Genomic DNA, 63,315 nt, shown 5'->3' with positions numbered 1-63,315 from the left:
AGAGAGAGAGAGAGAGAGAGAGAGAGAGAATCGTCATTTATTAGACTCTGGGACTACGTCTCCTAAAGCGTAAAGACATTACAAAAAGGAAAATGGACAGTACATAAACTGTAATAATGCACATAAAATAATAAGAATAGAAGTAAAATAATATAAAAAAGAAAATAAATGAAATACAAAGTAGAATAAAATCTGTGCGCGCATGTAGATGATACAGAAAGATTAAATTGTACCAACACAATCAACTGTGGATTTACAATGAAACGATAGTAAATAATTATAAAGTTTACACTTAAAAACATCAAGAGAGAAAGAGAGAGTTAAATTTGTCCAATAATATAATTAATCCTGTTTTCCTCCTATTTCCAGACCGCTTTTTGTCGCGCGCTAATTTTATCTTCTTTGATGAGAGACATTTCTGACATTCTTTACGAATATCGGCTGGATATTCTTTTCTTCTTTAAAAGGAATGTAAAATTCATTAACAACAATTGTATTGATATTGACTTATATAAATTCAATTAAAAATACATTTCATTGTTGCAGATGCACAAAAATGATATCTATATCTCGTTGCGCCGAAAATAAAATTATTCTCGTCAGTCATTTTAGAATTCGTGTTACGTTAAAATCGTACCGCCAAAAGTGGGTTAGGTTTTACTAAATTCCGTTTGTGTTCATTGTCCACCGTGTGTGGTTCGCCGAAAAGGAAGGCAGGGCCATCTCCAAGGTTGTGGACTCGCGGCCGAGCTCTCTTCCGAAATCCGAGATATTCCTGTATGATAAAGGCGGTGGCGCCCGAGCCGGCGCGCGAGCCCGACTAAACGACTTTGCGAAGGTCGGACAATCGTGCAACGGCCGTTGTGGGAAAGGTCATTTACTCCTTCGAGTAAATAAAGCTCTCGAATCGGACATAGCTCTCGAGAACTTCCGCTCGGCTGGCGCAGCTGCGCTTTCTTTTTCGGTGTGTACACGCGGGTATACAGTTGTTAATTGACATGAAAGGGGCATATTCTTTGTTCTCAATCTGCTCCCAATCTGATATAGTATATGCGAGCGATTCATAAGGCCTGTTCTTTTTTAGCTAAACTTCTTGTAAGGTTCATATTTTCTCTTTTTCTCTCCAACGTGAAAAGAAACAGAGAAAAGATGAACAACCATGCAAGAAGTTCAGCTAAAAAAGAACAGGCCTATATACGCATATATCGCCAAATGCGCGGCGCGATTTTAAATCGAAAATCGTCGAGCTTGAGGAAACTGCGCTTTTCGACGCAAGTTCGAAGTCGCTCGCCTTCTCTCTTGGCAGAAATTTAAATTAAGCGTTATCCTTCTCGTCGTGTCGTCCTAATTTCCCTCATCATTGTCGCCCACTTCGCCCTCACATCCGCGCGAAGGATCTCACTTCGTTATACGTGGATTCGATCGATACGAACTCCTCCCGTTCTCCGCTGCTTGACGTCATCCTCTTTTTATTTCCATTTATTAAAATCGTCGCTAAGGTCGCGCACGCGTTGCACCTTTGATAAACATATTGGTAGGGTGGAGGCTTGGAAAAAAAAAAATAACGCGATCGAATTTCGAAAGATAAGAAGCTACACATCCGAGGAGAAAAAGTAAGATATTCTAGCATGAATGAAGAAGCGTGGCGATCGAGTCATCGCGTCACGTGAACTTTACCATGACTCTCACTTCATACATATGTCTCCCCCCTCCTCTCTCTCTCTCTCTCTCTCTCTCTGTATTTAACTTTTTCCTAGAGTAAATATTTTTTTAAACTAACGCATGTTGTTTACAATTTATGACAAAGACACGACAATAACGTAGCATGACAATAAGAAATCTGTTTTGTTATTCAGATGAGAATTTAGACCCTTCGCTCTCTTGATAAATTTTGGACAATATTTTTACGCTACGCGAAGCAAAATCTACTTGTATTTGAGGATTTCGCGGGTCAATTCGCGAGAAAAAGAACCGTTAGGATAAGTAATCGGGAAATCGCGAGTGCGTCATTCTTATCTACGTCGCGTGAGTCAAATGCGCGGGCATGGTGAAAGACGTTTGTGAGATTAGCGATCCGTTTCACAATGAAGTCAGCCGAATATGGATAACTACATGCATACATTGTATCTTCCTTCGAGATTAGTGACTAGCTAGTTTCGCGACAAAAGCGAAGACAGTTGCGTGCTTTGCCTTCAGAGAATTTTATACTATTCCTTATTCATTGTTATGCAAAGAAAGAAATATACGAATAACAAAGATAATAATAATGATGTACGAGCGAGTTTGTTCTGAATCTATGGAGTTATATGCGTATAAGTTCAACCGATATAAGAATAAACCACATTTTGATTTTGTTCTTTTGACGTCATGACCTAATTTGTTTTCAATGAGAGATATCGGGTGTCGCGATATAAATTTGCTGATAATTACTTCAAGGTTTATAGTATATTATCGTTATATTTTATACTTTATCGATAAACCAAACATTAAGAAATGCAAGCAAAGTTATATAAATGCTTAAGAAATAAACAGAAAAGAACATAGTGTCAAATAAAAAATTAATGTATTATGTACTTCTATATACGCAACAATCTATATAATTTTCTTATAAGAATTTCAACTTTTTATTTTAACTTTTTTTTTTGTTAAACTATTGCATAAATGACTTCATTCAAGCAAGTTTTCTTCGTTTGACGCATATATCTTATTTCAAGATTATAGATTGTTACGTATATAGGAGCATATATAAGTCTTTATTTGATACTTCTTTTTTTTCTGCCTTATATGCCCTAATATGTGTGAAGTTGCACGTATATTAGGGCATATTCGGTGCTTCCCGTCTAAATTTTCGTGCATCATGACTGTTGGTTTGAAAAACATTATTGTTGCATTATTAATTATTATATGTTATATAGTACTGTTATTAGTAAAAAAAAATTAATCTATCAAACCGCGAAATGTCGCTTTCAGTTACTTTTGAGGCAGTCATCGCCGTTTCTCGAATACCAACACGATGCACCGCGGATATTTGGTGGCAAAGCACGCGGCCCGAATACGCGTACAAATTTATGTGCCGAGGCACTTACGATCCCCCGTGCGCTCTACAAGTTTCAGGAAGCGGGAAGAAAGAAAAGGAAAAGATTTAATTTGTCTTTCTCGCGCCGCGCGCGCTTTTGTTCGTCTTCGGCCTTGCGCTCAGTGGCATTGCCTCTTTCCTCATTGTGACGGAGGGGTTTGCCAGCTCGGTACTTATAACCGATGACGATGTAGCTGTGACGTGGCTAAGAATAATGTTAAAGCCATTGTCTCGCTAAATCTTAAGAATTATTTGCGCGGTGAGGATGTCTGCGAAGCTTTATCGAAAAAAAAAACTAATCTAGGGACATTCTCCTAAAAAAATTGTCGATTGCGAGAGACACAAAGAAAATAACAAATTGGGATAAACAAAGATAAAGGAGGAGATATCGTAGAGAAGCATGTTAAAGCCATTTCATAAATTTTCATAAATTCTAGAAAGGATTATTTGGAGAGAACGACTATACAAAGCTTTGTCGAGAAAAATTAATCTAGCGGGACATTTCTAAAACAACTCGATTGTGAAGAATACAAAGATAAAAACTTAGGATAAACAAGAAGAATAAAGGAGGCGACATGGCAGAGAATAATGTTCATGTTATTGTCACGTACATCTCTAGAATTATTTGCGTGAATAACTATAAAGCTCTTTGTCGAGGAAAAGTAACTTAGGGACGTCTAAAATAACTCTCGATTGCCAAGAAACACAAAGGAAACAAACAATTAGGATAAACAAGAATAAAGGAGAAAAGTGAAGGAAACATCGCGGAGAATGCTGTGCGAATTATTAATTAAATGTCGTTTAATATTCCATTCGCGCGGAAAAACGTCCGTTTTTGACGTCTCATCGACGTGGTATCGCAGCTGTCAAAATTTCACGTGTCGCGTCCGTCCCCGCGTTGTCGGTCGAGTTCGGCGAAGAGAGCGCAAAAGTGGGGTTAAAGCCCGATTAAGTTGGGGCTTGCGGGTCGAGAGAGAGAGAGAGAGTGGAGGGAGAAATTGCTTTTCGACGGATTGTGCAAAACAGCACGGTTGTTTACTCGCATCTATCCGCGAACGTCGAGTGCCGCGCGATAATTTCGGAGCAAACATATCTGTACAATATTTACAATCTTTCGCGTAAACGATTCGCCTGTCGATTCTCTTTTGTTAATGATCTATCTTTCAAGATATCGTGTCCATCCGAGAAGAAGCGAAAGAGAAATAGAGGGAAGAGAGCGAAGCTGGCTCTCTCTATCTCTACAAGCTTCGCTCGCCTCGTCGTCGCGAGGAGGCGAGCAAGTCATTCGGTGATCGCGTGTTCCGGCGATATCCAGTTTACTCCGCGATGTGTGTTTGGTACAGGAGATATCGTGGCGGCGCCACGAATTACGCGAACGCGCGCGCGCGCGCGCGCGAGGCACGACGGGCGAAACTGGAATTAAACGTCGAGTAATCGCCGCGTTAAAACCCGTCGCCGTGCCACCTGTCCCGGCGTCCCCCGGTCGCAGCGCAGCGCGTAGGAGTGTTGCATTGGAAACACCTTACGGGGAAGGTTTTGCTCGGCGGGTCTTGTAGTACTAGAAAGCCTCGCGCGGGGGCGTAGCGAGCGCGCGGGTGCCCCCTACTCCCCACCTTCCCTTCTTCCTCTCCTCTCTCTCTTCCTCTCCCCCCTCTCTACCACCCCTTTCTTATCCACTCGTTTTCCTCGCATTATCGCCTCACTTCACTTCGGTGCCGTCCACTGGACTATACCGTGGCGTTTTCTGAACGCAGCTGCTCCGGTCCCTCCCTTTCCAGCTCTCTGTCCTCGCAACGCATTTTGTATGGCGATTTTTTATCGTGAGACCGACACAAAGAGAATCGCCCGGGAGATAAAGAATTTCTTTAATCTTGCGCGATTAAAGGCCGGACACACGTAGTGTTACAATGTGTTTCTTAAGTTTGATATTTGTTAAAGCTGGACTTTTTGGGCACAATGGAAAGTTTAAGAAATGATATCTTGCTACACACACACACACACACACACACACACACACACACACACACACATGCGTACTTTATATTGCACTTTGCAGTCATCTATTAAGGAATAGTGAACTTTGACAATTCTTAGTTGAAGCATTTTATTTATGAGACAGTGTACGGTCATAAGTCAAGTCTTTGAATATCCCGATTAAGCGAACACGCGATTACGCCGATTACGCATGATCACGACGGCTAAATTTTATGCAAATGCCACTCTTATCAGAACAAAATAAAAAAAATTTTCTGTTTGATTATATATATCTGATGCAATTAATGCCAATGTTACTTGGACTCGTGGCCAAGTCTTTAAGTCTTTGGCATTTTTTTAGATCGTGAAAATTTTGCGTACGATTCAAAAGATTACCGTCCCGAGATGAATTAAATTCTTCAACATATATCCGCGTACATTCATCTCGAGATACAATCTTCATCCTTAGATGAAGCTTTTACATCTTAAACTTATGCAATAATTTTTGAACGATTAATAAAACGCAAAATTTTCTTATTTATTTGTGAAGATTATATATTTATGTTATATGTGTATATAAAGAGTATATATTTATTATTGCATAAAAACTATTTGCGAGGTGTGCAGATATCAAGAATTTGAATGTTCGAATGACGGAAATTGACTCAAAGTTCTCCCTTTCTTTTCGGATTAATTACCCTTATTTATTTTACTTTTTAAAGATACTATAGGCGTGAATTACGCATTTCAATTCGGCGTACTTATAATTCGCCCAGTTACCCGATATCGATAGAAACTCCGTCAGACGTTCGATCGAACGTAAACTTTCAACTACTATTTCGGTACGGTTCTATATGCGCGTTCTAATAATTTTTTCCCGATCGAGACGGCTGACCCAATTCCTAACCTCCTGCGACCCCTTATAACCGATAGGGAAGAGGTACCATTTGATTCAGAATAAAGATACTCTTTAAGCAGTCGGGTTTTAATAATACCCAAATCCTGGAAAGTGGGCCGATTGCTCGTTTGGCAGATATCTCTCTCTCTCTCTCGCTCCATTTTCGATTAATAATTTTATTTACCCATCGCATTCATTATGAGAAAATATAGCCGAGTCTTTAATATCTTAAAATCTTGACCTACAATACAGGTATAATATTTCGTGAGTTAAAAATTGTGAGAGCATATCGACGTAAGTATGAATTATAAAAAAAAAAAGATCGATTTCAAATTGGTCATCAATTAATCATAAATTTTATAAGGTCGGAACCCCTGGAGCGTATAAATACTATAAATAATACATGAAAACACTTCTATATAGATATGTAGGATTGTAGCGCTATATTGTACGCGCTTGAATCTTGCAAGACTAATTTGTAGAAAAAGTGTTATGCTTCCGCTCGCGTTGATTGATCTATAAACTCGCTAGCTTTTCATTAACTGTGCTCAAAAGATATAAATGTTGAAACTTAAATATATCGCCCCCATTCTGCGCACCTAATTAAAATTTGATTATAATAAGGTAATTTGTGTCACATTCAAATATACTCCTGTTTCCTTCTCAATTAGAGAATAAAGCTAATAATAAAACAGATCGATGACCCAGCTAGCGATTCAAATGTCTCACTTAATCTCGTTTCAAGACAACCCGATCAAGATTTGCAAAGCTGTGTTTATCCGTACGTGAGTAAGCTAGATTGATTTTCGAAAATGTTTTTGAATCGCATCTCATTGACATTAGATCAAGCGACCCAGATCCATTTTTAGGCCACATAATAATATTACGTCTGTGGCACAAATCCTCCGTGCCGTAAAATATCTTTTCGCTGCGTAAAAAATTCATCCTTGCATAGAATCTCCTAAATAGCTCGCGCGCGGCCGACAACGCGCGGTCGGAGTTCGGAGTATCGAAAAAGTGGACTTGTCCCGCTTCGCGGTTCGCGGCATCAATTGGATTCAATTGAGGAGCCAATCGCTCGCCGGGGCGCGTTCCGAAACCGCCGCCGCCGCCGCGTGCGCGCGAGAGCGCGCCGCATACGAAATCGTGAGAAGCGGGCCCGGATCAAATTTTCAGCCGAAGAAATTCTCTCGCCGAAAGGAGTTTGCGCTCGCGGGGAGAAAGCGCGGAAAGTGCCTCCCCCGGAGGGAGGGGGTATTTGGTGGTAGTACCAGCCGAGCGCATGCTGAGCGGCGGCGATGGCGAGCGGTTGCGGTTCCCCGTCCACGATCGGCGCTGAATGCGCCGTCGCCGCCGCCGCTGCGGCAGCAACCACCACTGCCTCTGCCGCCGTCGGCCGTCGTTGAACGCGCGTCTGCCGCGCTGTGCCGTATCGCGTCGCCTCGCGCGCGCCTGGCGGTGTGCCGTGCCCGCCGTGCCGTCGCTTACGCGTCCGCCCAAAAGCCCCAGCGCGCGCCTGGCCGCTCCGCGCGATCGCCATCATGAAAACATTCGCCCGTCGTTATCGTTGTTTCTCCTCCGTCCTTGCGGGCTGCAGAGCGCGGATCGGAGGGTAATATCGAGCGCGTCGGGCGTTGGGTGCCGGGATCGTCCGCACGATCCGCGCGCGCGAGAGACCCACGGACACGTTGTAGCGCCCAACGACACGCACCACGGCTCCGTCCGCCCGTCCACTCCACCGTCGTCGCCGCGCACGGAAACGCGAGGCCCTGAAGGCAGCTCCGTTTCGTCGTGATTTCGCGTGCCGTGCGAAGTGCGCCGCGAGAGGATTGTAAAACGAGAGTGAGAGAGAGGGAGAGAGTGTGTGTGTGTGTGTGTGTGTGTGAGCCAGCGCGACGGAAGAAAGAGACGGGCGATCCTCTGTCGACAGTTCTATTGTGCGGGGGGTGTCCGCGGATCGCGATAAGGATACGGCCGCCGCCACTTAAATGCCTCGCACAAATTTCTACTCCATGTTGTGCATCGGTTGCGACACGGCTGCGTGTTGGAAAGTGAGTAATATCCCGAGTATCGCGCTCTGCGCGATCACACGCCTTTCCTCGGGGGGGCCCCCTGGCCCCTGGCCCCTCTGGTTTTGTCGCGGAGAGCGAAAAGAAAGGGAAAAAAAATGTCATCGCCAAGATGACGTAGTAAAAATTCCTAGGAATCGTTTCCCTTCTTCCTCTCGCCCTCTCGCTCGCTCCCACCGTGGGGTTTCTCGCCTTCTCTCCCTCGCTCCCACCCGGGGTTCTCACCTCCTCGCTCTCTCGGTCGCCTCGCGTTTGGGCTCGCAGTTGGGGCCATCCGAGTCTCCTCTCTGTCTCTCTCCCTCTCTCTCTTTTTCTCTCTTTCTCCTTCTCTCTCCCATTGTTGTGTCCTTTTGTTGAAATTTCGGTTATTATCGAGTGCCTCGGCGTGTCCGCAGATTGCAGATCCCAAGGGCATGCCTCGTTGAGAAGATATTTATGTTCTGACCTTGCACGACGCAGGAAGTAGGCTAAGTCGCCGATAGGTCCCATTTTCTTTTCTCGCCAGTTCGCATCGTGTTCTGACATTTTCGAAAACTCACCTGCTTTTCTTCCCTGAACACGCTTGTCACGATCGCCGAGAGGTAACGCGGCTATTTTGGATTTTCTCGCGTTGAGTGTGATCTTTACACGCGGCCCTAGTGCGGTTCCTGTTGGTGGGACAATTTTATTGTTCACATTTATCTCTTTGTCACGAAAAAGAGATGTGTCAAGATAATATACCTCGTGAATTAATTGATGAAATACCACAAGCTTCGTATTTTGTAAACTGCAACACTCTTTGTTATCTTGTTTCGATTGTGATTTGGCTTCGTCATTCTCGTTTATGATGTATTTTAACTTGTAACGCACTTAATATTCTCTCAAAGTAATATACAATGTTTATATACTCATTTTTATATACGCTGTTTATATACTCATGTGCGAGATAATTGTTTGACATGTTTAAATACGAGATGTTAATTGATATTTTATTTTTTATATCCTCCGCTATTAATCGCACGATTTATTTGTGACAGGTGAGTACATGGTGACACACGGTTGCAGAGGAGCAATTGGGAAGAGAGCCGCAGCAAAGGACTACACCTAGTTATCTTACACCAAGCTGACTGCAACTTTCCACTGTTTCTCAAGGCAGTGATCGCAACTAGGATTTATTAAACGGGAATTTTCTTGATTTAACGAAGAGACACTGACACACAAAGACGACAGTTATGGAACGAGAGTCAAATCCTATGCAAGCTCTGTGTCGCAGTGGCTGTGGATTTTATGGCTCGCCAGCTACTGATGGCCTTTGTTCCCTATGCTATAAGGAAAATCTAAAAAAGAAGCAACAACCACCAGTGTCAGCTGCCACCGTACCAACCTCACAGACTGTCTCCAGCAACGCTGGCACGTTGCAAGGCAGTTTCGGTAGCCCAGCAGCAACAGGAACGACGGCCCAACCTACCATTCCTACTATACCTCAGTCAACGTCGGATCTGCCCAGTCCCAAAGAAGTGAGTATTACCATGATTTCTTCATAGCTATTCTGCACAAACGTAACGCCTTTGTTCTTTCAATTAATTTGCAGAAAATAGCGCTTATAAGCAGTCCTGAACCCGCAAGGTCGTATACATCAAATTGTTTTTAGTCTGTAAAACATATACTTTGAAAACGGCAAGAGGAAAGAATATTAGAATATTGCTAGACTGAACTTTACAGAGACATTAAAATGCAACATTGCATATATGTATTTATTGCTTCTTTTGCATTGTTTTAATAAAAATTTCTTGTAGAAATACGCGGACTGTAGACAAGAAATTATATGATTACCTATACTCTACAAAAGTAGATTATCTGTCTTTCACAGATTATCTGTCTGCGAGAAGAAAATGATGCAACACATCTAATTTATATTGAAACAGTTGTTTCTGATATTGATTATGATATTTATGATATTATGATAAAAATCTCATTGAACATCTGCACATGTCTTATTTGTTATTTATAACTTTTATAAATGATATAGATGAATTTTTATATCTAATTAACGATCAATTAGTATAAGGATTTATGTGTTTTTGATAATAATCTCTATATATATATATAATATAATATAATAATGAACATTTTTCCATTAAATTTGAAATAGATATAACGGAAATTTGAGAAATATAAAAGATATAAAGGAAATTTTAAGAGATAATTATAATAATAAATAATTATTTTCATCGTTCTTACAGTATGTCTTATACTTTTGTCAATCAGGTAAACAGAGAAGATCAGGAAAGTGAAGTAGGTGTAAGCAGTGCGGTAGCTGAAGGTTCATCGGCGAGTAGTGGCGATGTAGACGACTCCTTTGATGGCAAAGAGACTGATAAAGAATCTAAGAAGAAGAAAAATCGTTGTGCTGTATGTCGCAAAAAAGTTGGTTTGACCGGTAAGTGTCCATGTAATGTAATGTAATTAATTAGTAATGCAACGAATTAGAGTTGTTTTCATGATGATGAACTTTCAGGATTTGAGTGTCGTTGTGGAGGACTATTTTGCGCCGTGCATCGATACAGTGACAAGCACGATTGCAAATTCGATTACAAAGAAATGGGCGCTCAAGAAATTCGGCGCAACAATCCAGTTGTTGTTGGTGAAAAAGTGCAAAAAATTTGAACTATTTAGTGTGTAGTCGTTGGGAAAATGGTTATTATAACTATATAAACAAACAGAATATAAAAGAAAAACACGCAGAAAACGAGATAAATTATCTGGCAGCTGATTTGCACGTCGAGGGGTGAAACGAGCGAGCGTGTAAGATCGTGTGCGAGAGCGAGAGAATGAATGTGTGTGTGTGCGCGCGCGCGCAAGAACGACAGTAAAATTGTTTTGTAGCTGAATGCCGAGGAAGGGTATAGAAAGAGAAAAAATGAAGAAGAAAAGAAACGAATATCAGACAGAACAAATAAACGAAAGATTGCAAATTAGAATGTGTGCGCGTGAGTGAATGAAATTCGTAATTGGATGCCAGTGCCATGTAAGTTTCAGATTGTCATCTAGTGAGAGAATTTTAATTGAGAATATATCTGGTTACTAACTGCTGCCAGCTTACTACTATTATTACCTATTATTATCTTCATGATTATTACGGATTATGATTATTCTATATTATGTTTATTAATTTACTTAAATAGAAAATTTTTTGCGAATATGAAGCTCGTTTTACGTAAAGGCAGAACTCTTGGTGCGGTCAGTCGGTCCAGGACGTCTTAAGAGTTTTGGTTTGTTCGAGAAATTTTATACATTACTGTTTCGTTTATATATCAAAAAGTAAAAAATAGGGAATGTTGCTTAGGTAATGGCTGACGTTGATGGGTGATCACAATCTTAGGTTAATAATTAGTCTATAATTATTAAGTATATTAGTCTATTGATTCATAAATAATGCAATGAAGTATAAGTAGTACTGTGTGTTTATGTCCAATTTCACGTGAATATAACCAGCAATTATTACTCATTAAATATGTTTCAACCTATATTGCAAATAATTATTTACACTACGGCCGCCAATCTGGGATTTGTAAATTAAACCCCTCTTTAACGTATTTCTTCGATTTCTCTTAGAACAATATAAATGAATTGTTAATGGTTGAAGTCGATTAGTTTACTCGTTTCCTTTATTTTTGCTTGTTTTGCGAGTTTTGTAGGGTAGCTGCGCGAGGTATTCCGGTGCTGCACAGCAGCGCATAATGTAAGAGTAAATGATTAATAAAATGTCTAGAGAGGCCGGGCATTATATGAACGACGAAAGATAAGAGAACTATTAAAGTTTGTAAAGTGTGAACGTATACTAAAAACCGTGCGCGAAGGATATTACACTGATAAATTTTATAATCCACGTACATACTTCTATTTTTCTTCTTCGCGCTCAAAACTCGTGCCGAACTTTTCATTTTTTCCTTTCTCGCCCGTAAACACCTTATACATGTTTGTAAAGTTATAGCATACGCGAAAGGGTGCTATAGCTGTTCAACTTTCTTCTACTCCTGTAAAACAAGATGAGTGAAAACGATAAAACTGCGCAAATCACACCTCACGTATAGGTCAATTCCTTAAGAGCTTCATGGAGTGGGTTTGAATTTTTCAAGAAAAGAATATATTAAAAAGAAATACACACTGCGACTTCCCAATTTCGCGTGAAACAAAGTAACAATGTCTCCTATCTTTCTTTTTCTTTATGTTATCCCGAGACAAAGCGCTTAATCTAAATTGTGCTGCCGTGCTTTTACTTCTCGTTTTGTAATTAGTGGACTTGTATAAAAGTGAATATTATTCGCCTAAAAATTTATTTTTGCGTCGCCTCGAAAAAAAAAAAACATGTACATCAAATATCTTATTATTTTCGATAAATATATAAAGCGTTCTGTTAAATGTGTAATCGTAAGGGTCTGTCAGACTTTTTATGTGTCTTTTCTTTCTTCAGGCTTAAGCAAATACGTCGCATTAGTTATCCCGTATTAGTTACCAAATATACTTCACGCCGTCGTCGCCGAAAGTACTCCAGCCGCGAACGAGTTTTCTCTTCGAACACACGCGCAGCGAATCGCAGCTGAATTTCCAAAAAATTACCTAGAAATTAAGGCAATCGAAAACGGATCTTTCGTTGATGGTCATCGATAATTCGCATCGGGCACGATTCTTCGCGATCTTTACGGGACGACTTATATATATGCGCCGACTTCACATAGACAATATATACATATATATACATATATATATCTATATATATATACTTTTATCTTGTATCAAGATATTGTTGTCGATGAATATGTTCTTTTTTCCTTTTTGGCGCACCTTTTTAAGAACGCTGACGAGAGAAATCAGAATCGTGTATAGAAGAAAAAAAAAACGCACACCACACACGTAGACACACAATTACATTCACACATATACACGTTACACATACACAGACACCGATTATCAGTAATATCGACGGAATGGTTGCCTTCAGGCCTTCATCCTATTTTAGGCATAGCATATTTTTCTAACGTGTATCGCAATATCGGAATAATCTTGCCTAGCGAGAGCGATCGAATGATAGGAGGAGAAAGAGGGAGAGAGTGATTGAAGGAATGCGTATGTGGAGAGATTAAGTGATGCCTGGGGAGAGTGAGGCAGAGGAATGCGTGCAGGAACATAAATGATTTATAGAAGACGAGAGAAAGAGAGATTGAGAGAGCGAGAGAAAGAGAGAGAGAGATAAACAAAAAAGATTTATCAGCGACGATCGTACTCGGCTGACTATATAAGGACGTAACACGATGCTTGTAATTATTACGATTGATATTAGTACGTTTAAGCTATTAAAAAAGTAACATCAACTTTAATATATTATATGATTACAATTACCATCCTTTGAAAATGCTTTAGACATTTAGGTTTCACGTACGTAAAGAAAGTTAGTGTGCTCCCTACCTACGCTCTTTCCTCTCTTTCCCCTTTTTATCCCTCCTCCTTCTCCCCCTCGTCCCTTTCGTCCTCTCTTTCCTCCTGGCCCTACACGGGACCCTTTTGACAGTTCTCGAAATGTTTATAATTATAGCGGACTATATTTATGTATATTTAAAAACAAAATATATATAAATGCATCGCCCCTAACGAAAGCCGGAAATCGTTTTTTGTGTGTTCTCGACTACTTTATATAGAGCTCTTCAACTTAGCACCTCATCGAATTATATTGTAGCTGTACGCTGTACAAAGAAAAAGAGAGAGAGAGAGAGAGATATGAGGAAACATCTCCCGAAGTTTGAACGAGGTGCGACCTTATTTTCTCTGTAATGAAAATTTTTGCTGCAATAAACGGTTTATCTTTTACCACGCTGGATATACCCGATGACATATATATCTCGATCGAAATTCGTGCTTTTACACGTACGACAGTGCCTTTTAAAAATTAACAGCAAACATAAGCCGCATCGAACGCATTTTTTAAATAATATATTCACTCACAATTAAAAAATTGCTATTGTAAAAAAAACATATATATATATATATATATATATATCCATCGAAAAATATAACGCGATTAAGATAATACATAAGGGAATAGAAATATTTCTGAAATAAACAATTTTGCAAACAATCGGAAAAAGAAAACGGCGATGGATTATCGGAAAAAGAAGAAAGCGGAAGAAAAGAATTTTCTACATCGATAAAAATTCTGGGGGGTAAGAGGATATTGGATATTTGAAGGAAACAAGAAAATTATTATCTCTTTTTTATTAGAATTCGCTCTATACGTGCGAAATCACGTAAAACCGAGACTCTCATAAATGCCTCTTTTATCGTACTTGTATTACGTGAAAATCAACACCCGCGGTGAACAAAAAAATTTAAAGCAAAGGATAATAGGCATTACATGGTAATGATTTATTATATATAGTAATCTATGGGAGAGCAGCGGGCAATAAATTGACTCTGATAAAGATATACGCAGATATGTTTTCTTTTTTTTACTAGAAATTCATTGCATGATCGAAGCATTCTCATCTTCGTCGGAAACCGAAGTGCTTCAGCGAATTTACATTGAAATAACATTTATAGACATCCAACGCCATTTTATTTCGTAAGGTTTGGCGTCACGATTGATCGGAACATCGTGTCTCTATCATGCGAATTTGTATTTCATGACCTTAAAGCTGTATCCAGAAGAAACGTCCAATCACGTGCTAAAACGCACGTGTGGTAGAAAAAAATTAAGAAATAAAAAATAATGACAGCGTAGTTTGATCCAGATAAAGTCGGCTAATAATCTATTTGAAGAATCCAAAAGAATTCGAAACGCAGAACTGAACGTCGATTCTTCTCGATATATCGATCGATATATTCATCAGCACTCGTTTATTACTTCACATCCTCCACAGAGGTCCTTCACACTGTTGTGGTTGCATGGGTTGTTGGTTGTTGCGTTTTGTAAAAACGGTTTTTCAAGTAACAAAGTGGAGAAATACGGTTATCGAAGAACATTCTTGAAGAATTTTCGTGACGGACAAAGGTTTTCAATACGATAACCGCAATGTCGATCGGAGTTCCCATTAAAGTGCTTCACGAAGCCGAGGGCCATATTATAACCTGCGAAACGAACACCGGCGAGGTGTATCGCGGTAAACTGATAGAGGCGGAGGATAATATGAATTGTCAGATGCAGGGTATCACAGTGACGTACCGGGACGGCCAGGTCGGGCAGCTGGAGAACGTGTATATCCGCGGCTCGAAAATCAGGTTTCTCATATTACCAGATATGCTGAAGAATGCACCCATGTTCAAACGACCCGGCGGCAAGGGATCGGGCACAGCCGGCAGAGGAAAATCCGCTATATTGCGAGCCCAAGGTTTGTCCGTAATGCGGGATCGTTGTTCCTGTAAACGTCGTTCGAAAGAAGAAGTTTATATCCTGGAAAGACATGGATGAGACATTTGTAAAAGAAAGCGAAAAAATGACTAAGATATTAAATTGGACTTAGCTTAAGTTGGACAGAAAGAATGAATAGAACTATAATGTTAATATCTGTTTTAAAACGAATTACATTAGAATAATTAAAAAGGAAGTAATTATATGTCACTTGTCTCATTGGGAAATGATATTAATTAGGACTAGGATCAAGTTTAATGTGTACTTAACCTTCCTATATCCGCGCATTGGTCTGTCAGACCGACGATATACGTTTGCCTTGTTTTTTTTTAAATGGAAAACAAGGCAGACGTATATCGTCGGTCTGACAGACCAATGCGTAGGTATAGGAAGGTTAAAAATCTGAATCACATCCAATAATCAAACTTCATTTTCTAGGATTTGAATAATATTTATAAAAAATAATATTTCATATATTGTACTTGAATTGATCCTGACTAGTTAGTTTCGAATTTTAGAATGAATACTTGTAGGAATTGAAATGTGCTTATAAATTTCTATTGTAAAGAATCGAATCTTTGGCAAGTTTAGCGATTTCCTTTTAAAATCCTTTTTAATCCTTTTTATTTGCTAATTCTAATATAATATAATGCTTTCAGCTCGTGGCAGAGGAAGAGGGCAAAATCAAAGAGGCAAGGGTACTGGTTCGGCACCTTGGCTGAATCAACAGGGTCAACCGGGTGGATCTCAACCTGGAAGAGGCAGGGGATAAATTATAAGATGTGATAGTAAACAATATTTTCTGATTATTTAAGTACAGGTGTAATTTCATTCCCGTATTTTTGTATCATTTCGAAGCAATATATTTTTGCGTACACTCAAAATTGTGATTTATATTTCTGATACATGTGTGTGATTGATAATAAATCAACTATTCCATATATAATTTCACTATTAAGAAATTACGTCTTTCTTTGAAGCTAAATTAAAATCAAATAATGCTAGTTTACTATCTGTCTCAACATGACTGATAAAGTAGATAGAGATCAGTTCACCGATTTTATAATGCATGTAAAAATTTGACTTGTATGAAATACTAAATCTAACTTAAATATAAAAATCTAACTTGTATTGAAATATGGGTTTCTAAAACGAATTTCCATCTTTTTTATTTGCACTTCCAACTTTCCAGTCAAAGTTTTATAAAATTGAGGTGAGAGAATCAAGATCGAATGTAACTCCCATCGACTCTGAATTGCTCATTTTTATACAGAGCCATGTATTACCCCACGTTTAACTTCTGTTTTGAAAGATTATTTTAAATTCTGTCTATTTTATTCGTAGGCTTTGTTTCTATATGGCTGCGTTCGGGGAGCGAGCTATTAATTGAATCATTCTGTCTTCGTCGCTCATCAGGTGTAAAACAAGGATAGAATAAGCAATTAGCACTAATAGCGCGCTCCCCGAATCCAGCCTTTATAGGCGAAATAGAGATTAAAATAGTTTTAGTTTTTTTGAATGGTGCCAAATATACCGATTGAATATTGAAATAAAATCTAAAAATTCCCTCCAAGATTCCCTCCTCTCACCATAGTGTCCATCTAGCGGCAACTTGAGCAATTAATTTTTAACAGCATGCCAAGTTACTCCTTTCGTATACACGTGTTTTTTGACATAACCAATCTCCAGGGTTCCAGTGTTTGACTTGCTCCTTCCCAAAGGAGCAGAAACCAAAAAAAAAAAATCCAGTGTTTGACATAACCTATCTTGGTGAACGCGCAGCTGCAATTATGTTTAAACAATCTCAGCCGCAATTACTTAATGTAAATAGAAAACCTAGTCAGCCGAAGAGGCGAAGGAAAATCACGCTTGTCTTCGACGAGGAAAAGCGACGGTAATATTATCTCAGGAAGTCTACTTCTACTTTAGGAAGATACTTCCTCGTGTAGTCAACACACTAATTTATATTCACGTGTTCATGCGTTCAATTATATTAAATTTTCTATTCATAAGAGTTTTTATATTTACAGAGAATTTTTAGGAGGATTTCGTAAGAGGAAGCTAGAGCGAAAAAGGAAGGCTCAGGAGCAATTGCAGCAACAACTGAAAGAGGAACGAAAGAAAATTAAACAAGAAGTGAGTCATGCTTTCATTTGGAGAGCATCAAGACATTTCTCAAAGAATTAGAGAAAGCACGATGATATATTTCTTTTTTTCAGGCGCGAGAACGTTACAAGAAATCATTGTCGCATCACGTCGTCCCAGAGCTGGAAGAATTGTTATCTCGACAAGAATACGATCTCGAAGGTCATACAGTTAGTATTTTAGAGTTGAACGTTGCGGATCTCGCAGAAGGAAGCAAGTGGATAGGTGAAAACAAAATTACAGAAGAAACAGAAAAGCAAGATGACGACCAGTGCAGCGATGTCGACGACGACGATGAGATTGTGGGAATGTCGTTACAAAAGAAACCTAAGAAACAAGCGCAGCAAAACTCTAAATCCGATAGCCGAGAGATCAAATCTGCGAAAGAACTGAAACAAGAAGTTAAGAAAGCAGCGCTGAAACGAATAAAAAAGAGTAAAGCGTTTCAACAAAAGCAGAGACTGGAACAGCAAAAAAACAAAAAGCAAAGTAGACAAAAGTTGCAAAAAGCCCAGAAGCTGGCGCAAAAACGTGGCACTAAAAAGGGGACTAAAACGAGGAGTAAAAAGAAATCCGGACGTTAGGATATTTGACAAATTTACTGCACAAACTCTAAATAAATATAATAATAAATTTTGTAATTTTGCGAATATTGTGTACATATACAAACATGCGTTTATCACTTCTTCGTCTTTTCACCGCTTTTTGAGGCATACGGACAGATATCCTTGTTGAGACATTCCGAACACTTGGGAAATCGAGGTAGACAAGTTTCTTGACCAAATCCCACGAGGAGATGATTCACTTCGCTCCACAAAGGTTTGGGAAGCCAATCCTCCAACTCATTCCTCGTTTCCTCCGGCGTCTTGGTTGGCTTCCTCACCCATTTCAATCTGTTGCAAATCCTGTGAACATGTGTATCCACGCCGATGCCGGACACCTCTCCCCATGCAACTCGCATGCATAGGTGAGCCATTTTAGGGCCTACCCCTGGCAGCTCGCACAATTCTTTTACTGTTTTTGGTATGTCACCATCGTATTTATCTAGAAGGATTGTTGACGTCCTTTTTATGTACTGTACCTTTTTCTACAAAAAAGAAAAGAAATTACATATTTTTTAATATAAAAAATTACTTTTAAATCTAAAAAGATTGTAATGTACACAATTACATATTACTTAACGACTCAATTATTATGAATTAAAAATTAGTAAAAGAAAAACAAAGGTTTATAATATAATAGATAAATGGATTTGTATTATTTACAGAATTAATTCCACTTTCATATGTTAAGAAACTAAAGATGAGTTAAAAATTAATAGAAGGAAAGTTATAGGCTTATAATATAATTGATAAATGGATTTGTATTATTTACAGAATTATTCTATTTCATATGCCAAAGAAATCAAAAATGAATTAAAAATTAGTAAAAGGAAAACGTAGATTCATATTATTTACAAAATTATTCTATTTTTATATGAAGAAATTTAAAGTAAAAGTTAAATTCTAAAAACGTTTCGTAAATAAATAAAGCACTGGTCCTTACTTTCCAAAATCCAACTGGATGTATAAGTTTGCCTAGAACATCGTCGGGGGTAGCTACAATTATATCCGGCTGACAACCGTAAGTGTTCAGACGCTGCATAGCAGCGAACGTGACCTGATCCTTGGTCTGACTGCTCAGCATCAGAGCTACTAACGATTGATATCTAAACATCGTGGGACTAGCGTTACGATCCGTACACTTGTGGCAACCCATCGTGTCAACTGGAGCTGTCTCATCCTTTCTCATCTCTTTAATGTTTTCAAGCACGGTCTCCCAGTTCAGTGGCATCCATCGCTCTTCATCCTTGATATCCTTTAGGTCTGTCGATTGCTCTGCATTCTTATTTTCGACCTCACGTTCTTCAACTTTAACGTCCGCTACGTCTGTCGACACCGCCGCATCTTCGCGTTCTTTGGCGTTCATTTCATCATCCTTCGTAGCTTCATGCTCGATCTTGATCGGCGTACGTTTCTTCCTCGCCGATCTCTTCTCGCCGGCGAAGTAGGGCGACGTTTTCTCCGAGGAGTCCGCGTCGACGAGGGTCGTTTTGCCCGAACGTAAAGTTCTCGACGCCGCGAGACCGGCCAGCTTCAACCGTTTGTTCATCCTATCACGTGAGACACGTTACGGAGCTGTCGAATTAATTTCTATAAGTAACGAGAAGAACGTTTTTTCGTACTACCTGCGCCATTCGAAATTGACATAACCATTCCCGCTCGCGCTGGCCAGTCGAGGTTAGGACAGTTGTTCGTTCCTTGCAGCTGCACCGTGCTCAGCTGTTTGCACTTGAAACGAGATGGACACAAAATTAGATGGAGAGAAAAATTGAAGAGAAAAGGAAAGAAGAATTGAAAGCGCTTCTATTACAAGGAACAGATTTTAGACGAAGCAATAGGTAGTGCCATAAACAACAAAAAAGTTATTTCCATTTATATTATAATTTCCAAGCTTACAGAATTAATTTTTGAATTCAGGTACATTCTGTTTATTGCTGTATTGAAATCATTTGCGTTTATTCGCAACCAAATCGAAAGCAACTCGACCTATCAGTTATCACGATTCGTGAAACATTCCAGCAATATTGCTGGAAATCTGGATTGCGCTGTACGGGACTGGATTTCACTGGATTCGTCCGAAGTTGGCAGCATTCGCCAAACGAAACGTCAACATAACCTAACAAAAAGCCAAATTGATCTGACGTCGACCTTCGAGGTTTGGAATACGTGATATTTAATGCTTAATTTCATTATTTCGACGAAACACGATAAATTTGTCAAATAAATGATTGTAGCGAGGAGCGTCACGACTCACGAAAATGCATACGTCTGCTAATTTTATCCTACGCGGTGGTGACGCAGCGTTTGCCAACAGGCAGCGATTGTTGTTCGATCAGCTGTCCGTCGCGGAAAGCAAATGTAACAAACATGACAACTCCGAGGCGAACGAGGAGGCGGAGATGGTGGTCGAACGCGAGAAGAGGCCAGTCGCGAGCGACGACCGGAGGCAGAAGAGGGAGACGAAGAGATTTCGCGGCAGGGAGAGTATCTTCAAGCGTCCCGAGGGTCCGGCGCCGCGCGCCAATTTCAGAAACATTCCGGACCATCACAGAAACCCGCACAAGTGGGTCAGGTACAGCCTGGACGACGTGTCCAGCGAGGACATGACGGAGCGCAGCAACACGCAGGCCGCGATGTCGTTCCTGAGGGAATTGAAGGCTCGCAAGAGAAAGGAGGATATCGACGAACGCGAGGACGACGAGGAGATGGACGTCGAGCCCTGCGAATCAAGCGCGCGTGGTTCTACGGAGACGCGGTTCAAGTCCAAGAAACGTGCGTCGTCGCAGATCGCGTTCAGAAAGCCGCAGACGAAGAAGATGACGGACGATACTGGCGCGACAATCGCAGAGCCGGACGAGAGACCTGTATTCAGAAGCAGTAAGATCATCCTGCCGGAATACGTGATCGGGGAGAGGCCGAAGAGGACCACGCGTAAACAGAATCGGCCAGTGGTTAAGGTCGACCGCTCGAAGGAACTTAGATTAGACCATTTGCAAGAGCCGGATGAGGAGGAAGACGACTGAGGCCAAATGTACAGTGTATAAAATTATTCTACACAGATAAGAGAACGATCATGGATAATCATGGATATTCCCTTGATAGAAAATTCACAGGCATTCGTAAATTTTGTAGGCATGTATAAATATGTGAAGACAGGCGCTTATTAATCTCGTATTTATACAATATTTAGTACAAATAAGATTACATACTATATATTGCAAGTAAGGAACAAAATTCTCTCAATAATGTGAGATCTGTGTAATTATAGTAATTAAGCATGTAATTATCTTAAATTTGAAGATATCGACGTGTCTAATTATTTTAGCCACATTTTGTGTAATGTAAAAAAAGGAAATAGATGTATGTTTAGTTAACACATCAATATTATTGCTTTAAACAATATTTTATCATTCCTCGTTCATAGCAACGTTAAAAATCGGATGGCTTCTCTCCACAAGCGAGATGTCTTATAATATTTTATTTCAAGTGCAGAAGGTGCAACAGGTGCACTTGCTCCGACACCGAAAACAGTCGCAGTCGCAAACGGTCATTATTTGCTACTCCGAGTTCCGAGTGCACGTCGTGTGGCGTTAGGTTAGGTTAGGTGCGCTCGCTCGCTTCCGCGGGACCGTTCGCCGGCGGGAAGAAATTCGAGAGACTCGCGGAGGTTATGTCACCTGGGGCGACCGTCTGAGCTGCGTCGTGACCTCGGTAAGTGCCGTTCGCCCGAACGCCGACGTAACCGGCACCCGGGCGGCGTAGCGCGTTTTTGCAAGCGGGGAAAGGGGGTGGGGGGGAGGCGAGAGCCATAACCTGTACGCGTGCACCTGTGTCGTTTCGATTTTCAAAATGGCGTGCCGAGTGTGAGAGGCAGGGCGAGGACTCGCCGCGCCTCGTCGTCGTCGTCGCCGTCGCGACATCCGGTGTTACCCTGTCGTCGGGTCGCGAGAGCACGTGCGTACATACGGTGCCGCCTCGTGCGCGAAGTTGCCCCCCTCGTGAGAGAGACGTTATGCCATCGCACGCGCGCAGGACGTAGGGAAAGTCTTTTCTTCCACGTTTCTTTTCCTTTTCTTCTTATTTTTTTTCCTCTACCCTTCTGTTACTTTTCGTTCCTTGATGGAGATCCCGATGGAGATCTCGATGGAAATCTTCCTGACGGCGTTCTCCGTGATATTCAGTCTATTAATAGTGTTCCTCCTTGTTGTGATAGGTAAGCACACGTATCAGGGCGCTGGTGCCCCTAGTCACGACGTCCCGACGTAATTACGTCATCAGGGGGAAAAATAAAAACACGCGGATTCGGCAGACACACACACGAGTTTCTTGTTTTGTGCGCTAAGCGCAGATTGCGTGCCTGGTAACTGTAAAATGCGAATCGTGATCTTTAGACACCTAACTGCGTTCTAATGGTTTCTAAATTTAGTGCTGCGACACTCGTACATAGTGCTCACATTGTTTTTGTATGTCATCATGCAGTATATCGTTATCGCACAGTGATAAGCATATTTTTTTTGCATTATGTCATTTACATTTGTTTCCTTGAGTGGCGATAAAGAGCTTGCTATAGTATATTCAAGCACTAAATTATAGAATTTCATACATATATATGAAATTTATAATTCAAGCTGAAAGTTTGAAGTACATTTATATCATTAAAATGTTTAAATTGCTTACTTTAGTGACAATAAGATAGAGCGAGCAAGAGATAAGCGTTTCAATTATGTAAATATATTTCAAGATCTTAGCTTGAATTATAAAACTTACTGAATATATAATTATTGAAATCATGCATGTTTTATTTTGTTTTGTTTTTGCCTTATTACATACCATACATATAATATTCACACGATGATTTGTTTCAACAGGTTGGTACTTAGTCTGGACGTTCTTCCTATCACGATTCCGCTTCGTCAGAGAATTAACTGGGAATGGAATGAGCGAATCGTCGTCGGTTAACGATTTGAAGAACGGTCGCGCACGCATAAAGAAACTTCGCCGTGATTAAATATAATATATTGGAGCTCTGATAACCATAATAACGAACGAAATAATTGTATAAAGCAAAATTGAATCTTGGATATCACACGATAGAATATATCCGATCAAAATGTCTGTAAACATACGCTGTGCGACTACGGAAGACCTGCTGAATATACAGCATTGCAATCTGCAGTGCTTACCTGAGAATTACCAAATGAAATATTATCTGTACCACGCTCTCTCGTGGCCGCAGCTGAGTTACGTAGCAGAGGACGAGAAAGGAAGGATAGTGGGATACGTGCTCGCCAAAATGGAGGAGGACTGCGAGGACAATCCCCACGGACATATTACCAGTCTGGCTGTAAAGCGCTCGCACAGAAGGCTGGGCATCGCGCAAAAGTTGATGAATCAGGCCTCTCGGGCGATGGTGGAGTGCTTCGGAGCGAAATACGTTTCACTGCATGTGCGTAGAAGTAATCGTGCGGCTCTCAATTTGTACACGAGCAGCTTGCAGTTCGAGGTGTCGGAGGTAGAACCAAAATATTATGCGGATGGCGAAGATGCTTATGCTATGAAGCGTGATCTTACCAGCTTCCATCACGAGAAGGCTCTTAGAGACAGAGCGCACAAGGAGGGCAATGTTCACACACATTTAGGTAGATGCTGCGGCGATCACTCTTAGTCCATTCATCACCGCTGCTGACGAGACAGGATTGGATTCTTAATTCACTCGTTCGATGATGCAAATCTGAGAATAAACCCGCTGCATGTCTTTTTGCCAAGAAATGACGAGATGACGTCCGAGACTACGTGTCTGGGGGATTAATTAAAACTGATTATGAATACTTTGTTATTTCTTGCATGGGGCAAGAGCTTCTACTTATCAAAGTTTGACCTGGTACACTAGTAAAAATATTTTATATGTGACTGGAGGATACTTGTTAAAGTTTGCACGATACGGAGTAAGATTGAACTTTGGGACTGTTGTATTTTTCAGTTCACACAATGCGCAACGTAATTAAAACTTATAAATTGACTTATAAATATGTAAGAAATAAAGGATTCTTGAAAAGGGCAATCTATTCGATCTTGACTTTTTTTTCATCATAACTTTATTGAATGACTGCAACTGTAATTCATGTGTAACGCGCCAGTATGCAATATTAAATTGTTCAGGGCGTTGTCAAGCGTGTTGTTAAAAAGTATGGTAGAAAAAAATAATGTTTTACAGCACTGAAATGGGCTCAATTTATACAGTTCATACTTACACTTTAAAGTCGGATCTACGAATATTTGTCTCGATAGATATTTTCTTTGTCTTTTTCAATGTATTTTGGCTTAAAAATTATTTTTGACATTGCACGATATTCAAATAAGTTTACTCCACTAATGCATCTCGGATGTACTCTATTATGTTTGTGTATACATACTCCATTTCTGTAATAGGAATAATTATATTATGTATATATATATAATATGTATAAATATATCTATGTACAAATAAGGTCTTCTTAAGGTAACATAATTATTTAGTTTATAACGCATCTCGACTTTGCAAACAGCACAAAGGAGTCTTCAATGATAAAACGCAGGAATTGTCCTTGCGCGATTATACCGAAAAAATGATTTAAAGCGTCATTGTGATAAACCAATTTTCGATGTGTGATCAACGTTCCTTTAAGGAATCATCGCGCGCGCTACATCGAGAGTTTTCGTTTCTAATTTCTCTTTATCTAATCTTGTAATAGCTGCTCTCGGATATGTAGCTATCGTATGCTCTCGTAAGTTTATAGTAATACCGTTACGTATACATTTACGAGTGACCGCGAGGATGATTCACAACTATCGCGAAAAGATCATCCAGGTACAATGTATAAAAGGGGAAATCAGGGAAATGATGAGCTGATGCTCGCGTGGTTAGCGACGTTCATCAACCGGCGTTTTACAAAAAGGAGAAACCATTCCACTTAATGCTACAACACATATTTGAATACGATGATTCAACGCGGATGATAAGCACCTATCGATTCGACTATCATATAAATTTCTAAATATACAATTCTATCTATCTATATATGTATAACTGCCTGCCATATGCATTATAATTACAAAAACGCTTCGTCAATAAATTATAATACAAGTCTCGTAAACGAGGTTCGTGTATAAACGCTTCTCCATGCGCGATATGCTTGGGTATATAGTCTCTAAAAATAATAATAATAATAATAATAATAAATGTAAGATAAATGTAAGTCGCCTTCAAAGTCGCTTCGTCTCCGTTACACACAGTAAATCACATTAGTTAATCTAAATAAAATAAAAGAATCGAAAGAGAGATACTCCCATGAAACAAGGGAAATTCTAGATGCTCGTTAAAGCTGCAACAAAAACAGCCGGTCACATCTTAATACGCGGCTTCTTAATAACGTGCGTAATTCACACTTACAATTATATCTCCGTTGTTTCAACGAGGCGCGGTAAAACTCTAATAGATACAAAGTTGGGTGGTTCCGCGTGTTGAGCGAGTGCTGCAGTCAGCGAGCTATTTTTAAGTACACTTTCGCACGTGGAGAATGCCGTTAGAACAAGTGCGCCGCAAATTAGCGGAAGGATCGTATACATATACTTTTGGCCTCGACAGGCGTGAGCTTGAAGATAGCTGTAATCTCGGATCTTAACGTGAAGTTCTTTGCCTCAGTCCTTAAGATTCATTTTGATGTAAAAAAAAAAGTTTCGATGATTGTATTAAAAGTAATTCTATGATTGATCTATATAAATAGAAATGCAAAAGATAACCCAGGAGATAAAACGATAATTCTGAATGCGATATTCTTTAAACATTTGCGTTGTCGGTGTCAGTCTGCCACAGGATCTGCTAGATCTAATAAAAACATTCGTTCGTTCGCTCTATAAAAAAAGGCGTTATTGGTCTCGTTGTGCAAAAAGAGTCGCGAATATGCGAGTAGTTGCCGTGGAAATTTTTGCGCGTTAGCAGTTTACAAATTCGATCCGTCGCTGATTGCGGTTCACGGTGTGTGCGCTCGTGACAAATTCACCGTTATGGAAGAGCCTGGTAAAAAGGCCTGGGCGCTCGAAAAAGTCGTAACCCGGCGGTAAAAGCTTCGTATAAAATTCATTTAAAATTGTCTTCTAAAAAAACTGTCCGCAACAAGTAATAATTTAGCCTTCGCGGGGTATCCTAAAAAGGTGTACTTCCCGCATAGAAGTCTGCGTTGAATTTTCTTGGTGCCAATTTTCTGACATACGATTGAGTTACAAAAAAAAAACAGAAACGCGGTTGTTCTTCAATTCGACATTCGGTATTCATATCGGTCTTTTGCCTTCGAGTAAAAGCAGCGGTGACTCTTCACTACAGGGAAACACTTCAAACCGGTCATTAAAATTGCTAATCACCGAGATTTCAGCAATATCAGTTAACTGTAATCGCAATTTGAGTTGTTGCCTTTTTATTCTAATTTCCTTCGAAAGAACGAGGAATCCGCGAAATTAAAATTACAGTTAACCGATGTCGATGAAAAACCGGTTCTAAAAGAGAGATATGAATACATGTGTCTAGTCGCGTGTGTGTATGTTCTACTCCTACTGTATACATACATCTATAAAACTACTAACACGTTTAGCTGCATACGTCGTCGGCGTATATCCGAAATAGACTTTGCGACGTGGCAAGATAATCCGGATGCTTACCAGGTCGCAAATTCGCGAAAGTGTCATTTCGGAAGTGCCTTTACTCGTGCCAGAAAGCTATTGGCCTCGTTATACTCCATTTCACAGATCTACCTGAACGTCTAATTGAACGGCTACATATATTTCCTATGAAAGATTATAATGCTTATATTCTCGAGTACATTACAAAGACACTCGTCCCAGGGTTGTGGTTTTCTTCGTTTCTTACAATCTATACCGGAGCTTTGGCAGTAGCAGGTTCCTATTTTTAGGCCACGGATTTTCTTTATAATGAAGTGGGATAATAGCTGCACGGGACGCACTAAAGTGCGCGGATATCCGAACATGTTTTTATCTTCGTGAAGCGTACATGTTTGATTATCTCGCCATTTAATGTCGAAAGTACTGTCGGGACAAGCAAAACACTTTTGCGCTAGTACTTGCTCTTTCCGAAAAAATAAGAGGCGCATTTAGTACTATTGTATTTCTATTCATAAGTGGCTGAGCCATCAATGATACGCATCTCCCACCAGATAACGCTTGAAGGACCACATTCATGAGAAATTCCTGAGATATTTTTGATCCACTTTCATACAAGAAAGAACATTTTTTTTCGTCAACGCGTTGAAGATTCTTAGCGATGTTCCTTTAAAACCTCGACGAAGAAAGAAAAAACGCGGAGAACAGATTCAGCATATGATCCCTCGAGCATTATCTTCAAATTATCAACGCGATTGGCAACAAGCTTCAAATCGCGGGGATAAATCCAGAAATGCGTTTGAATCTTCTACAGTCTCGAAGTTTCTCCGTTAAGGAGAAAAAATCTATCGAAGACTGCATCTCAGTTGAAGGAACTTGTGGTTTTGCGATCGCGTCGTGACGAAAATTCTTCTCAGGGCTGTTGAGCGGCGTGTATCATGGCGACCTTGAGATCCTTGGCCAGGTGTGAGACGTCGACGACGCTGTCGACCATTTCCTGGACCGCGGTAACGCTCGGGAAGAACTGGGCGGCCTGCTTCGTCTTCTGCACCGTCTGTGCGAGCGCCTCGTTCAAGGCGTTTGCACATTGTAGCACGCGCGTTCGCACGTCGTTGCGCGTCACGTTCCGGTGCACCGTGTCGCCGATATGCACTAGCCGATGCGCACTCAGCACAACGAATTTGCCGTGAGCTAGGAAAACCTGTAACAATTTCATAGCATGTTTCAAACAGATCCTTCTTGCAATTCATCTCGATTCCAATCTTAAAAATGGCATGTTAACTGAAACTATTTGAAGAATGAATGATTTGAATAAATGATTATTTGAATATGACGAACAGATATTCCTTTAATTGTTTTAAATTCCTTTATTAATTTTATTACCAAAAGTTTATGAAAATCACGTAGGCAATGCTTGGACAAATCATGAAGGGATTAACGGTTAGTAAATACAGTTTTCGTTTTATACATTTTTATACGTTATGTATTTGAGACAGTCATATATTTTACTATTTTGTTTATCATATCTTTGATATATTCTAAGGTTCAAGCATTATTCCTAACTCTGTAGCTTCGTTCCCTACATTTTACAAAATGTATACTTTACTAACTACTTATCTTTAACTGCGATGCCGGTTGCGTGCAATGCACTTGCGAAGGAAAAGAGGTCATCGTGAAAAAATAATGGAAATATGCACTTGACGTGCAGTGCTAGCTTAAAGGCACCCTGTCACACAATAGCACCGCCGATATCTACAGTTGTATCATTCTTATCGAGACTGTTGACCCATATGCATATGTACTTAAAGGTGTCTCGTGATATGAAGAAGTGCAATGTTCAAACCAAATGTGAAAAGGTGGGAGAACATTTTTACTGAATTCTGGAATGATTGCAATAGATCTAATCAAATTTTGTTGAGAGAAGACAAAGATGAAGCGTCACTTTAACTGATATTATCGATCGACAAATGTCTCTCGATGCGTTAACTTGTACAAAATAATTTATAGCATTATGACAAGTGTCTTCGAAGAGAAGAACAATTGCAGAAAATTCAAATCTCAATTTTTATCGAGACGAGAATGACACCGTTTGTTACTTTAGCTAACAATCAACGTAGCTCGATGTCTATATATCTTGCGCGAAAGAGCGCGACGGGTGGCACCAGTATTACAAGAATTGTTACAATTCAACTCGCCTTGGGTGGCTGATTATGCTCCACTGTTTGCAGAAAGGCGTCGATGGCGTGAGTCAGGTGTGCGCCGTGCGTGATGACCTGGGCGACATAGAAGGCCAACAATTGCTTGTCGTTGGGATCCATGGGCGTCGGTGTCGTGGGTGGCATTTGAATCGCGGCATTGTCCGCCTCGGACACCAGCAGATCGTAATTGCTGCGCAGCTCCTGCGGCAGCGTGGATCGCAGTTCCTCTCGCTGTTTCGCTACGACCTCTCGGGAGTCGAGATTTACGTAGTCGTAATCCTCCCCGGCGCCGCTATTGTTGCTGCTGCCCGTGGAGATGATCGACGCCCGCTTAAAGAGCAACGTGGAATTTCCCTGCACACACAGAGTTCCTTTATCAGCAACAAAGGCTCATCCCTCAAATGTCATCAGCTTCATTCACATAATGCGATATTCCAAAAGAAAAACAGAAATTGAAAGAATTTAAAATACTTAATAACTAATTTTTCGAGTTCTTTAATTTCGAAATAAAAAATTAGATTTATAAGTATTCTCCTGCTCTTTTTTTTTCTATTTTTCTCCATTTTAATTCTTAATACAAGAAAAATCGAAAATTTAAAAAATGGATTTCTTACTTATTGTTAGATTTAAGATTCCTTTTTTAATTCTCGAAATATAATTACGCAGCAAAATAATATCGATTAAAAATATACATGAATAGATAAAATGATAGAAACTTTAACACCAATGCTTTCATTATTAATTCGTCAGGTTGATCTAAATTAAAATGCACCCTCTTTCTTTCAGGGACATTGAGATGATCCGATTAGCCCATTCTTACGTTTGAGATCGGAAGTCATTATTCGTAACGAATATGTTAAATCTCACGACTGCAAAAGATACTTACTTGAATGAAACTAGCGACCTGACGAACGTCTTCCGTGAGTGCTCGAGCGCACGCGATCAGCTGGTCAAGGGGGTCTGACTGTACGGGTAGTAATAGCGAGGAGGGTCCGTTAGTAGGTGTCGGTGTATCACCACTGCCACGACAGAGCTTACTCGCGTCCCATTCCATCGTGTCCAGTTCGGTAGCGGCTTCCTGTACGAGCTTGTCAGAATCACGAAGCGCCTTCACTAGCGGCCGTAATTTCGTGGCCAGACCCTTATCTGGCGCTTTGCCCGCATTGCCCAGCGTACCTGCGCGCAGAACACAATAGTTATCAAACTTCTGCGGCAATGTATCCAATGTTCTATTGTTTATTGAAAGATATAATTGATTATTGTGAATTCAAAAAATCGCAAATTGGAATAAGAATATGTTAAGTTTTCTTTAGATGAGCTATAATTCTTACTTTAAAATCTCTAAAGTAGACTTTAATGTACATACACTTATCTTTATTAACAACTCTTCGATCTACGATAAAATATATTAATATTCCTTTTAGTATATTTTTGTAATAAAACTTTCTTCTACGAAGATTTAAGTCTTAAATATTTTGTAACGTAAAAAATGAAAATTATTTATTTAAAGAAAAATTATAGAATGATAAGAAAATGATTATATTTTATTCCGTTGAGATAACTTTCATGAAGATAACTTCTATGATAGCTTCAATTACTGAAGAAGTTAAATTGAACTTTCTTCACCTTCCGCGAATTCAACCAGATCGTGAAGAGACGTTCTGAGCCTGAGAGCAGCCAGCCTCAGGTCCATAAGGGTGGCGTCCAATCGCTGCGACGTTCTCCAACCGGGGCTCACGAAACTCAGTAGCCTCGTTATCGCGGCGGACGCCTCGCCCTGCAACCTATGCAGACCTTCCAGGGCGGAGTCCAGCTCCAGCGGAAGCTCCTTGCTGACTGGTACATCGTAAATCTGTTGCGAGGGCGGCGGTGGCGTTGGGGTCTTCGGTATGGGGGTGTTATGTCGGGACGGCAACGAGGACGCTGGAAGACGTGGTCGGGGCACATCGTAATCCGGAGCGGCCAGACTCGATCTGGAATTCAGAAATTGTTATGCACGCGGCGAGAGCGAGAAGCAAAATATCTTGGATTGGAAACTCTTTGAATTTATTGCTGATGGCATTGCCAAAAATTTCCAAGCGCGGTGGGAGATCGCAATCTTGGAATCTCGGATCCCCGAGGCATCTCCAGACGCATTTCGCAATACCCTTTAAATCATCCTTTGCAGAATGACTCTTGAAACTCTATTCAGCCCCTGATTTATATTTCACGCCGAGAAACTTCTCGGGCGCATAAAGTTTCGAGATTCCTCGAGATCTCTGAATCCCAAGGAACGTACACCCCGCCGGTGGAGTATAGCCGGCCATAACGCCGTCGACGTAGCGTATATACGTCCGGGGAATTTCCCCGAGTCCGAATAACGCGACGTATCGCGGAAATGCGAGCGAGGCTGTACCTGTTCGAACCGCTGAGGGAGCCGTCGTTGGTGAGGCTGGAGGCCGAGCTGCTGGGCGTGAGGGGCTGCAAGGGTCGCGGCACGTCGTAACAATCCAGCGGCGTAATGCCGGAGCCGACGGAGCAATTTGAGTTGGGCGTGCAGGACGTCGGCGGCCTTGGGGTATCGTAGCACGACGGGGCCGGGCTCGGGCTGCTCGCCGGCGAGGGGATCACCGGGATCGCGCGTGGCGGTACGTCGTAACACTCGTTCACGTCGCCGCCCCCGTTGTCGACGGAACTCCGCGCGTTGTTGCTCGTATACCGTCCTGCGCAAGGTGGAAGTTAACAAAACTTGAGGGAATCCCCGGATCAGCTTCTGAGTACTTAACTGCGCGAGTTGACTCTTTTCAAACGAAGCTAACGCGAAATGTTCCGCCACGTTGGCTTTTTAAAAGACCTCATAGACGCTTCTTGCAAATAAATACGAAATTTATATATATTTGTTTAGCGATAATAAATTATGATAAAGAATACTTAATGTTTAATTAGAGTATAATTTATCGAAATAAAATCCACAAGAAAGAGCCTTTATAAAATATTTTATAACTTTGTATTTTTCTGACGTGGTATATTTTTCTTTCTCAAAACTTATTATTATATACTTTTCAAAAAGTAAAATGTCTTTTAGAAGCTAAAATAATAAAAAAATTTGACTCAATTTTGATAATTTAAATCTAGCAAGGTATAACGTGAGTAGATTAATATTTAAAACTGTTAAAAACTTATAAATTAATTCCAAAATTCTATTTCACCGTAATTATGATTGAAAATTAGTATAGCTATTAATCATTTCGAAAATGATCAATACGACAGACACAAAGTTAATCAATATCTCAGTTGCTGAATAAGCTTTAGCAGACGGCTTTATCACCGCCGTTCGGTTATAGCCGGAATGTTTAGTTTGTGAATAATAACGTACCCGTATTGTGCGAATGCTCATTGTTCGTCGAGTTGAGGGGTGAATCGTGTCTGGAGGGTGGCGCGGGACTCCCCCGACTTGCTGGGAGATCATACAGGTAGACGTCCCCACACTTCTGCGGCGTTACAACCTGCGTAATCGAAAGCGGCAAAGTAATTAATTATATCCAGATTAATTATCCGAGTTCTATGTTTTGTGTTCCTACCACCTGCGCTCGTTCGCAGTTGGGCATTTTTCATCGCGGTTTGCTCGTTCTATCCGCAACAGTTAACTACAAATTTAACTTCAACAGAAGTAACTCAAAATCTAAATTGTTACATCTGTTCAATTCATTCTTTATTTCTTTAAATTAAATGGCTACATGTAAAATTAATATATCGTTGATTAATACAGCTCTGATAATTTATATTATATATATAGCCGGCTTTATATACATATATAGCTAGCTTTTTTCATTCTCAATATGCCTCTTGTGTTGTTCAAGTAACGGTTACATTTCCACCACTGTTTTCTTTCAAGATTAACTCTTCCTCACTATGCACTTCGCTTTGTCTTCGCTAAAGCGGTCTTGGTTATATTCCTACGTGATTGTATTTCAATTACGAGTTTCTCTTCCATCTAGCGAAAATGTCTTGCAACAACAAGGTTGCTAGAGCAACGCGTGACCTGTCAAACAGAGCAGAATAATCTGTGGCCGTGACTTCACAATGTAAACTTTTTTAGAGGTATAAAGAACCGTATCTCTAGTTCTTCAGGTACAGCGTTATTGACAGCTGTATCATTAAACATGTCAGTTAAGTTACTTTATTAAAAATTCAATAAATTAAATTGCTACTTTTATTTTATATCTAAAAATATATATTATTTCCCTATTTAAAATTTTAAAACCTGTTTTTTCTTAATGGAGATATGATTCTTTACTTCTAAGATACAGATAAATAATATGTATAATATAGTATACGTATATATATACAATAAATTAAAGAACGTAATAATAAGATTTATTATAAAAGAATAGATATTGCAGCCTATTCTTTAATAGTTTCTTTCAAGATAACAAATGTGTGCGTATAAATCTTTTCAAGAATATAAATTAATATGAAGTATTTTTGACGTTTTTGTCATCATACAACGTTGTTACAACAAAAAAACGCTTTACATTTTTAAGACCACGTGTCCCTTATTCAAACCATCGTTTTAACTAGGTATCCACATTTTCGTTTAATTAACCATTGCAATGTCATATGCGCCAGACGCAAAAGTTACCGTGACAGCGTCAACGTTTCCCAGAACATTTTCGATAATCAACTTCAAAAAAAAAGTGATAACACCGGAGACTGATTCGATAGACGCCACAAGAGCTAAATCCACGTGAACCGCGCCTGTGACGAAACTCGTAACGAAGTTATTTGCACGAACGCCAATCAGCTCTGTTACTCTTTCCACTGTGCGCGATGTGGCCTCGAGGATCTCGTTTGAGTGCAGCCCGCCGCAGCCGCGGATTAATTCTACGAGATCGCTAATTGAGTTTCCTACGAGGACCGAGGAGGATTCGGGGAAAAAAGGAAAATTTCCATTTCCTATCGACGAAATCGTCAAAGCGCCGTTCTTTCGGTGGGAAGCACACTGTAAGGCGTATTCACGATTTATTCTGCACGAGATATCGTACGAAATGTTTCATAATAACAGATAATTCGGTAAACGGTACGATATTTCGTATCCAAATTTAATCACTACTCTATTCTCCTTTTTTTTTTAATTTTTAAACGCACCTTTTGAATTAAAATTTTATTGAAATAAAATGCACTTAAAAAATAAAATTTTTTATTTACTAACATTTTTGTAGTCCGTTAAAATAGCTCATTAAAAATGAATAAAGTAATATATTTCAGCAACTTCGTATCACAGATTAAACGTGCAACCACCGGCTGGATGTAACGGCGACGCAAGCTTGCAACATTTCGAGCGTTGAACCGTCCGTCGCGTCGGGAAAATGTAATTCCGCTGATAAAACGTGAAAGCGTGGAAGTCGATGCGACGGGTAAATACGGGGGAAAAAGGGGATGAAACATTTCCCAGGAGAGCGTAATCTCGGAGGCTCATCGGCCGCTGCTTTGCAATAATAGAAGCCCCGCAACTCTTGCGCTACACGCTTAAGCGTGCTACGCTTTTATTACAATTCTTCTCTTTTTTTCCTTTTGCGCGTCTCGGTACACGAACAACAGCAGTCGAGAACTTTCTCTCTCGTAGGTATCAGAGTACCGGTAATTTTTCTCATTTTCGTAAAAAGCAGAGAGTAATAAACATATATATATATATACCATACATTAAAAAATTGAGATTAAAAGATAAAAAATTCTTTAAATATATTGTATACATAATAATACATATAAATTTTGTTTTTAAATACAGTAAAATATGTGGTATTTAAAATATGGAATATATAATAGCTCTGAAAGAAATGATAGGTGGCTCGTTGAAAGAAAGCTACTGTACATTTTTCTTGCTCTTGTCAGTTTTTTTTTTTTTTAAAGATAATCTCAGCCACGCGTTCTTAAAGTAAGATGTAAAAGATTAAAGTATGATCTGTAACATGATACGTACAGAGGGAAGCTAGAGATATATTGCAACGCGCGAGAGAAACGTGGAAGAAACGTCGGACACGCCCTGCGCATAAAACGGAGCAGCCTCGACTGTACGGTATCGTCGTAAAGCTCGCGCGCGGCCGACATCAGCAATCCGCAATTCACCGTCGACGGTCAGTTTCGCGTTACCGAAGTGGAACTAACCATCTTCTACTTACGGCCGAAAGTTCTCCATCGGCGAAACTTATCGCGTATTCGGCAGGACGAGAGGAGTCGCGCATGCAAGATGCGCTCCCTCAATGCGCCCTGTCCCACGGAAACGCCGAAGATACGACGCGAATCTGGGTCAGTTTCTTATCGGGCAAGCGGCAAGAACCCATCCACCGAATAACACGATACCACAACCACGATTCCGAATCAACCCCTTCCCACCGACAAATCATTTCGACCCCATTTGCTTCGCCGATCGGGCGCGCTCGCAAGAAACCCCGAAATGATTTGTTTCAATGCTATCGAAGTTCTTGGCCCGCGTAAGCGAGATTGCATATAAATGTGAATGATGTAACTGCGTAAAACTGTAAAAACGACGCGCTGATTAATTCTTGTTATATGTCATGAATGTCATGCGTGCGTTATAAGAAGTTATTTTCCTTTCGCTGATTATGCGAGAGATCGTGCTGTTATTTTATCTTCGTTTACAATCAGACTTTACGAGAATAGTTCTGACATACGTTTATAAAATCTTTCTGTATTTCTTCCAAAGTAGAACATTGTTTAAAACAGTAACCTCTGATTAATTAATTTGTTCAGTCTTCACTTTGGAAATTTTGGAACTATTCCAAGTTGGGCAAAATCCGTCGTAAAAGCTTTTTGACCAAGTACGAGAGAATAGCAAAATTGAAGTAACAAAGTTCTGAGCTTCAATTCAAAATTTCAGAGTTCAGGCACAAGAGACGACAGTCCAATGAAAACACTTTTTTTTCGAAAGAACAGCTCTCCGCACTAATTGCCCGCCCTGCGAACTCGAGTTCCTTCTTGCGAGTGCACACTCGTCGTGAGAAAGTGGCCGTTATCCGGAACCGGGAAATGTGCTAATTATGCCATAACTCACCCTTGATTATAGCTCGCCTCCTAGGCGACAAAGATTACCCGTCACGATTTACGAGCGAAGATGAAGACTACAGAGAGCGATCGTTTAAATGAGACAAATTGATAAAGTCAAAAATAATGAAAAAATATAATCGGTTTATCCTTTTAGATCTCCAATTAAGAAACGATCCTAAAGGGCCTATTCTGTAAACGTTAACGATATCGTTATGTGCTTTGCGCAGCTTTTCTATGGTATATTAGCTTCGCAAAGCACGTAATGACGTCGTTAACGTTTATAGAATAGAGCCCTTAAATGTTTAATAAGTTGTTTCTACATAGTAGCTATTTATAGTTTTAAACTTGTGGAGAACTCATGAAGTATTCACGGCATCTATTATCTATTTTTTTTCAGATCTATAGATTTATATCTTATATCAGATTTATATCTTCTATTACTTTAGAAGATATAAATTTGAAAAGAATAAAACTAATTATATGTGATCCCAAAATATTTTCGGAAGATCGAATAAGCTGTTGATTGAGGACGAATTAAATAATTAGTAGCTTGTTTTAAATCCTGTATAATAATCTTTTCCTCGTAATACTTCTCTACGAAATTTCAGATAGCTTCAAATCCTAGTTGAATCATAATATAGCATATATAAAAATTGAAAAGATACAGTAACTTCTTGCCCCAAGATAAATACACATACAATAGATATACATATAAGATAAATATAAAAGACTTTTATATTCACTATATAAAAGAACTTTTAAACTGATGTATAATTCGATAGAACCTGAAAACTGCAGAAAGTGTTCTCAAGAACGAGTATAAAGTTAAGAATGAATTCTTAAGTTTATACTTTCAGTACGTTTTTATATCCTACTTTGCATTTACACACAAATTGAACCTATATCTCTATACACGCAATTCATGGTGAGTTAATCAAAATTTCCTCATGTAAAGTGAAAAATAAAATGATAGAGTGCGGTCGTCGTACGAGCGGTCGTCGAACCGCCGTCTGTATTCCTCGTGAATTAAAGCTACTCGCGAGTACGTTATCGCGTGTTCTTTGTTATTATGAATCGAATAGTAGTACTATCGTAGTGACGTGTAGTACTAGAGGGGGGTGTAGGCGCGGGAAGGAGGAGGATGCTGGAAGGTTGAGAGCGCTCGTGTGCAACGCAAGGGTGCACTGGGACCAGCGGGATGGGGGTGGCGATGGAGAACAGTCCGGGGATGGGGGGAGGATACACCCTCGGTCGATACCGGGCGTCGCGGCGCTAACTGTGAAAGGCGTATTACGCTACGAGGGTGCACAAGAGAAAGCAAGGGAGAGAAGAAGAGGGAGAATGAGAGACAGTGACGAATTCAGAATTCTGGAGACCCCAAGCAGAAGGGTACATAGGTTTCCCCCAATGTATAGTTTAAATAATTTACGAAAGCAATTTTACGTCGTATTACGGAAAATAAATATTTTAGGAAATAAACGATGTCTCAGTTTATCTTTACTGATTTAAAATAAATTGGAGGTTTACAAGTTTTCGGCCACGTCTTTCGACTTACTCCGCTTATTGACCAAATTTGTTAAAAATGGGTGAAAGATTTTTATCGAACCGGAAGTTAATTTTTTAAGATTTGCACGATCAATCTTGAAAATGTAGATTACATTTTGTAACATAAATGCGTATGATCTCTTCTTTGAATATAATCGTCAAATTAATACCGTCAAATTTGAAATAGACTGCTCATTTAACCGTTTATTCGAAACGCAATAAAAATTGATAGATATTAATTACTCAATTACAGCTTCATTAATTATAGATCCGCTCCTGACAGGGGCAAAAAGAGAATGGGAGAAAGGGAGAAATAGAAGGGAAAGGAAGGAGAAAGAGAAGGCTGGGGGAGATAGAAAGACGGTTTCCATGGAAACGCGGAAGGAGGCTCTCCACCTTCCGCGAGAGCAGGACTCTCGGCTTGTCTCAGACCGCGATAAGAATTTTTAGGCACGACCAAAAGAGTGACTTACGCATTTGATGTCGCAAAAGGTGTCGCCGTAAATGTCCGCGACAAAAAATTTGCGATATATTTCGATCACATTGCGATCACACTTCCGAAGTCGAATTTGAAAGAACATGACAGAAAAATTTCAGTTTTTTATATATTTATATGTATAGACATTTGAAGTGATGCAAATACAAAAAAAATCTGCTTTTCGTTTATTTTCTATACGAGAGAATCCATCCTGAATTTTTCACGCGAGATCCTCGGAAATTTCTTGTAAAATATTACCACATTGTATCATCAGATATCCCCTTGTGAGGCTTCCAGCACGTTTCGTGCAAACACGTTAATGTACGCGCAAACATGCGCCTCGCATAAATCCTGTTCCTGGGCGCATCACTGACGTCGTATCATGATGATAAATTTCGGCAACGACCGTATTTACATTATTAGTTAAACTCATGTGCAGCTGCCAGTCGCACAGATCGCGCGCACTTCCGAGACGTGAACGCCGTTGCAGTCGTAATCGCGTTAGACCGACGCTTATGAAGTTCTCGCATGAAACTCACGAAACTTCGGATGCATCTTCGTCCAGAAACGCGCGCAGAATGATAAAATATGAAAGGTAGACGGCTGTCTAGACGCGTGAAAGCGGAGGCTGTAAAACGTATACGGTCGGCTTCGCCAACCGTTATTAATCAAACTTCATAGTTTTAAGAACCTTTATCGTTAACTGACCGTAAACTTCTTAATTATAAAGTATAGTGTAAAATTGAAAACTCTGGATGGGTATTAAAATTTTATTTTTCGTTTGTGCTATTATGATGCTTATCTTTTGATAAAAAAAGAAAAAGTGAACAAGTGGTATCACTAAAGATGTGATCAGCTAGTAATCAAGGCCACTCACAATCGATTCGATAGATTGAATCACGCTAATCCTAGAAAAAATACGTTTATCTCCACTTATGCAGTATCCACTTATGATGATGCGGAAATGAAAAATTTTCAATTCTAAGTTATCTCTTCGTAGATCGCTTAAATGCATCATGAGATTAATATCGCCGTTTATCGACGCAGCTCGTTGATTCTGCGCGAAACTACCAATAAAAATATCAATAACCCTATCCCCGACTAATCGGATGAGCGCGATGAATGTTCGAGAGAGATAGATAATAAATCGCGCACGATAATAGGATCTTTTACGGTAATAGCATGTGTGTGTGTGTGTGTATGCGTGTGCGCCGGTTTATTACGCGAGATAACATCGCTCATTGTCCCTTTAATAAACGGCCGGAATGGTCTCTCGACGACCAAGAAGAAGCGGCTACCGTTGGCGGCTCCTGACGAGGATCGCGACTTCTGCTTCGATCGCCCGGCATAACTCGAAAGCGTCCTGGAGGCGAGTGATTTACGCTAGTTAATCCGCGACGGGCGTACCGCGATATAAAATTGGATTTCTCGTTTCACCTCGCGCATAAATTCGCGAGATGATTCTACCGCGGCGTCGAGGCCGCGAGGCCGAGTTCGTTTCGAATCTAGATTGCTTTGAGGTTTGAGGTACTCTTATCGCGACGCGCAATCTGCGTGTCATAGCGAACAAGAAAAGAATATGGAATATGGCAGAAATTAGCAATAAAAAATAGCCGTAGTAGTTGATGGAAACAGAGTATAATAAGATATATAATAAAAGGGGTGATGTGTACGTGCACACGATTATCTTCTTTATAAGAAACGTAAATGTAAAAAAATCTATTTTTTAATAAAAAATATAAATCTATATAAATCCCCCTTATCTTAGATCCCCTTTACAGAATCCCTTTACATTATCGTTAATCCTGGCGTGAATAATCGCTGTGTCGAGTGGGACACAATAAAGTCGCTGTCGGCTCGACGCCGCGCCGTGCTGCGCCGAGGACCTCCTAATGACTCGTGTAAATAGGCTTTTCCTGGTAAACGGAAGGTGGGATCACGCGAGAAGCGACATGCAACGACGGTCTCTCGAGCGGCCTCCGGTCACGTGTCGACGGAAACGAAGTCGCCTGTGGGTGAGAGGGAAATTAAGATCAGGCGGGGAAATTGTGCGGCGAGCGGAAATCTGACCGGTGTGACGCGGGGAGGAGCGAGGAAAGGGGGATTGTTTGCAGTCCGCCGAGGGGAAACCCTTTCCTTCTGGAAATGAATGGCGAGAACCATCAAGTCGTCGCGAGTGAAACTCACGACGAGAGCTGACGCGTGACTTCGACGCGTTTTCGACGGAGGCTGTTGCGACACAAGAGAAAAAGTGTTTCTTCAACGACACAGAAAAGTGTCTTCTTGAAGGCAGATTTTTAATCTAACGAGGGTGCTTGCGGTGCTCTCTTCTGTAAATGTTTGTATATTAATGGATTGACTTAATTGATTGAATTCAGTAGGTATATATACACTGTTAAATATTAAAAGATGAAATTTAAACCAATATCTTGAGTTAAATAACATTTTGCTATTTCAAATTGCCATATATGTGTGTCAAAATTTATTATGTTAATACAAAACAATATTATTTTAACTCCATTAATTTAGTTAAATTAACATTATTTTAGTTACTAACGGTATATTGAGTAGGAACAGTAGGCGACTAATAGGAATGGTTAAAAATGACTCAAATTAAGTATAATTTAACACTACGAATTTAACAGTGTATATATCTGTCATATCATCTTACAGTTTTAGTAACTATCATATAAAAAACTCATAAATATGCAGAATCCTGATTAATTAGAACATTAAAAATAGAATGTTCTGGACCGGTCCTTCAAAACTCCTGTCTCAAATAAACGGTTGCTCTAATTAATCAATGACCCAAGTAAACGATATTCACTATTTATCTCTATAATCAGCAACGCATAAACCTTTTGCTTTTTTAAACAATAGAACTACTATCGAGCGGAATAGCTTGTCATTAGTGAGAAAGTTAATGAGAAAGAACAAATTAGGCGTGTCACGATGTGATAAAGAGCTGAGGCGTGACTTCAACGCGTTTCCCGTGGCAGTCATTACGAAAGAGGGCGAGAAGTATCGTTCGAAAGGCAAGTCTTTGAGTCGAACGAGCGCGCCCGTGGTGTTTCTTTTCAAGAAACTTTTTCTCGGAAAAATTCGGAGAGAGAAGAAACTTCTTTAAATATAGTTCATTTTAGGATCGGGCAACTTATCCACGCGTGATCGTTTTCAGAAATACGGGATGAAAAAGTTAACAGGGGCGAGCAACTCTTGCTCGCCTCATAGGCGCAATGAAGGGGGTAACAACGTGACTTCGACGCGATTTCCTGGAAGCCATTACGAAATAGGGCCACATTTTCCTGAAGTCGGGTCTTTGACTGGGTCTAACGCGGTGTTTCTCTTTAAGAATATTTTTCCTCTAGAATTTCTCGAGCAGAAATAAGTCTTTATAGTTTTCGTCTTCATTTATTCTGAGTTTAAAAGACCAATAAGATATATAATTTTGCATAAAAAGATGATATTATATTTTAATTTAACAATCTTGCTAAAGCGGAATAATTTAGATTACTCGAGCTCTTTAGATAAAAATGATCAACAGTGATAGAGATCAGCGTAAAGTCGCCTTAGAAATCGGAGTAATAAACGAAAACGGCCTTAATTCACGGCGGATGCTGTAAAAACTGATTTAAAAAAAAGAAATGATATCAGACCGGTCTGCGATCAGAAATTCGCAAGCGTCAAGAACGAGTGGATAATCCCACGCGAGTTTCACAGTTCATTGATAACGGCCGTTAAAGACAGGCTCGGCCCACGTTCAGGCAACTCCTGTCTCAGCAGAGTAAATCTTCCTCGGTATCCGTCGAGCAGGCCTGTCTACCGTACCCGCTATCTTGCCACCACCTCCTCCTAACCAGCTCGTCCATGCCATTTTCAGCCGGTGCAACAACGGTGCGGTTTGTCTACTCGCCGTCGCCAATGGCGGCCACGAGAACCATTCGCGCCCCGAGCGGAGATCATTCTGTTCCCTCGCGCGCTATATCGTTATCGCGCCACCATTTGCGCTCTCACAAAGCGAAAGGTATGACAGGAACGTCCTGGAGGCAGGCAGCTGCTGCAGGACGAACACCGCATCCGGTGCAAAGATAATTCTTCTCGCGCAGAATTATTCTTGCGATGCGAAAGTATAAGGTATCCGAAGATCCGCGCCTTTTCAAGCTGTTTTAATTACGACTCGTGCTTTAATAAGGCAAAAGCTAACGTCGCGAATTTGAACAATAGCCATTTGATTTTATTCCATTCGTTTCACATGCTTGATTTGACATTGCTCTCTCTCTCCCTCTCTGCATTTCAATAAATTGTATATCGGCGATTTTATCTCAAATTTATAACAAACGACTTTTTCGATCTTTTTGATGCTCGCGAAATACCTATTTGACTGGAATTTATCGTAAAAGGAATTTCCAAATCGCGTCTGCACTCACCGCCCACGCGGAAATATACGAGCGAGTTGCACTTGTCGCGCATTGAGCTCGCGGATTCGTATTTCATACGTCACTGGCCGTTACAGACCCGAGGCAGTCGAACGTGCCACGATCTGGTTATTCTAGTTAACATCATCGGCGCACGAAGCTCCTTTCGCCTACGTTGCATGCGCTCGTGTTTCTCCTCGTGTGTGTGTATCTGCGAATTTAAATACTCGCAACAGCTAGAATATAGATAGTAGATACCACGAAATATCTCGTTTTCATAAATAATTAGCAATGCAAATTTCTCGATATAAATTAAACATAGTTGTGTGGGAGTTAACTACCACAACCAATGCATCAAGAAATAGCATTCGCTTTCTCCGAAGCATAAAAAATGCTCTGAAAAATATATTGAGGAATATCTAAATCTAGTTTAATAAGAACGATTTTGAGAGGCATAAATACACAGATTTTTTATGTTTAAAATCAAAATAAATTTTTTTAAAAATGTAGTGAAAAAGCTTTACTAAATTATGTATATTTCGTTTTTAATAAAAAAATATCAAATCCATTCTACATTTCTTCTTTAAAGCAACTTCTGCACGGAATCTTGATGAAACGTATTTTAATAAATTTATCACATGTGTATTGAAAATTTATTAAAAGATTCACATATTTCAAATGAAAAGAATTATATATATTTGGAACTACGTGTTCGGAAATAAAAGATAAATAAGTATATATCCGAAAATTTCAGGAGGACAGAATTAACGCGTACATATGTTTTATCACTGATTTATGGTTGTTTCGTGTAACGACTCGGATTAGCCGCGGTCAGGAGAGAAGTGCCCGGTCTCGCAGATTTCTAACACATAAAAACGTGCACCACGAGCTATTCTCGGAAGTCGGGAGTAGTCGGCGAAAGACGGAAGAGGAGTGCGAGGGTAACGCGACCGAGGAAGAGAACTCGTGGATGTACACTGACTACACAGACGCGGGATGAAACGCGTCCGCTCTTCTTTGAGCCCTAACCGCCCTAGACATTCCACCGAGATGACTCCATGGGACCCCACTGCGTGCGCACGCGGGTGTGTTCCCATATACACATCGCGTTGCAAAGGACACGGCGCGACGCGCGGAGGAGAGAAACAGAGGAGTAGCGACGCCAGAAAGTGGACATTGTCCGGAATCGGCAGACATATAAGGAACAGCCGTCTGAAAAGGTAGCCCCTTGTAGGGCATTCAGCAGAACGGGCTTCTTGTAAATCGCTTTGGGACGCGACGCGACGGTATGCCACTGTTGCAACGGATTGGAAGAGTGGATGGGAAGGTGAAGATTGGGGTGGTCTTGTAAAGGGTGGTAATACCTGTCGCATCCGTGAGACGCTCGTGAAGACCCATCGCGTACTTATCGATTGTTCTCGAGCTGAGAAATTTACATTCATGGAGTTATTCGGTCGTAAATTATGTCGGAATATGCAATGTTCTTTTTGCGATTTATTGATGCGTTCACTTGAAATGCATTGTTTGATATATTTATGTTGAAATTAGACAAGCTATTAGCCCAAGTTTGCTGTGACACAGTACGATAAATTTATACGTTACTTATATACGTGAGATTTTAACATCGAGCAGATTTGCACATTAACTATTTGCTTTTAATCTTTGACTTTACATAAAATTTACAAATTACACAATATTTCGTTGTCATTAAAAGGAAAGGAGATAACAAAAAAATTATAAAAGAGAAAAGAATAAAAAGCAAAGAATGCTGGAATCCAGTAAACACAATCATGAACAACCAAGTCTGAATCTCTCTCGTGTCACCTGCAAATATTCGCTTTTCAGCGCAGTCACCCATGTGACGTAGCTGATGCAGGAAAGCACATTCGCGTTACGTTGACCCTGCGACGACGATGACGACAGCGTTGTATTTCTATCGTAGAAACACACATGCGTGATGCACACTGCGACGAGACGACAACGGAGATGTGTCCGGATGTTCGTCCGTGAAGATCGCGCGGAGCAAAAAGTCCTGGCAGACCAGCTAGGAAACAAGAAGAGCTCGAGAAACTGCCGACAGGGAGCCGACCGTCTTCGACGCGCTCTAGTATCCCGAAATACATTGCGCTAAAGACCAGACCAAGTCTCGAGACATCCAGAGATTGTTCGAGACGAACGTATTGGGAAATTTAAATAATAATAATTTCGCAACTATGAATACATTGATTTATAACAAAGTTACATAGCTAAAAATTTAAAAATAAATATAAACTTTGAAGTTAAACCAAAATTAGAATAAAAAGAAATTAAATTGAAGAAATTGACTTAAATTTTTGCATAAATACATACATAGTATTAGACAGAATAATACAATAAAGTGAAATAATCTGTTACAATCACACAAAATTAATTTAAAGAATAAGAGATAAAATAATTTTTTAAATTTATTTTTTTAAGAAAAATGTTTACATTTTATGGTGTAATTGTATACAGCAGAATTAATAAAATTACTGTGACGCACTAAAATAAATCAGGATTTTCTTTATATACGTTTATATACCAATTTCGGAGGAAATTGGCAAAATTTTTCTATAATACAAAGGCAATTACTTTCGCTTTGACGCTATGTAGTGGACAAACTCAACGCCCTAATCGACCGTATTCATTTAATCGAATTGATGTCAGTGGCAGATGTTAAACCGCGACAGAGCCAGATACGCAGCGATGGCTCCAGAAGAGCCGAACGAACCAAGTGGCAGTCAGCTGATTTTGACAGATCCCGTTTCAGCGAATGTGGGGGCGAATGTAAAAGGTCGGCCCCCCCACGATCACGGCACAATGAACTGTCGCCTGAGCGTCATTGTCAATTCCGCGGCGCACAGGGTCTCCCAATCCCAATTCTCCAAACCAGCGAACCGATATAATTGGTCGGACAGAAAAATCAGGAAGGTAACACGAATATTCGTGGTTTTGTTAGCTCTCCGGCGCGCTGATAAAGAATTGACTGTTGCATTCCGCAAAAAATCAAAGCGCCGATACACAATTGTGTGAAAATAAAGAGAGTTTACGAAACAGCTATGCGAGAGGAATAATTTAGATGTCGATTTGTTCTTCATGGATGAACAACAAAGCGTTTCGTTTCAAAGAAATTCTATCGTTCAACAAAATTTATACGCGTTGTTCGAAACAAGATTACCTTTCCGATAATCAAATTTTCAGTTATTTCAAAGAAATATTTCCAATTAATAATAATCGACTATTTTATTTGTAACTTGTTTTATTATTTGTCGTGCGGTTGCACTTTCAAACCGCGAAAAATAAGTATTACAAAAATTGATCCTCATCAATCAATTAGTGAATTCTTGGTGTCTTGTCTAATCCATAAGTACGTTTATGATAATTTAAAACAAATTGGAAAGATTATCAATAAAATAGCAAATTGTTGTTAACAAATACAATTGATTAAATATATAAATATTTTCTTACATCAAGGGTCTCCTCAAAGGCAAATTTATGGACCAAGTAGATATCTTGCGTTTGGGAAACCCTGTCCACAGTTGCGTTTACAAATGATCGATCGGTAGGAAGTCTCCATTGCTCTCGTATGCCTTTTCAAATCGCGGATATATTAATTCGAGAAGCCAGCTGTTGGGCCGATGAAATCAAATACAAGCAAGGTATGCCATTCAAATACAAGGTATGGAAAAATGGTTGTCGTAGGATGTAATCATATGTTCGTACGAATCCTTTAAAATTTTCTTTGTGGCCGTAAAAAAAACTCGCGTTTAAACATAAAGTTAAAATCATGAAATTCGTAATAAATAACTGTTTGCGACTTTCTGAAGACATGCTTAATGGATGAGCATTACGTTTTGGTATTTACGATATATACGAAACTTTAATTTCAACTCTTCTTTGTATCTCTGATAATTAAATCAGTTTTACAATTATTCGTACATCTTTTATGTACGTTACAAGATAGCTTTTGATGTAATTCTAGTTTATCTTAATTTTAATAATATAAATATCGATTTGCAGAAACAGACGAAGACTAAGTCAGTAATATACGAAACGTCATATACGCAGCAACGTATAGAATCTACATCCGCTTGCGATTTAAGAATGGAAATAGGCGTGCGAAGTGCAACGTCTACATACATGTAAGTTCATACACGTATAGGTTCAAAATATGTGCGATTTGAGAATAGTTTCAAATAACTCACCCTGTTGGGCTGTACGTGCCAGCTACGCCTTTTCCCGTGTCTCTGTATGCCATCCTCTGCGATGGTTAGGTCGGCCCTGCTGCCGACCAAACAACCCCCCGTATCGTATTGGCCAACCAGAAGCCTCAATCGATTTCCTGGACAGATGCCCTAGGGCAAAAAAAAAAGTACAATAACGTAACAACAGCTCGGCTCCGACGCTTCGCACGAATAAATTTTTAATCGCGCATATTCTGTCAGTATATATACTGAACGAAATTCAATGCACTTTTCCCTTATAGATAAGAATCCCATCATATTATACTTCCGGTATTTTTGTTCAATTACATATATTCAACAAATTTATACATTTTTTATTTCTTACTTAACAAGGAGATTTTTAATTGAGTTAAAAGTTAGAGTGCCTTTAATCGTGAACCTTTCAAAAGTCAGATAAATAAATTCTGATTATTATTTATAACCTGTTATATTTTTATTTATCTGTTTTTAATTTTTACATTCGCCTATAGTCTTTTTTCTCTGAAAAGGCGCGATATAGCTTTTCGGCCCACTCGCATGCATCGGAGAGGACCCTTGAGCGAGAACAAGCCCCAATTAGGCATCTGTGAATGCGTCGCCAGTTTGTGTAATTTCGTGAGATCGAGACGAAAATAAACGTTACATCCTCCGTTGCGCCGCGCCTTGAGGAACGAGGGTTGCCACCGAGTGATGCATGCCGCGTAACTCATTTGTTTATCTCGAGTACTACGAAGTTGTAACTCGTAAATCTCGAGAGGTATGCATTTTCGGCGGAATGGCACTAATGTCGCCAACACGTTAAGATCTTCGGATTTAGTAATGCTTATTGTCGAGACTCCTCAGGTTTCCTACAAATTTTTCAGCAGAAAAAAAAACGCGAGGGAAAACATGCAAAAAATATAAAGAAATGGAGTCTCTGCGAGTTTAATATTGTCTATTTTTTATTTCGCAGATCAGCAATTCGTTATGCTTGTAAAGCGAGTTTCCATCAATCTTTTCGTAAATTGAGCATTATTGGTCTTTACGATATATTTCCATCAAATGCAATCGAAGCAGAAGCGTTGATATAAGTGATATTGATAGAATCAAGTTTAATTCTAATTAAGCTTTCACGATCGAGTGGCGAATTTCTCGCTAAAAAAGGACCCGACTCCCCAATTCACCAATAGGTCGCGGAAATTATATCCGTTGTAGACCCACAAACCGCTGATACGACCGATAGCTCTAGCAATAGTCTATTCCGACGACGTCAGAAGTTCTCAGTTTCCAATAAAGATCCAGGAGACCGTATCATTCAATCATCCTCTACCCACGTCACATTGCCTTTACTCTCAATTACCGCCGCACACATATATCGAAACGGATCGTACGTCTGTCGGTGATAACAATTAACGACGAGCCGAGTGTTTCGGCAAACGAAAATCATTTCAGGAAAAGTGGTTCGATCAAATCGACGAGTGCAGCGAGGAGATTGCCCGAGGACCCCGATTCGAGGGCCGACATGTGTTACATCGAACGCGGAGATGACCTCGCGAAGTTTTCAAAACATTAACTGCGATACAGAAGAATCAATTAGTCAGAAGAATCAATTGAATTAATCATTATATGAAGCGTTTAATGCCAATTTAATTACATTTTTTTAGTAGTTTTAAAGACAATTATGTGTTCTCTTTATCGCAAATTGTTGCAAAACTTTATGTCTAGATGAGTTTTCTTTCTGATGTTTTCAAGAGCACTCAGTTAGTAATGCAAAACTGTTTACGATGCCTGGGTATCGCAGACATCTGAGACTGCTACATCGAAGGTAATTGCAATGCACGATCGTTAGTCCCATTTCCGCGATAATAACGTTGCCTCGTCATACCTCGCGAACCTCCGGGGCCGCTCTGGTGCATCGGCTCTTATGCATTATACAGATGTGCATAAGCAGTCTCGTGCACGCGAGGCACTTGTACGTAGAAGCTGACGACAGCTTTGTTGCCGCTGGAGATAAATTCGCTTTTTGATTGGAGCCGTCGAGAATGAGGTATAAAATTAAGGAAACGAAACATTAATAGCGCAAGATAATAATGCGGAAGATGTTTTGGACAACGGAGTATATGCTATTCAAAATAAACAGACGTATAATAAGTAATAAATATAATAAAAATAAAATTCATAAAAAATCAGATTTTTAATCTAAAAATATATCCTGAATCTCTATGAATTTGCATTCAACAAGCGGAGAAATCACACAAGCGAGATAGAAAATTATGAAATTAAAGCGGAATGAAACAATTATTAAATTGGCACAGACAGAAAGTATACACACTGGACTTTTATTACTTAACACAATTGAGAATTTTGAGTTAATAACAAATTCTCTGACAGATTTTACGCGCTTGCAATTGAATTGCGGCAGTTTCATCGACAAAACATCATTACTTTGATTACATGTAATTTGGGAGAAATTTCTTTTGTTTCTTGTTCTCTCGTTTCCACCTTTCTAATTGAACGAGCGTATTGGCGATTCTTAATAATTAATAATCACGTCTGTGCACATAGTCATGTCTGGCATCAGCCCGAAGGCGGAGCTCACGAGGCTAGAGCATCGCAGTCGAGCGTCCTATTTTCGCGATAATAACGCCTCTCTCGGGAGAGAAAGAGAGAGAGAAAGACAGTCTCGTTCTGGATCTGGTCTTATGCCTCATGCATTATAGAGTCGCGCATAGATAATACGAGTTAGTAACGTATGTGGAAGTACCCGACGCGTGCTCTTCGTTAGTACGACGGATAAACTCCATTAGAACGTAATAGAACGAGGAGAGACACGGCTAATGGGAGACACAAGCGGAATTCCGAAACACGAGGAAGTTTCATGTATTACACAGTCGCATAATACGCGTTTTCGATTAGCGGAAAATGTAATTGGAAAATGTAATCGGATAGAATTTCGATATTTACGGACGAGTCGCGAGATATGAAGGTAAGGTAAAACCGACGAGTTGGTCATCTTTAGAATTGATATACTTTTTATTGATAAAATTGATTACTTTATTGTAACCCACAGATGAATTCATTCGGGATATAGGAGCTCGCGGAACTTATATAGGAATTTCCTACGCTGTTATTTCATAAAGATCTCGAGCTTCCGAGGGTTCTATTTGAGAAAAATCCGTAGATATAAATTTTATATTTTTTAAAATAACTACCTGCCGACCTCGCAGAGCGCACAACCACCATCCCTCAAGACCAGCAGTGTTCTGCTCCAGTACGGTGAGGACGTCGCCTTTTCGAAAAGCCAGCTCGTCCGGCGCCTCGGCGATATTGTCGTACAGAGCTCGCGCTTTCACGCATTTCTGCTGCAACACATAAAAAAAATACTATGAAGACAGAAAGTACAGATGGAATACAACAATGGAAGTTGATGGAGAAGATACCGTCGAGTGAAATAAAATTGGGAGATTTACGGTACGTCCGCGATTTTAGTCTCTTATTATTAGCAATTGTCAATAAATCAATATTTCTAATATCATTCGTGTCTCGTCTCTGTGCAAAAACCGTGCGCGACAAGCTCCACCGAGAGAGCATTGATTCCCTCGCCTCGTCTCTCTACTCAGCGCTCGCGACAAACGAATTCCGCTCGTGGACACCCCGCGTGTCTCTTTGACTCGACACTTTCGACACGGCGCGGCGGATGTGCGATACCGTATTGCGGGCAGATGGCACGTCGTCGTCGTATCGGTGCCGCAGAAGCAATTGGTTTCATTCGAAAAGTCAACGAGCCGGTGGTTTCCAGGCGCGCGCCAATTGGGCACGTATATAATAGCAGGCAGCCGCCTCGGCTCGCACAGTGCGCCCTTTGGCCAATTTAAATCCATAAAATCCTAGCACCACATCCCACCCCTCCGCTCTCGTCCATCTGTCGCGTCTATTTCGAGAGACGGCGGCGGCGACGGCGGCGAGATCTCGTCTGTCCCGTTGTTCCGCCCGCCCGAGAAGAGACGTAACGATCACTTAAACGGCGATCCCGTCCCCGAAGTGCAGCGCGCGATAGATGTGTGTTTTACGAGGAAGCTGCTGCGACGAGATCTGCCCGTCGTCGTCTGCAATGTCCTCCCTCTCAAGCGGGCTCAATTGAAGCGCCTTGGATGACGCTGTCGACCGCGTGCGCTCTCTCTCTCTCTTTCTCTCTCTCTCTCTCTCTCTCTCTCTCTCTTTCTCATATCTCTTTGCTTTTTTCTCGACCACTCGCCTCATCGCTATGGCAAACGGTGATGTCATACGCGATCTTCGGCAAAGTTCCGGCGCGGCGACGTCGCTACGGAATTAACGCGTCGCTACGATCATTAGCGCGGGTGCTTCTATTAAATGTAATTGCCTGCACTTCCATGAAGACCGTGCGGAAAATCGAGCTCTCGCGGTGGTGATAATTCGTTCTAACGCGGTGCATTTAAGCGAAAGGGAGATATGTTCGTGTTCGGGGAGAAATATGGAAAAGGAAGTTGTTTATGTAATTGACTAAATATAGAAATAAGAGAGAGAACTATTTAGAGGAGAGAAAGTTGGTAAAAGTTTTGATATAATAACAATGATTGAAGCAGAAAGATAGAATTTAACTTTCTTGAATGAACTAAAATACAATTTTATTCGCTGATAATAAATCGATCAATTTCATTCATAACAAAGTTCATTTTTATTCCGTTTTTATTAATGGTCTCGTTTTGATAAACAATTCAAAACAAGACAGGAATAAAGCAGTGCTGTAAATAGAAACTCAATTTTCTATGCAAAGTGTCTCTTAATAAGTCCTAAATTAAATATCTTTTAATACTAATTGAAGTTTCAAATATATTTGACAGTTAACAGTTTCAAATATTTGAAGATGTATACCACGTCGTCTTTAAATGAATAAATGTTTAAAGAAGAATTTAAAAATTTATTTAAAATAAATTTCTCAAATTTTCCTGAAATAAACAAAATTCGCTTTCTCTTTCTAAAGAATAATTCATAAGATTTAAGATATTAATTTTTACCAGGGTATTTTAACAAGTCCTTCTCCAGCTTATTTTTCAAAAACGATTTTTCTTAGATAATAGTTATGCTAGTCCTTCCGTTCCAATCGGAGGGATAGGCCTACCCTATCTGCGTATCTATCAGTACGCGTGTGAAGTCTATCTCTATCTCTCGTCTATATCTCTCTATCCGTATTGATATTTCAAGTTCATTGTATGTGGACCGAATACCTATATATCGATTCTATTTTTGGAGCCATCAGGTTGTACGCTGTGAACGCGATGGAAAGCCCGTCAAGAATGCATTTTGTGAAAGGACTCGTTGCCATAAAAGGACGCTCGTCTGTGCCGAACATTAAAGCCAGACGCGCAGGTACATGCACTTACGACCTTTGCACTGACAAGTTTCTCCAGGCACAGTTGCGCCTGGCCAAAGCGCTCAAAGATTGAGGTAGTCTACATGAGATTTTATGGTACAATGTCTTTTTTGTAATCTACTAAAGAGTATGTCTAATTTGTTTTAAATTAACAACATACCATGACATGGATATACTGTTTTCGATTGTAGGAGACAGATTTTGTATGTAAAGTATAAAATATATATAATATAAAATACACTTTAATATATATGTAGAATTTTATATTAAAGTAGAATTGATAAAAAATATGATATATTCTTTATTTAATATATATTTCATTATAAAGAGATTTTATAATGAAATTTTTTTCACTTTATAGAATTTTATCTCAAATTTTTATATAAAGTAAATAAAGTCGTAAAAACTAGAATTCTCACAAAATTTGGTAAAGAGAAAAACTCGAATTTAATTCTATCTTTGACATAGAATTGTACTTTATTGGTGTAAAATATTGTAATAAACGTTAATATTATTTTTAACTCGCTGACACTGCACATTCAAAATTTCATTTTGATGACAGTGCAGACTGAAATCAAAAGCGACGAGCGTTGGATAGGCTGCGTATAAAATTCTGGTCGAAAAGGGTGGCCAGTGCTATCGGAGGCTGTATTTACGCAGCCTTCCTATTGTTTGGAGTAAAAAAGAGCATCTGCGTTTGTTATTGTTGAATCAAGAGAACACTCCGAAACGAAGTCAAATAGTTATTCACGTAATAAAGTTTCGAATGCGTCGCGGGAAATGCAATTAATTGCTTTCGCTACGTATTCTTTCTCCGAGTCTTTCATTTAACTGATCGATATTGGAGGCTTAAAAGTGATCGCTCAATGATTCACGCACGACTAACTCGATTCATCAAGCCGTTTTATCGAGGGAGAGGCACGCTTCGCCGTTCGTGTTAGCTCCTTTGCATAATCCCATCGATAGGAATAATCACATCTATTCGATTGGAAGGGACCGAGCTGACAGGATCGAAATTGGATCGAATTACGATCGATGCTACACGCAAACGTTACATTTATCGCTGAAAGAACTTCAAACTTACTATTTAAAGACATTAAATTAGTGTGTATATATAAATACACTCATTCAAATTATGTAACAAGTTATAAAAGTGCACAAATCAAAAAGATTTATAATATGAATTTATAAATTCAAGCAATATTAAAGCACACATTTTGCATTTCTTTGATTTCACTTATACATATACTGTGTTTTATTTGAATGATTATATAGAAATCTAAAGAATATGCCATAAGAACGGAAGAGCATTAATGAGACGGCACATCAAATTTTTCGATACAGTTTTTAATGACGATCCATTTTGAAATTTAAATTAGAAAGGGTATTTACTAGCCCGCATCTCCCTGCATGCGTACACAATCCGAACACGTGCATCATAGGTAAGTAGCCCTATACAAATACCATGTTCAACGGAGCATGTTTTGCGGAGGGTTAAAACCGCTTTGTAGACACGTGCCACGTGCCGTTTCAAAAGAAGATGAAGTATCGTTCCGGTTACGTGGCTCCGGTTTTTTTTACTACCGGCATTACTGTTATTGTAAGTTCGCCAACAATGAGTTAATGTGTTCGCTGACTGCACAGAAATACTTCCAACGTTATTACAATTAATTGCTGTCTTGTAAACACAAATAACATAAAATTTTAGACATTATTGCTCGTTATTACCCTAACGAGAAATATTTATGACGCATTTTTGGAACTACTTATCGGAGTAACATACCGGAATCATTCCTGATGTTGTTGATTCCTGGGAAATTAATCTCTTTAAATTTTTTATTTTAAATTTGAGCACTAATTTTGTTTAAATATTATTATATTATTAGTAGATATACAAGTTCCTAAAATTTTTTCAACTTATGATAATTTGTCGCGGTGCTCTGTATAAAATTTGAAAAAAGAATTAAAAGCACGAATATCACATAAAACGCAGGATAGTATTTTTGCGTCAGAGTGTACGAGAACTCTGTAAGTCTGTAATCCAATTACAAGTAGCTTATAAGCAGTGGCACGTACTATGAAGGGTCTATAAGTGTTACTCGCGTGTAATGCCCGGGTTAACGTTTCGTCGAAGTGCGCGTAGCGCGAATAATACGATTCCAGTTAATCATGTGTAAATGAAACATGGGGAAGCACGCCTGTGTCAACTTCGATTTTTCGAGCTCGAGTGATATCTTATAGTTTATAGTTTATAGTTACACAAACACACCGGAGCAATCTTTATCGAAATTTGAGAAAACGATGAAATCGATTTCGGAGCTTTTCCAAATACATCAAGATATCAAAACGGGTCCAAATAAACATGTTTTCGAAAAAGTTTCTCTTTCGACATTGCATTTGTGCTAGTCGAATCGAAGCTCCTGCGGAAACTGTGTTGCTTATATGTGTCTCTTAGGCTTATCATTTTTTAGATTTTGACGTTTATTCTATCGGGATTTATCAAACGTGAAATAACATAAGACGAACAATCTTTCAAATTCAAGTGAAAATAATTAGACAATAAGAGACGTCCAGCAAATCAGAGTAATATCAAACCTTATATATCTGGTCACTCATCGTAGAAAAGATTCGTTTCTGTCAAGTCCGCAGGGAAAGACGAAATAGCTTTTCGGTCGAAACATTATCGCGAGTAATTACGAGGCAAATCCGTGCGTGAATGAAGAACGAGCGAGTCGATGTAGTTTTTTGGCCTCCGGAAAATGAAAGGCTACACGTGGGGAGGTTATATTAAACCGGCGGCGGGCGGTCTTTCTTTTGGGGTCCCTCGCACCGACGGAAACGATTGATTAATGAGGAACGTGCGTGTGTACGACGCGACAATTACGCCACGCCAGCCAGACGCACTCGTCGCCCACGCACGCACGCACGCATGGACGCACGCATGATCGCGGGCGTCTCGATGTCAATGGGCGTGCGTGTGCACGCGAAGGCGCCGTGTCGCATCGCGTTGGTGTGAAAATAGCGGTGGCGATTTGCACAGCGGGGGGCGTTAACCCGTTCGTGCATGCATTTGGATGACTCGCGTGCACGGAGAACTGCGAAAAGCGGAGTCGCGGGGTAAAAAGCTTCTCGCGACACTATTTACGTTTAGAAATTATACTTCGTGAGATCTTGGTGATATCAATACAGTGTTTTTGTTATAGCGATTTAGCACGATACAGTACATTGTAATGCAAGATAAATCAGTACTACAAAAAATATATATGTAGATCTGTACCTTAGAGATAAAGAATCGTATCTCCATTATTATAAATTCAGAGAAAACAAGGTTTAAAGTTTTAAACGAGGAAATAATATACTTTTCTTTAGATATAAAATAAAAGTCGCAACTTGATTTATTGAATTTTCAATTAAGTAATTTAACTCACATGTTGAATAGTACAACTGTCGATAACACGCTGTATATCTGATTTAAAAATTGAGCACTATGAAAATTTTAAATACGACTTTTTCTAGGCATTGTATCTTAGGAACTAGTAATAGTAGACATAACTCTCTTTGTCATTATACAATTTAAGCTCCTATATAGATATATACATTGAAAAATAACTCCATTTTGACAAAAATTGGAGATACGATTCTTTACCTCTAATTGTAAGGTACAGATATATACAGGTATATTGAGGATTTTTACTCTTCATTAAAATATTTAATACTAGAAATTACAAAAATCTTAAAGTTGATATTTTCGTTGGAAGAAGATATCGGCTAGCTGATCAGATGATTCGTAAACGAAACGCTGTTGATTCCGGATACATCCTGTTACGAGGATCACGCGGAGAATTAAATCACTCTGAATTGAGGGAGGGCGATCTTTCGGGTGAGATCTCGCTGCTTCGGATTAGTTTCGCATTGTGCCTCGGCGTCGCGATAACAAGAATCTCGGAATAATTCAAGCGGATGGAGAGGCATCCTGTCACAACGCCGGTACCTTCTGCTTGCGACAGGAGGTGGTCCTCCGTGATTACGCCGGCGGCGTGAAGGAGGACCGATGACGGCACACACGATCCCCGGAAATTTCGACACGGGACTGGACGGAGGATACGGGACGCAGCATTTGCATAATTCAATTCCCGCCTGGCGGCGGGCGCGACGGAAGCTCGAATTGATCTTATCCTGAGCCGCCCGGCTGAGCGAGTTCGTCAAAAGCACGCGTCCCTTCCGCTCGTTACCTTCGTTTATCTAACGCTTAACAGAAAACTGACGGTGAATTTTTATCGTTGAGTAATCTGGTTAAGACACATTCTTAAATAATTTAATATTTAATTTTTGCTTTACACATCTTTCAAAATTGGTAATGACGAAAAAGGAGAATGAGACATGATCAGCGACTCTGCGCTACCTCCAGAAAAAAAAACACTACCTCAATTCATAACTTTATAGTGATTACGAATTTTGATAATATATCTTCAATTATAGTATCATTTGTTACATAATATCGAGATTATTTTGTACATAATTATTCACGCTGGTGTAGCTATTCTACATTCGCTACATATTCTGATTATATGATGAATCGATAGGTTACCGCAGCTATGGCTGATAAGCCAACCGCTGATCAAAATGGAATTGATGGATCATCCATATGAGCATAGCTATGTCTGATTGATAGGTTGATTAAGAAATTATATAACGAGCCGGATAGTTGCCATTAATAATGTGCAGTAATATAATATGAAATTATTGATAAAGTTATGAATCATGCCTCTCCTGCACTTCTATAAGGGCTACACTTAAAAGATAGGTCAATAGAATCGTAGTAACGTTCAAATATATTTTACTTTAATCCAATCGAGATATTTAAAAAATATCTTATGAGAAAATCGTACTATTCTTGAGTATAAAAATTTTGTCTTCCACATTTTATGCGACAAAAATATTTTTAAAAATCATTCAAGGCAACTTTATTATGTAAAATGCAATTCCAAACAAAATTGATCGTATTATAGTGTTTCTCACGATGGAACATTGTATGATATGATTTCTGGAATAATTCCCGGATGAAAAACGTTATAGAAGTAATAAAACATTTTTGTAAAAATACATATATACTCCCTCCCGTGTTGTAAAATAATGATAGATTTTTATGACTATCGTAAATGTCCCGAAGGCGTTGTACAAGTGCGAACTAGCGCGAGAATGGGCGAAACGGTCACGCGATGATCTGATGAAAGCAATAAAATCAAGCGAGCACAATGGGTCGAACAGATTGTTTGATTGGTGGACGAATCCCCAATGAACGATCTCGACAAGCGACTCGTTGCTAGCCGTTCGTTCAACCGACGTTTGCACAAAGATTATATGTGCAAGTATACACTTAAAACGTATAACGCGTTTCCTAAGTCATAGAAAGTGAATAAGCTATCGAAGCAATATTGCTCGCGGTATACGAAGTCGATGTGCTTACTCGATTCAACCCTCTATGGAACAACACCCTGAAGCATGTGTGAAAAATAAATCGCTTTATATTGTATGCGCTTCTAAGAAATGGAAGAAGCATTATACAAGTTTAGAACGTAAAGATAAAAAAGTATTACGCCACCGAATACGGAATTAAGTACTATATTAATAATGTATACAAAATTAAATTACTAATTTTACAATTCAACAGAAAAAAGTTACACGTGTTCTAACGTATGATCGACGTCGTTCACGAACTTTCTGAAACATTTTATCGGCGCGTGGTTGCAGAAATTACGTGAGAGGCTGAGGAAAAAAACAAAGAAACGGTACTTCGCGTATTCCACTAATCGTAAAATCGGCTTGTGCTTTTTTACCGAGGTTTTTATCTCCGTTCGTTGTTCAGGTATATAAACCAAGTGTGCGTGGTTAAGAGCAACCCGAGAACACATCGCGATTGCAAAGATATCAAGTAAAAGGAGAGATAAACCAGGCAACAGATGATAGGCCACGATTCTCTTTGTGCACAGATTCTTGGTGTGTTTTAGTTGGAGCAAAAATAATTCCAACAATAATTTCATTGCGATTTAAATAAAATTCTTAAACATCTTTAAAATGGCTAATCTAATTTAGAATCTGAATGCAGAATTTTGCGGGCGATTGATTGTCACATCTGTAATCACAAATTTGGAAATTATGATCTGCAAATTCAGTTTCTATCTAATTTTCAAGAATAATTTGTGCATAGATTTAATAATAGCGTACATCTTTCGCAGAGAGTTAATGAGGTTAGAAGAGAATTAAAATATCTTCGGGCTTAAGCAGTGTGAAAATAAATAATAAAACTTTATTTTACTCTGAATTTCAATAGACTTGATTTCAATAAAATTTTAATTCAAGGATTAGTTAAAGAAAGTTCAAAGTTAAATATTAATAAGTTGCTGGAGAAGGTATTCAAATCCTCGCTAAGATAAATTTAACTTCAAATCGCTCGAATAATTTGCAGATAGAAAGATACGGGGGGGGGGGGGGGGAATTCGAAACATCAGCTTTTATACATTGGCTAAAAAATTATAAGGTAGAAGCGTTATCTTGTGCGAGAGATATGGGACTTGCGAGGTGCCAACAGGCACCGACATCCGATCTTTGGGCTATATTTATTTGGAGTATCTTGCGAGAGAGACAAAGTCTTCTTTGTGAGAAGGGTAAGCTGGAAAAATGACGCTCTTGTAAGTCATTCTTCCGCAATGTCGTGCAAATAGTCCCTTTGTTCCTGTTCGGTAAAAAACCACAAAAAGACGTGGAACTTTTGTGTTTAATATGATACGTTAATAAAAATTGTATCGAGTAAAATGCCAATGTTCTAGAAAATCCTTATCTGAATTTTATTAAAAAAATTTCTTTAAAAACAATAAATTAAAAACAATTTTCTAAACTAAAATTAAAGTCATAAGTATATCGCATTAAAATTTAAAATACAAGGTAAAAAATGTTTTTATATAAAAATAATTGTATACTTGTTTCTATTTAAAAGATATTAGAGAAGATTTATCTAAAATTTAAGAAAGAGACACGATTCGCGGAACGTCTTTAATAGACTCGATTGAAGAGCGGCTGAAACTAAACAGGAGATACGGACTTACTTGGAAGCCTCTGGTTACGCAATAGAGAAGCACATGTTCTCAATTAACAATTCATTGACCATGACTAACACGTCATTTTATGAAAGATCTAAGATTGGCGGAGTTGCACGAAACGACGACTATTACTAACTCGTTATGACTGATGTTTTAGGCGGAAGTCCGCCGGCCGGAAGCGGCAATTAATTTCATCTCGAACGCTTCGTCGTTTCTCCAGCTTTTCTTCTTGCAATCCCGCTCCACTCCGCTCACGATGTATTCTTGACATCTTCGATGACTCATCGTCAACGCTGCTAATTTTACCAGCGTAATTTTAAAATCGGCGTACGTGACTATGACCGTAATCTCATCAAAATGTATCTTTCGCCCCTAAATATTCCAATTATATTTAATAATCTAACACTTGTAATGCCATTGAACAGAAGTTGTATAGATTATAACGTCAACGAGCCGATAAAACTATAATTTATCTGTCACCTGCGAAATAAATCCACTAACAAATTGTATAAGACGTATAAGTATTATTATCGCGCTGCAATTTGCGAATTTTTCGGATTATCGCGCTCGTTACAAAATAAACGGCAACTTCAGTGGAGTATTAGCATCGATAATCCGCTAAATGCTATTATAGGTACTTCGAACTCTCGAGATAGAATCTACAGTCTCGAGATTCGCTTGGAGATGCAATTACCGACTCGTGTAAAGTTTGAAGATACAGTCGAGAGAGAGAGACTCCGGACTCGACGGGCGCCACTTTTCGTCGATAATGAAAGAGCGGGCCGTGTCCGCCAATAATTGCAGCCGCTGCGAGAGCGTTTAACGAGACTACGACTGGGCCGTGATCGATACAGCCATAGACAGGGCGTCACGCATATATAAATCGTCGTGTAATCTAAATTTATGACGTGGACGAGGGCCGCGTCTTGCGGTCTTGAATGACTCGTCGCGATTTCATCAACGAATCATCGAGATGACAAAGTTCGAAATTGTTCGTACCATTTAACATTTAAATTACGTGTCGTTCTAATTTACCGGCACAGTTATTGGTCGATTTACAACTTCAAGGGGCTGCGTTCAAAAATTCACTATAGTTAACTAAAATGCTATATTATAGTATACGTAAACTATAGATTTTAGTTACCCAGAGTGAATTTTGGAACGCAGCCAAGGGTGCTTTAAATGTATCTTTTCTACTTCTGAAAATTTTTGTTCAAAATAAAACAAAAGAAAAGCGTGAGATTGTCGAGTGCTTTAAATTCAACGCGATAAATTATGACGAAGTAATAGCGCAACGAATCTCATTGTAATCCTCTCCCACCCACGAAGAAAATAATTCTAAGCAGATGATTAGAACTGTGTTTCCGAAGAAGGGAAATTTGCATAAAACAATGCTGTTAGCGATTTCCCATATCATGATGCAAACGTTAAGAATCACGCCACGTATGCGTTGGACGTGATTAGGTACCCCAGCCTCCAATTCGTTCGACGGCCACTGATACCTCATAAATATGCATAGATGCACCTCACACGTGCATCCTGCGAGGAGGCGGGACACGGTAAAGGAATAGAACAGAACGGTCGATTATGCCGAAAACGTGAAGGCCTTCAGGACGAATGGATAATCGGGAGCCCTCTCGCTTTTATCCGCGCTCGCTTGTTCCCCCTACTCGCGTGGCAATAAAAGACCGAGATCCTTACTCTGAAGTGTCCCCGTTCGTGCCCACTTTTTAAACGAGGGTGCACGGAACGGGAGGGTTAAGCACGTTCTCGTTGCGTTCGAGAAACTGAAATATTTAGCAGCGTCGTCAATGCTCGTTTTGTTTCATGTAAATTGTCATCTTGGTACTTGATTTGCGTACGAAGCGGCGTTGTGCCAGTTCCAGGTAAGTTAACCCTTTACTCGCGATATTATCGCTACTGCTATGTACGTGTATGCGTGTGTCTACGTGTCTACGTACATGGTAAGAATATTGTTAGATTATTATTAATTGACAGAGACAATATCTTAACTTGAAGTTATATCAATATTTATCAATAACAAAAAATTAAGAGAGAAGATATGGATATCTAATTATTGATGACCATCATGTATAGGAAATGAATTTAATATGTACTTATACATATAAAAAATAATTGAATTGTATAACAATAAATATCAAAGAGAATAAATAATTGGACAAATTAATAGTTAGATAATATCTACATTTATTTACTTATTAAAAATCTATTAGTATCTGATTTTTTTAAATTTATTCTTTGTTCACTCCGAATAGCATCAATGGCATCTTATGTGAATAATGGTGATAAATTCAATACTTGGAAAATGCATCTTCCCGAAAGCTGCGTTTTCCTCCCAAGAGAATCTTTCGTCATGATTGAATTACAAATCGGCAGGAATACATCTCGGCGTGTAAATATTCATGGGCAGATAAGTCTCTCGAGAGGTATCTCGCGATGAGCGATGAAATTTCATTACGATATATCGACAGGTACATTAAGACGAACCTGACGTGGATATCCCAGACGTTCATAACGAGAGTAAACGAACATCGAGACGTGACTGTATATCCTACAGTTTTATGATGGTTGTTCAAAAGTCTTTCCATAACAAAAATATAGAACGTGAGAAATTATTATAAAGAGAGAAATTATTACTCAAATATACATACATATAAGTTTTATATATGTTTTTAATTAAATTTCTTACATTGTCGCTGATTTTGTAAGATTTAAATGATAATTGAGAAATCACATTATGTTCGCAAATCTTGGTTTCCAACTTATGTAATTTCTTGTGATAAATATACAAATTTTTATCGACAATCGCGACGTAAATACGCCTAAAGTCGGTGCCGATCGCTCGCGAATACACGCACACGAGATCGATAAAACTTGCTTTCTCACGTAACGTACGCTGAAATTGCCGATCATTAAGAGCATCCGGTCTCTGAAACGCCCGGCTCGAGTTTACGAGACCAGTTTCTGCACCCAAATCAATTTGCAAGGGCCGCGCGGAGTGTCGTCGGTCCTTTTGCTCGTTCCTATCGCGATTAAGAAGGGATGCTGCGCGTCCACAACGGATGCGTGCATACCCTCGTCTTGCACATATCGCGACAATAATAGTGATTATAAATTTTTAGAAAAGCTAAATAGCAACGCCAATTATACTCGATGCTTGAAATACGGACGTAATATTTACGACAGATATATGATTTAATAGCCACGCGGAAAGTAGTTCCGAAAAAGATTAAAATGCCTGGGGTTTCATTTAGATTCATAAAATAACTAATATATATGCGAGTAATTATACAACGCAGAAGTCATATAAATCTCGCGTATATCTGTTGCAAATTATGTCACTGATTACAGTTTGCGCGACTCGTTTAAATGGTTTCAAACTAGGAATTAAACACTCGCAAGTTTAATTCTCTTTTCATTTTATTTTAGTGGAGTTTACGTGAATTTATACCATCTCTATTCGTTTAATTTCGTGCAACACGTATCGCCATCAACGTTCCACCGGTCATGTTTCCGACTATCAGATTTCTCACAGTTGCGGAGATATGAAATCATGAATGACAACTGGCCCTAGAGACTGAAGGTTGAGCACCAGAGTGAGTGGCAGGACGTAACATTTGGTTCGCACGTGGTAAGAGCGTGATAATATCAACTAACCATCGACTGTTGTATTAAATGCATGCTATACAGTAACTTTTTTTGCTTTATTTTTCGCGCGGTACTGAGGAATTAATTCTCATATGAATCTTTTACCGATTTTACTTTATCTCAATTTGTAGGATCAAGATACTAAAAAATATCAAGGATATTAAATAGCGATAAGACATTAAAATTCTACATTGCTGCAAAAAGATCGTGCATGATATAATATGTTTAAGATTTATTACAAAAGAAGATTTTATAGAAGATCAGAATTATAATAATAGCAATATATTCAGAAAGATGCAATCGGTTCTGGAAATGAGAAAGGTTACTAGAGTTGTTAAAATAAAAGTAACATTAAGATTCCGCTTTATGAATAAATAATTGACATCTGGCAGATTTTTTTATATTCCCTATCCACTCGTCTTTAGTCACTTTCCATTTTTTTATTCGTCTACCCTTATCCTTC

The 63,315-nt window shown here is 39.4% G+C and overlaps 7 protein-coding genes across 13 annotated transcripts; 5 read left to right on the top strand and 2 right to left on the bottom strand.

Moving 5' to 3' along the window:
• Window positions 1–7,587: 7,587 nt before the first annotated feature.
• LOC112461418 (AN1-type zinc finger protein 5-like) lies at window positions 7,588–13,861 on the top strand. 2 transcript variants are annotated; one of them, XM_025026655.1, is made up of 4 exons: window positions 7,588–7,999; window positions 9,034–9,513; window positions 10,265–10,436; window positions 10,515–13,861. In XM_025026655.1, exons 2-4 carry the CDS (start codon window positions 9,229–9,231, stop codon window positions 10,661–10,663), a joined length of 606 nt encoding a protein of 201 aa, XP_024882423.1. In that variant the 5' UTR covers window positions 7,588–7,999; window positions 9,034–9,228; the 3' UTR covers window positions 10,664–13,861. The 2 variants fall into 2 exon arrangements, with proteins under 2 accessions (XP_024882423.1, XP_024882424.1); XM_025026656.1 differs by lacking the exon at window positions 7,588–7,999 and adding an exon at window positions 8,501–8,598.
• Window positions 13,862–14,867: 1,006 nt separating this feature from the next.
• LOC112461420 (small nuclear ribonucleoprotein Sm D3-like) lies at window positions 14,868–16,282 on the top strand. Its single transcript, XM_025026661.1, has 2 exons — window positions 14,868–15,378; window positions 16,058–16,282. Exons 1-2 carry the CDS (start codon window positions 15,063–15,065, stop codon window positions 16,168–16,170), a joined length of 429 nt encoding a protein of 142 aa, XP_024882429.1. The 5' UTR covers window positions 14,868–15,062; the 3' UTR covers window positions 16,171–16,282.
• An 878-nt stretch (window positions 16,283–17,160) lies between these two features.
• LOC112461424 (nucleolar protein 12-like) lies at window positions 17,161–18,211 on the top strand. Its single transcript, XM_025026666.1, has 3 exons — window positions 17,161–17,292; window positions 17,429–17,534; window positions 17,618–18,211. Exons 1-3 carry the CDS (start codon window positions 17,189–17,191, stop codon window positions 18,125–18,127), a joined length of 720 nt encoding a protein of 239 aa, XP_024882434.1. The 5' UTR covers window positions 17,161–17,188; the 3' UTR covers window positions 18,128–18,211.
• On the bottom strand, window positions 18,144–19,979 carry LOC112461421 (endonuclease III-like protein 1). Of its 3 annotated transcripts, none has more exons than XM_025026664.1 (3): window positions 19,796–19,940; window positions 19,089–19,720; window positions 18,144–18,630 (listed from the first exon to the last, which is right to left on the bottom strand). In XM_025026664.1, the coding sequence occupies exons 2-3, from the start codon at window positions 19,692–19,694 to the stop codon at window positions 18,223–18,225; spliced, it is 1,014 nt and encodes a 337-aa protein (XP_024882432.1). In that variant the 5' UTR covers window positions 19,695–19,720; window positions 19,796–19,940; the 3' UTR covers window positions 18,144–18,222. The 3 variants fall into 3 exon arrangements, with proteins under 3 accessions (XP_024882432.1, XP_024882430.1, XP_024882431.1); XM_025026662.1 differs by adding an exon at window positions 19,956–19,979 and having other exon boundaries at window positions 18,145–18,630; window positions 19,089–19,873; XM_025026663.1 differs by having other exon boundaries at window positions 18,145–18,630; window positions 19,089–19,695; window positions 19,771–19,940.
• Window positions 19,957–21,516, top strand: LOC112461423. Its single transcript, XM_025026665.1, has 2 exons — window positions 19,957–20,300; window positions 20,380–21,516. The coding sequence occupies exon 2, from the start codon at window positions 20,404–20,406 to the stop codon at window positions 21,166–21,168; it is 765 nt and encodes a 254-aa protein (XP_024882433.1). The 5' UTR covers window positions 19,957–20,300; window positions 20,380–20,403; the 3' UTR covers window positions 21,169–21,516.
• A 204-nt stretch (window positions 21,517–21,720) lies between these two features.
• On the top strand, window positions 21,721–24,632 carry LOC112461419 (N-alpha-acetyltransferase 10-like). 4 transcript variants are annotated; one of them, XM_025026658.1, is made up of 2 exons: window positions 21,721–21,856; window positions 23,014–24,632. In XM_025026658.1, exon 2 carries the CDS (start codon window positions 23,256–23,258, stop codon window positions 23,808–23,810), a length of 555 nt encoding a protein of 184 aa, XP_024882426.1. In that variant the 5' UTR covers window positions 21,721–21,856; window positions 23,014–23,255; the 3' UTR covers window positions 23,811–24,632. The 4 variants fall into 4 exon arrangements, with proteins under 4 accessions (XP_024882426.1, XP_024882425.1, XP_024882427.1 ...); XM_025026657.1 differs by lacking the exon at window positions 21,721–21,856 and adding an exon at window positions 21,896–22,358; XM_025026659.1 differs by lacking the exon at window positions 21,721–21,856 and adding an exon at window positions 22,365–22,505.
• A 2,789-nt stretch (window positions 24,633–27,421) lies between these two features.
• LOC112461425 (breast cancer anti-estrogen resistance protein 1-like) lies at window positions 27,422–50,077 on the bottom strand (the record flags this gene model as incomplete). Its single annotated transcript, XM_025026668.1, has 8 exons — window positions 27,422–27,995; window positions 28,990–29,346; window positions 29,879–30,168; window positions 30,619–30,965; window positions 31,388–31,694; window positions 32,348–32,477; window positions 46,698–46,847; window positions 49,907–50,077. Coding segments are annotated over 8 exons (2,040 nt in total), but the record flags the coding sequence as incomplete, so codon positions are not given.
• Window positions 50,078–63,315: the final 13,238 nt, after the last annotated feature.

This window comes from Temnothorax curvispinosus, unplaced genomic scaffold (assembly GCF_003070985.1).
Source record: "Temnothorax curvispinosus isolate PA1 unplaced genomic scaffold, ASM307098v1 QBEX01011365.1, whole genome shotgun sequence".
Taxonomy (NCBI): domain Eukaryota; kingdom Metazoa; phylum Arthropoda; class Insecta; order Hymenoptera; family Formicidae; genus Temnothorax; species Temnothorax curvispinosus.
This window is presented reverse-complemented; position numbering and strand designations above follow the sequence as displayed.

Bases quoted from the DNA above. Each gene is read 5' to 3' on its own strand.
- LOC112461418 (XM_025026655.1), top strand. From the start codon at position 9,229: ATGGAACGAGAGTCAAATCCTATGCAAGCTCTGTGTCGCAGTGGCTGT. The intron at 9,514-10,264 runs GTGAGTATTACC...TTTGTCAATCAG, and splicing joins ATCTGCCCAGTCCCAAAGAA to GTAAACAGAGAAGATCAGGA. The intron at 10,437-10,514 runs GTAAGTGTCCAT...ATGAACTTTCAG, and splicing joins CAAAAAAGTTGGTTTGACCG to GATTTGAGTGTCGTTGTGGA.
- LOC112461420 (XM_025026661.1), top strand. From the start codon at position 15,063: ATGTCGATCGGAGTTCCCATTAAAGTGCTTCACGAAGCCGAGGGCCAT. The intron at 15,379-16,057 runs GTTTGTCCGTAA...TAATGCTTTCAG, and splicing joins CGCTATATTGCGAGCCCAAG to CTCGTGGCAGAGGAAGAGGG.
- LOC112461424 (XM_025026666.1), top strand. From the start codon at position 17,189: ATGTTTAAACAATCTCAGCCGCAATTACTTAATGTAAATAGAAAACCT. The intron at 17,293-17,428 runs GTAATATTATCT...TTATATTTACAG, and splicing joins TTCGACGAGGAAAAGCGACG to AGAATTTTTAGGAGGATTTC. The intron at 17,535-17,617 runs GTGAGTCATGCT...TCTTTTTTTCAG, and splicing joins GAAAGAAAATTAAACAAGAA to GCGCGAGAACGTTACAAGAA.
- LOC112461421 (XM_025026662.1), bottom strand. From the start codon at position 19,694: ATGAACAAACGGTTGAAGCTGGCCGGTCTCGCGGCGTCGAGAACTTTA. The intron at 18,631-19,088 runs GTAAGGACCAGT...TCTTTTTTGTAG, and splicing joins ATCCAGTTGGATTTTGGAAA to AAAAAGGTACAGTACATAAA.
- LOC112461423 (XM_025026665.1), top strand. From the start codon at position 20,404: ATGCATACGTCTGCTAATTTTATCCTACGCGGTGGTGACGCAGCGTTT.
- LOC112461419 (XM_025026658.1), top strand. From the start codon at position 23,256: ATGTCTGTAAACATACGCTGTGCGACTACGGAAGACCTGCTGAATATA.